The 72,089-nt window shown below is 46.1% G+C and overlaps 1 protein-coding gene across 1 annotated transcript; it reads right to left on the reverse strand.

The window, feature by feature from the left end:
- Positions 1 to 1,546: 1,546 nt before the first annotated feature.
- Positions 1,547 to 42,293, reverse strand: LOC144141900 (uncharacterized). The gene is made up of 12 exons (XM_077673368.1): positions 42,087 to 42,293; positions 39,625 to 39,691; positions 37,595 to 37,746; positions 36,282 to 36,340; positions 30,284 to 30,389; positions 25,586 to 25,721; positions 23,225 to 23,382; positions 16,732 to 16,923; positions 12,987 to 13,053; positions 8,387 to 8,513; positions 4,315 to 4,478; positions 1,547 to 1,974 (listed from the first exon to the last, which is right to left on the reverse strand). The coding sequence occupies exons 1-12, from the start codon at positions 42,168 to 42,170 to the stop codon at positions 1,817 to 1,819; spliced, it is 1,470 nt and encodes a 489-aa protein (XP_077529494.1). The 5' UTR covers positions 42,171 to 42,293; the 3' UTR covers positions 1,547 to 1,816.
- Between the last annotated feature and the right edge of the window lie 29,796 nt (positions 42,294 to 72,089).

A 72,089-nucleotide genomic window follows, 5' to 3' on the forward strand; every position in this document is an offset into this window, starting at 1 on the left:
CAACAAACCTGTTGTGCGTATTGTTGATTGGCGCAAGGGCAACTTGGCGAAACAGTACTACATGCCGGGGTCTTATACTCTTCTGGGTATTGAGTACAAGTTCATTCTTCTTCAATGTTCAATTGTCAAAAAATAATTTAGGGGGCTGTTTTACTAAACGCAAAGGATTGGAGTAAAAGACGAACATGCTAAAAACTAGAGAGGATTACTGTGAATGCAGTTCAGAGTACTTTCATCACCCACGCGGTGATGAAAGCACTCTGAACAGGAGAGAGTTCAAAGGGAGTTCAGAGGGAGGGAGTTCAGTGGGAGTTCTGAAGTGGAGGGAGTTCAGAGTACTCTGAACTGGAGCACTCTCACTGGAGCGATTCGAAGGAATGAATATGCGCTATACGAAATGGTTTGTAAAAATCCGACATTAAACAAGTATTCTAAAACTTGATTACACGCAAACATAGATTTGTCTGCAAGAAAGTCTGCTGGGTGTATTGGTATGTCGAGAGAGAGAGAGAGAGAATAAACTTTATTTAAATCCAGAAAATGCTTGAGAGAGGTGTCCTCATTCCAGGATGCCTTGAGCTCGGGCCACGTCGACAGCCCTTTCGATAAGGGGCAGCCGATCTTCGAGGCCGGAGCTGGCCTTGGCTCTTTCCCAAAGCTCCGTGGAAAGGTGGATGTTAGGGAGGTCTAGGGTAGACTTAGCGCAGCCACCCACTTTGTGTCTGAGAGTCCCAGGCTCTCCACAGAAGCAGCAAAGTGGAGAAAAGTGTGTCCAGTCAAAGAGGTGAAGTCTGGTGGGATGTAAGAAGGAGTTGACCTGCAGGGCATGCAATAATCTTTCCTGATCCCTCGGTAGCGATTTTTGGGGTGAAGAGTATGTTTTACGGGAACACCTATAGTGCTGCATGATTTCGTAGTTGATGACAAGAGTTGGCCTGCGCTCGGGCTCGGCTTCGGATTCACCAGCACTGGCTCGGCGGGTCAAATCTTGAGCCATGAGGTTGGCGATCTTGTTGCCGGGGATTCCGCTGTGAGCTGGTGCCCATACAATCCTGACTGGTCTCGTTGGTGGTCTCTGATTGATTAGTCGAAGTGTTGTGACGTGCAAGCGACCGTTGGCGAAGTTGCGGCACGCCTGCTGGGAGTCTGAGATTATAACTTTGCCGTCGCATTGGCTAAGCGCAAGTGTTATCGCCGCTTCCTCGGCTTGGAGAGGGTTGTGTCCGGGGATTGAGATGCTGCACCTGTGCTGCTTATGTGGAGTGTGCAGAGCTCTGTAAAGTGAGTTTTTGTTTCCCTGTGGGTACAAGTCTACCACTTCCTGTACGCCCACAGTGCCATCTACCTACTGGCTCGCTTCGAACAATTCTTGTATTGTTTACAGCAACTCCTAAAAGAGTCCTGATCTTCGGCATCAGTAACCTAGGAGTAGAAATACGGGTTTTGGCACTGAAGACGTGGCTTCAAGCCACAGCATTCCAGAAATTTTCGCTAAGACCCGTTCCTTTTATTTTATGGTAAAACGTTCCCTTCGCTGAGTTCTATGCAATCCTTTCAAAAAGAGGGTGGTTTGATATTTTTTTAGGTCGCTTTAGGCATGCAGTGCGGCATATCAAAGCACTTAATTAACTTTCGGCATCACACTGCACTTCCTTGCATTGTACCTATTTGAGAACGAAATATCACATCTGGGAGAAGCCTGCGTCTGTAAGCATCGTGTTCTGTGCATTCAGCAAAGATGGAACTAAATTGAAACTAGGACTTTTGTATAGGATAAGGCAAAAATTGTTATTTACACAAATTTACATAAGTACAATCAGTTTTTCAACCGTCGCGCTTCCACGAGGAGATCGTCAAGACCGCTGTCTTCATGCCCTGGAGTGCAAAGCATTCTATCCTGGACTTCACGGTATCTCTCCAGCAGTGCCACATCATGCTCCAGAATCTTCTCCTCTACAGCTGAGATGTAGGCCCCTGTAGAGAAAGCCGCACAGGAAGGTGCTTTGACCACTAAGGTTCACAGGACATGATTACACAAATTCATAGAATAAGCTCAGATTTTACGCCTCTTACAAGACGGAGTGCATTTGTAATGTGTGCCAGTTGTGCACTTAGAGTTTATTTGTGACTAAGCTATGTACGCCCCAGAAAATGCAGTCTTTGCCAAAATTTTCTAGGCCATAGCAAAAGGCATAGGCCACAAAAATTTCTGAGTACAGCCTTACTTCTTGAGCGAGGCTGAAACGTCTTATGCCAGGAAGCTGGAGAAAATGGCCGTCTTTCTTAGTCTCATCAAGTATTCTGGAACATTACAGTCTGTTGAATGCTAAGCACTGGCCTTGAATTCTTCCTAACCCATAAACCTAAGGAGAGGCATAGAAAATTTTGACAAAGACTGTATACACAGCATACCCTCATTATAAAGAAACTCTTGTGAAAGAAAGGGGCTTTGTAATAAGTGATGCTTTGTTAAAAGCAGAAGTAATTTGGTGATAATGAACTGCAGTGAGGACTACGAAGCACTTGAAATAAAGTGATTCGGCTACAATAAGGGTTTACTGTGTGTGAGTAGCATGTTCACAAAAAAGGGTTGACTAGGCCTTAGTCAAACGGTTCACCAAGCGAATAATTATAATCTGTCAAGGAATGAATTGCTTCCAATCAACTAATGCCGTAAAAACCTGCATATAAGTGAACCTTTGTTCCAGAAATTATCTTAAATTTCTGCCTTGTACTGCCGTTGAGCCCACTTATAACGGCTGCAGTTATTACAAATACTTAGTTATAACAAACAAACGTGGCACCGTAGTTTTCTGGTCTACACCAAAGTTTCAGCCAAAAAGTGGGCCAGGTGTTTTGCTTTCGTTATTTCTGCATCGTAACCATAATCATCTAGCTTACATGAGGTGCCACTAAGCGATGGCACTGGTTTCCCCGCATCATGTGCAAACTTAAATGAGTGCACTCATCAGCAGCGTACAGGCTAGGCTCTGTGTGAAGACCCTGCTTTTGGGACATCACATTTTTATAACAGAGCTGCTACAGGCAAATTCTCCCGTATTTTTTGTGAGCATCACCAAAGCTTCAACTGTTTCCCAATACGTCCATTATATTCGTGAAGTTTGTGATAAGACTGCTCTCATTGTTATCGGAACAGAACAGTCTTTGTAATGAACCAAGCTTGTATTTTGCTTTTTAAGCCCCCCTTAAAAGGGGGACGTGGCAAGTAAAACGACTTTTTTTCATTTAGGAACCAAATTGAATCAAATTAGGAGCATTTATGTAGCTAACCATTCTAACAACACAACTGAATTTGGTTTAAGGATACCTTCTATACTTTTTGGGTTCAAGACTAATTGCCTGAAACTTGCATTCAGCTAATGAACTAATCAGGCAAGAAGTCAACAAGACCTTTACGTCAGTGTGATAAGAAATGTCTATTCTGTGCAAGGAAGCTAAGAGATTATTGCATTATCTGGTAACTCAAAAGGTATAGTAGATAATTTAAACTAATTTACGTTTTGTTATTAGGTTAGTTAACTACAGAATTTCTCCTAATTTGACTAAATTTGGCCCATAAATAACAAAAATAGTAGTTTTACTTGTCACATCCCCCGTTTAGGGGAACATGGCTCTTAAAGCAATTTCTTTTAATTTTCAAGCAAACTCCGCGAAACTTGTCAGACTTGGTGCTTTTTTTTGCATTGATTTCAAATATGCCGTTATGAGTCAGTCAATTAGTTCCCAAGATAATTAAAGGCTATTAGCCATTTTTGGAGGAACAATAGACAAAACAGTGTTAGTCATAGGACTGTAATCTTCCCATTTCTCAATACTATGAACCCTGCTGAATGCAATAAGAGAATCAGTTTATTGATGCACTGCTTGGAACTAATTTTACAGCTCATTAAACTTTGGTGTTTGAAATGGGCATTAGAAATGATTCCTTGCCACTGGTGCCACCAAAGTTTGTTGAGCTGTAAAATTAGTCCTAAGTGGTGCATCAATAAAGTGTTTCTCGTATTGCATTCACCATGGTTCATAGTATTGAGAAATACAAAGATTACAGTTTCATGATTAACACTGTACTGTCTATTGTTCGTCTAAAATTGGCTAATTATCTCTTATTATCGGTGGAACTAATTGACTGGCTCAAAAATAATGGCATATTTGAAATCAGTGGGAAAAAAACAGCAAGTTTGATAAGTTTCACAGAGTTTACTTGAAAATTAAAAGAAATTGCTTTAAGACCAGCGTCCCCCCTTCATTATCACGCCATGCTGCCAAAAGCTACTCACTGAACCGAAAGCTTACCTGCGTTGCCAGTGGTCTCGCCAATTGCCTGCAAGAAGGCAGCCTTGAGCAGCCACACGTCCCCAGAGCCCCTCAGGAGCCGTGGTGAGAAGTGGTAGGGCAGCCAGTAGCCAAAGCGCTCTTGCCACAGACGGCTGCCACAAGTGGCCACCGCTGCATCGTCACTGCGCACGCGGGAAAGTTCACCCAGCTTTAGGTTCCCCGCCAAAGCTCACGTGTTGTAATTTCGAAGCTTGACGGCAAAAGCATGCACACACGAACGCACACACAGACCGATGCATTGGCCGTTCAAATGAAGTACAGTGCAACCCCGCTGATACGTTCCCTGGACTTACAACGACCCGCTTCTTATGACGGATCACCACAGTCCCGGCAAACTGCCATTAGAAGCAATGCATTCAAAACCCAAATGATATGATACTCGGGTGCATGCGGTCTGCTTCATGCGATGGACCCTGGTGCGGAAAAACCGGCGTTTTTCTCATCTTTTACACCGCTTCGCCATCGGAGCATTTCTTAGTCGCACGCTGTCGCGCTTCGGCGTCAGCGCCGTCCACACGCTCACTGCGCATGCGCGTCGCGTCGAGGCGCAGGTGCGCGTCTCTCCCCCGTACCCTCCTCACTCTCAACAACAGGTGCGGTGGTGCGGGGGGAGCGCGTCTGTGCGCGCATGCGTCGTAGCTACCCGTGCACTGCGTCGCGCTCAACAGTAACAGCGGCAGGGCGTGTACACGTGATAACGGCGTGGTGGGTGCGTGGAAAGTTCGCGCGCTTGTGTACGGAGGTGTGCGCATGCGCGTCTCTCCCCCCGTACTCCTCTCCCTCGAATGCAGGTGGTGTGTATATAAGCGGCGGAGCGCGCGTTCGGAATTCAGTCAAGGGCGTCTTTGCTTGGCTTTCGCTTGACTTGACGCTTTGCTTGATGGTACCAAACAATAAAGACAGACTTTAACTTTACACTCCTTGCCTTCGCTTCTCCTTCATTCATTAAATAAGAATAATAAAGACGAAATAACAATTAAGCATTCCCGAACCATACCCAATTACGCAACATTCATGCAATACCCCCACCACTCTGCGACACATTTACTCGAGTTCTCCCCGTGGGAAGATGCGGGCGGGTTTTTTTTATTCTCAAGTCCTGCTTGATGCTGCTTGATGTGTGAAGGTCCACTGGTGGGCTGGACCACTTGCTGAGCAGACGCAGGCAAGCAGGCAGGTACTCGCAAGTGGAAGTTAAACTTAGACAGCTTCACGTTGGAGCAGTACGCCAACGCGCCAACCGTGAGAAGTCGAAGTTCAGGTGGCAGGTGGACCGTGAATTTGAAGCTCCCGTCGAGGCGCCGACGAACGCGAAAACACATACTATGCAACCCCACGGCGATGACCGAACAGCAGCTGTCCCCGCCCGCTCGATCCAAGTTTCATCTTTTCACGACGCCCTCTCTCCCAGTATCTCTGCTCTCTGCTTATCAGTGTTTTTCAAAGCCGCATTGTCACTCCACTCCTTTCTTTGCTAGGGTGCCTCAATTCAAACGCGTCCACCGCTAAGGGTGAAGACACGTATATGTTGGCACTGCAATTTTGGGTCACTCCCTGGCTGCCGCAGTAAGTCACTGTAGCAAGACCGCACTATAATTTTTGATACAACACGGTTTACTCATGAAGTTTGAATCATCTTATCTATTTCGCATTGCTGGGTCTTGTAGGAAACGAAAACAACGATGCGTTGAGCACTTTGACCCAATAGCGACAGCACGGAACCATTCAAAGGGTGCCTCCTCCTTGTACAGGAATGCCATTTTTCTTCCATCTCCGCCTTGTGCTATCGTTCGTTTTGCTTGGCCTGGGCAGTTTTACACTCGCCCTTTCCCCTCTCAATTTGCTCGACCACGTCGGCCTTATCTCCACTTAGTGCTCGGCTGGCAGGCTCGCTCGGTCGCCATGGAGGGGAAGGGGGCACAACATAGGTGTTTCTTTTTTCTCGTTTTTTAACTTGGGAGTTTAGCTAAATGTTTGCAAATCCCGCGAGAACGCACTAAATATACTAGTTGAAAAGGCCATGAAGACAAAATACAAGTTTGTTTTATTCGAAAGATTTCGTGTTCTACAGTGCTCCCAGCGCTTGTCCGGAAGCAAACGACGCTTTATTCACTGCGAAATTAATCAGTTTAAGCTAAAATTTTGATTCTAATGCCACAACGTATGTTTTCATGACGCTTGCAATGACATCATAAGAACAGGTCTTTCGGCTAAACTTGGTGTGGAGCGGAGACTTGCTTACCGTTAGTCAACCGAGATGGCGCCACCACACCACAGTCGGCCGTTTGAAGAACTCCTTTGCTTTGTTTGTGACCGTATTGAAACCTGGCTTGTTTTTGTCCATGGAGAAATTAATTATTTCGTGAAACATGGTGCTCGCTCAACAAATACGGTCAAAAACTTGCGTCAGTCGGCTAGTGTCGTCTGAGACAACCCCAAAGCTCCGCAGTGCTGCGCATCTAAACAAAGCACAGTGCGCGCAGTAGCAACAGCAGTACGCATCGGTACTTCTATGTTTACGTGTGCTTTCGTAACTTCCACTGTTTGTCCCACCATTCTTACGGCTTTAAAAAGAATGTGCCCTAAATTTAAGTGCAAATAGCTCGTTCGGCAAGCTTATAAGCTCTGCCAAATTTGCGTTTGCTTTTGCCGGCCTCCGCCAATCGCAGAACTGGCTCGTATGACATCATAGGTTCTGCTGCGGGAAATGAGCTAGTGAATCGCATGACCGTTCCCTTTTTTCCTAATGACGTAGCTTATTTGAGCGAAGTTTACGTTAAAAGTGGTGTCAGTATGATTCTAATGAGGCAATCTTTTGAATGAACCAAACTTGCACTTTGTCTTCATGACCTCTTTAAATTTCTTAGCACACCTGCTGCATGAAACTGTGTACAAGGATTTACCCATACCCTGGTCGGCCGACAACCCGGTTATACGATGCTTTCTCACGGTGCCTTGAAAGTGGTATGATTGGGGTTGCACAGTATTAAAAGAAAACTGATTAGGCAGTAGAGGGTCCCCAGCCACATTCGCTCGATTCCATCTATGACGTCACAGAATCCTGTTTGCGCAGCTGGCGGCCATCGACCACAACCACCATGAAGAAACATGACTGGGCCAAAGTAGTGGGGCCTGTAGGTGTGCCGGAACATACCACTCGAACGCTAATCTGCCATTAACACATTGATAACCATCTTTTCATTGCTGGCCTTTACTGCATCACTCCTGCCCATATTACCTCACTGTAGGCTGAAATTCAGAAATTCTCCCCATTTCTTGCATTTTTTTCAAGTTAACCCTTTGACGGTCGAATTGTTTTACCAAATACGACCCCCAGGTTCGATTTTTGTTATTGCTGATTAAAATTCTTCGGATGACTCTACTTCGAGAAAAAATTATCGTAACTTTTTTAGGGTGACCATAAAGTGACAAAAAAATCGTTTGTGTTGTTACATACACGTGGTTTATTCATGAGGAACACAAGAAAATTTCTAAATAAAAATGAGAGAGTAACAAGCCGGCACCTTTTGAGTAGATCGAAATCAGATAGACACCAGTTTCGCGGGCGCAAAAAGCGGGAAGTGCCCGGAAGATGATACCGAAACATGCTGCACCCGCGCGGGCGCACGGCCAGATGCGTGAGCGTTAGACGACGCACCGCCGAAGTAAGTCATAAAAAAATTAAAAAAAAGAGCCATCGGCGCAAGAAAATAATTTGACGTATTTCTGCAGTGTGGCAGCAGATGCCAAGCGAGAGAAGGTTGGTGAAAAAGGCGCGCTTTTTAACCATACAAGCGATGACGTACATATACGTTATTGACCATTTTGAAGGTGTTTGCAGAGGACGTATATGTACATCCGTGACCTTGAAAAGGTTAAAAAAGACATCATTTGTGACTGCAGCAGAGCTGAGGGAGTGGCCAAAGGCTAGTTTTGTCAAAATTTAACAAACCTGTACTTCATCTTCCCGGCGGCCCCTTTAATTAAAGCCATGCAAAGCTAGTGCGGGTAACTGAACGCGTCTCCCCACCTCTTGGCGCTGCATGCTGCGATGCGGCAAAGCGTCCTCCAGGCCTCTGCGCTGTCCTGGTTGTCGGGACAGTCCACAAAGTCGGCCAGAAGCCTGAGGCATTCCGCCACACCTTCCGCCCCTGGCTCTGCAGGCAGAAATAAAAACAACGGGCAGTGCTTGGACTAAACTACAAGGCAGCATCTCAAAGCCACAGGTGCGATGCTTCGAAACGGCTTCACCCAACTTGCTGTGATTCAGATCACTTACAAAGGAACTCACTAAGACACACTGGATGAGTGGATATTGTGGCAACACACCAACCTTGTTCAAGTCTTATTTCATTTGCATGGCAACCGCTAAGGCACATTAGTTGAAGGGAGCAGAACACTCGGGGATAGGGCAACGAAGGCTTTACAGAACAGACACTTCTAGCAGCAAAACCTCATTGCATCCCAGATTTCCCATTTATTGCACCGAATGAAACAGTTGGGGTAAACAGGGCCCTGCCACACTAGAAGGTGACTGCTTCCTTTCCACTTTGCTCTGGGACATAATAAAACACCGTGGTTGCTATCTGCGTACATTTCAAAGATGTTATGACAGAATGAAGTAGCCCATGGTTTCTCAAAGTGGGTTCCGCGGAACCTAGGGGTTCCGCAGGCCCCTCCTCAGGGTTCCGCGAGGCACTGATAAATTTTCCCTGGTTCCGCAGTCGCAAAGTCTTATATGGTGAATTTGAGGTGCGATCGATCTAAGGAACCTCCATTACTCACGCCCGAGTGTCAGTAAGCACATCTCGGCGCATAACAGAAACGCGCGAGCTGCGCAATAAATCTCGCCAGCAGCTTGTAGCCAGCCAGACTCCGGAAACGGGCCACGTGGTTAAACTATTGCACTTGAATCTCGGTCTTATATTACCCCCATACGCATTTCTCCTGTTTGGAGATAGGTGCCGCTAGCGTACGCATTCGTGTAAAGTCGACGGGAAAAAAACGATACCCTTGCTTGCTTTTGAATTTATTGCACGTTAATGTAGCATGAACGGAATGAAAACTGGCGGGAGGGGAGGGGGGGGGGGGGGGGGGGGGGGGTTCCTTGGCACTTAACGGAACTTAGCAGGGTTCACTGGGACCAAAATGCTTGAGAACCCCTGGAGTAGCCAATGGCCTGCTGTGGTGAACAATAATAAACGCCTTCATTTGCTCCCTTTGTGAAAGCAGCAGCACTGCCCTCCGGAGGAAGTGTGGAAATTTGGGTAACCGTGAAAAAATACCTAAGGGGAAACTTACAGCAAGCACAATGAACCAGATTCTCATTGTTCCACCTGAAATTTATAGATGGCAGCCTTTTACATAACGTGGCCACTTCTTTCCCTATTCGTTTGAAATTGCTAAGCTTACGCCAGCACCCACTTCTGGATGTTTAAGCCGTTTGTGGGAAGTGGTGAACCACACACATTCAAGTCATAAATCAGCATACAAAAAAAAAAAAAAAGATCTACCTTGTCTACTGCTTTGCCTGGTATTTTGCTTAAAGGCCAGAATACTCATTTTAACCACGCGTGTTTTGTTGCAGACGTTACGGAGGTTACACAGCCATTCAGAGGAGTCAGTCAGAAAAAAGGTTGAGACACAACAAAAAGCCAGCCTATGTTGCTTTTACTTTGTTGCGTTACCTTGGAAACGATCAAAAAGAAAATCACGGCAATCAAAAAGTTGAAAACCCTACAACCATCTGCTTGTGATATGTTCACCCCGGCTGCTTTCATGTGTTCTCTTGGAGAGATGGGCTTCTGTCCTCATCAACCACCCAGTTCCGCCACTGTTCCTTTTCTCAGCACATAAAACCCAAAACTGAAATTGGCCCCATCCCCTTAGATATGTCTTTGGATGATGCAACTGAAGTCCTTCACTTAAACAGACAGTGGGCCACTCACCACCTGTAACCCTATTGTTTCTCTCTGGAATAGTGTGAAAATGGCTCGAAACTTGTTTTTGAGTTCACAGTTTACTGCAGAAGGCCCAATACAACACAGGGGTGGTACCAAGCTAACCAGCCAACGAAAGCCAGTTCTCATTCTACAGCCAAGACAAGCCTATAAGCGGCATGTAGTAAATGTCAAAAGCCAATTACTCTGCATATTGTGACAGCCAAAGCGACACACAAAGCAAGACTAGTTGCCATAACAAAGTGCTGTACATTCAAATGAAATGCGAACCGGAATACACAAATAGCGCGATTTCTTTCCATGCAAGTCAAAATGACGCGTGGCTTAGTCACAGTAATAGAGTAGAAAAATATGGCTTTCCAAATATACAACTATGTACTATTGTGCCCTTATTCTGGTTCATAACTTTGTGTTCTAATGATGAACATTGTGCAACCGGATAAGCGAAAGCACATCTCTGCTTGGGACTTCTGTTTTGTCGATTGGATGGGTCTCAAAGTGGCCCTAGGAAATTTGATAGTGGAGAGGGGGGGGGGAGGCATGTTACACATAAACTGAGGTAATTGAGAAGCGCCTAGTTTTCTTGATTGAAATAGTGCTACCCGAAAGTATTCAACACTCAATATTCACAAACAGTTCACGATCAAGTTCGCAACTTTGTTGCCGAGTCCAGCAAGTTGGCACCTGATTAAGGCTACCCCGCAATCATCATCATCATCACAGCTGCGAAAATGGAGCAGTCAACTAACTGTGGAAAAATGGAACCGCAGATAAAACTGTCGGTCTCATGCTTCGTACTCGAAACATGCAAACCTGCATAGATGCCCCAGTTGAAAATTAGCCAACTTGAAAATTTGCACTTTAGCAAACACCACAAACAAACCTTTGCGGTCGACTGCGCTATTTTGAAAGCTAACCCATCTGCTATTGGAGGCACTTGTTATTTGCAAGTGCATTTCGCTACATCAATGCCCCCCCCCCCCCCCCCCCCCCCCTCCTTTCCTTTCAAAATTCGCGCTAAGTTCAGGTCAGATAATAACATGTGAGACTTTAAACAACGATGAAGCACTACAAATCTAAAAAAGGCTGAGTACGTAACTACATAACGAGTCAGCCAAACACTACCTGTATCATTAGGCGGCACTTAGAGGTTGTGAACACTCAAGACTTTAAATAAGGAGTGAAATGTGTTTGCTACTCAATTCACTATACAAGGGGAAGGTTAAGGAGGCATTCTTTATCGGTTCAAAACGACGACCAAATCCAAGCAATGATTACTAAAAGCATACGCTCAGCCTGGCAAGCGTTTAGAACTGAGAGGGGCCGTGAAGAGGAAACACAAATCTGGATCATTAAAAACACTGCTCTGTCGCCCACAGCAATGATAGAAATTTCATTGTGACCCTCAAGCAAAGATACGAGGTTTTAAGAAAAAAACATTAGAAGCAGTGGCGAGACCCCCGCCACTTTCCATCGAAGTATCTACGACATCACAAAGCCTTGTGTGCGAGATGAAGTGGCCACCGATCCAAGCCCCCCACCCGCACAAAAAGAATGACTGGGCAATTGTAGTGGGACCTCTAGATCTGCTTGATCGTCTCACTCGAATGCTAATGTAGAGTTAACACGGTGGTAACTACATAACTACGTCTTCGCTGCTGGCCCTTATTACCGTATTTTCTTGCGTAATGGACGCACTCGCATAATGAACGCACCCCCAACTTTATATGTCAAAATTAGGTTTCTGTTTTCCCCCGTGTAATAAACGCACCAACCAACATTCCAACCCAGAGGTCCCACGAAAGGTCGTACTGGAGCTTTCCAACTGTACTCGCTCCCTCTGATGATGATCGCGCATGAAACCCAGAGTTATCTCTCGGAGTAAAAACGAACAAACACTACGGCGCGGCGTCGTTGGACAGCTATCACAACGACGCTCAGTCGGTGCAGTCAGCTGAGCGTCTCAGCCCTACTTTCTTTCGGGATAGCTTTATTACTTGCTTGCTCTTATGTTCGTCTTCCACTTTTCAGTCGGCGATGGGTCGAAATGTCAGTTACACGGCCAGTTTTAGGTTAAAGGTTATGGAGTACGAAGTGAAATCTTGAAAAACGACGACTAGCGTAGTTCAACAAAAACGCTGCATGTTTGCCAATTGTGTACGCGTGTATTTACTGCGAGAGGTAGCTTATATCGTGGATTACTTTGTTTCGCTGTGCCCTTCTTTCATCACTCCCAAAAATTTTCCGGAAAATTACCCCGCATAATAAACGCACCCCCAACTTTGCTTCCGTTTCACGGGAAAAAAAGTGCGTTCATTACGCGAGTAAATACGGTAGGTACATTACTGCACTGCGATATTTGAAAGTCTTTCAATATGTATTGTGGTTTTTCAATTAAAACACGTCTTTCATGGCTGCAAAGAAGCTGAGTGAGTTGCTACAGGCTAGTTCTGGCAAATGGAACGAAGTTGCATTTTTTGTCACAGGGCCTCTCTTGAAGGAGGGAAAGTCTTTGAAGTTTGGTTTAGCTTTCAATTTAGTCCAAAGTGCTGCCTTTTGAGCTTACATTGCACCCGCTACAAACAAACACACGTGCACACCCACACGCAACCAGAACAGATGAAAGGCAACTGCACATGGAAAATGGGGAGATGTAGGACCGGCACTTACCGGACCGCTCGATGTGACGCACGTAATCCAGCACTTGGGGATCCGTGGGGTCCGCTTCACAGATCCTCTGGGAGGATGCAGAGAGGAGTTACGGACTTCAGTTCAAGCGTGGAAGCAGGGCAATCCTTTCAGTGCATCCCACAGAATTTGGTGTACAGAAAAATAGCATACAGTCGGCCCTGAGTAACAAAGACAGGACTCTTATTGTATGTTTGACAAGGCACATCAGTGGCTCAGGCCTGTGGCATACGCTATCATTGTGCCGTCCCGAAAATAGTGTAAAGACTACGAACAAAGAAGTGACAACATACGTGCTGATGAAAGGCAAAAAAGAAATTCCTTTGGGCACATAAATCTGCTTACATGATTTGAAGGCAAACGACTGGCAATACCTATCAACAGCACCTTTTCAGCTACGTTGTATTTGTCTCACTTTTTTCGTTTCCATTTCTCTGCCTTTTGCTGAAAACTGCTTCGACCAGCCTTTTCTCTGTTGCAACGTGTTCGCACGTTTCTTCACTCTTTTTCTGAGTCTTATGGCGTGAGTTACCTCAGCAAACATAATGGCACCCACCACAGCTTACCTAGAATCAGGATTCAGTGTGGCTGGTGCACACCTGAGAATGTTCACATGCCATCACATTCAGGTGCCACGCGACATGCAGTATCCTGGAACTTTTACATTTCCTATTCACAGTTTTGTGAATTTTGTGAAGCAGCCACATTATACCCAAAGGCCAATCCCTTCGGTCAATCCCTTCAAGTGTGTGTGCCACAAAAAAAAAAAGAAGAAAAAAAGAAAACAGCAACAGAAACTTGTTCTGCCACTGGCAACGTGCAAAGATAGCTCAGTGGTAGCCCACTGGGCTCCGTCAAATCCCACAGAGGATCCTATGCTCCCTTCATTCGCTAATTGTGGCAGCCGCCAATTCTCTTTACCTTGCAACAACAGCAAAAACAACAACTGTTTTTCACCGAATGGGGCACCTCAAGCCTTCAGTTTAAAATAAGAAGGCATAAGAAAAACTGTGACCCAATCCACCAGCAATATGCATATGCATATGCAGATGGCCTAAAAAATTACAGCCGTTCCACTCAATGTGAAAACTGTCAGAAGTGCAGAGCAGTGATTCACCATAATGGGCTGTGGCGCCGTTATCCGCGCACACTTACTACCCATCACGCTCTTCGCCGCCCTATGTCAAAGTTTGTCCAACGCATTTCAAATTTCCCGCCTTCGCAGTGCTCACGCGCCCCATGCCTGAAACTGCGCCAGCGGGAGTTCTGTTCTTTTTGTGCTTGCTTTTCATCCCACCACTTTTTTTCGCTTACTGTCGTAAAAAGCAACCCAACGAGCGTCCCTAACTAAATAAACACAGGTGCTGCCACTTAATTACGTATATCTTGCTTCAAATGTACCCGCAGTTTTTTTTGCACTAAACAACAGGGAGATGTATGGCAAGCGCCAGTGGCGCAGGAGTTTAGAACAGTTGTGACTATAAAAACCACTTGTTTTTCGAAGCCCCTGTTACGGGCTCTACCTGGGTCCTTTATTCGGCTACGCCGCCTGATTGCGGCAGTCGCTTGACATTGTGACAGCGAGCGAGCTACGACAACAAGGGGAGCCCCTAAAGTGCTCTGCACTTACAAGATTTGATTTATACGACCCCACAGACATACACTAAGCCTTCACACCTTGATACAAGACTGCTGCATTTCCTCAGGTAAATGGTCTTCCAGGCAATGAACGTGCTTAGCGGTAAAGCCTACTTTAAAGGAACTTGGTGTATAACAGAGTGGTTGGAAGGGGTGCTTATGCGTTAGGAGAATAGTACTCCCAACAATTCTGTACCAATTTATTTCTATTAATTAAGGGGCCATGAAGACCAAATACAAGTTTCGTTCCTTTCCCAATAACAATGACACCGACTGCGTCGCAAACTTTGATCAAATACCTAATCCAGATTCCGAGGAAAACAAATGAAGCACCAGTGACTGCCCCTTTTCACAGAATTATCTGTGATGTCACAGCATCTTGTTGGTAAACTGGGCTACTGTAGTGGGGCCTCCTCTTGTTCTGTTTGACCGTACCACTTGAATGTTAACGTGCAGTTAACCCTGACAACTACATCAGTGGAGCTGGCCTATACCACATCAGGCCTCACCATGTTTTGTCACTCCAGGGCGACATTTCGAAGACTTTCAATATTTCGTGCATTTTTTTGTTAAAAGGTGTTTTTTGTGGTAGGTATGAAGCTGATTCAGTTATGAAAAGATAGTTCTTTCAAAGCACCCGCCGCGGTGGCTCAGTGGCTAAGGCGTTGCGCTGCTGAGCACAAGGTCGCGGGTTCGATTCCCGGCCGCGGCGGCCGCTTTTCTGATGGAGGCGAAAAGCAAAAACGCCCGTGTGTACGAGATTTCGGCGCACGTTAAAGATCCCCAGGTGGTCAAAATTAATCCGGAGCCCTCCACTACGGCGCGCCTCATCGCCTGCGTTGCGTCAGTGCGTTAAACCCGACAATCAATCAATCAATCAATCAGTTCTTTCAAAGCAAAAAAGGCTGTACTTTGTTTTCATTATCCCTTTAATACTATCAGTCTTGAAAGCCTGGGAAAAAAAAAAAAGAAAAGCAAGCTCGGTCCTTTTTGTTACAATTCTTAATCTTCCAGTTGCAAAGCTACGTTTGGTTTTCTGAATATAGCTTGAGCGTGTGTTCTGTAGCCATGTCTTGAGGCTCACGACTCTCTGTGCGATCCTGCCCATCATTTCTTCATAACAGCAGTTGAGACAACTACTGAAATGCACTGCTTGGAATTTGCAGGCCCTTCTGCTCTAGGCAGAGTTTGCACACGTTGGCTCAATTTTCACTACAGCAAATCAAAAACGAAACAACACTTAAAAAACAGTGCCGCAGAGAGGTGGGACAAAAGCAGACACAAAATAGATGTGGCCTTGTGCTGCTTCAAGCAGACCAAGAAACACAAGATGAAGAAAAAGATGTGTGCCGCAACAACAGATGGCGTGTGAGCCATGTGCCCGCTACAAAATTCAATCGAGAAAACTTCCACTGCATTTACCGCGGCAGGGGCAAGACAGGAGCAGAACAGCTTAAAGGAGCCATGAACACAAAGTACAAGTTGGGTTTATTAGAAAGACTGCTTAGTCCCGATAACAATTACACCAATATCATCGCAATCTTCAAACAAATAACGGAGATATCGAAGAAAACATGTGAAGCAGTCGCGACCCCCTAGCCAATTTCCCGCAACTTTTCTATGACGTCACGGAACCTTGTTTGTGCGATTGGCGGCCGCCCAACTGACCTGTCGCGACGACACATGACTGGACGTCTGTAATGGGGCCTCTAGTTCCATTTGACCGCATCACTTGAAGGCTAACGTGCAGTTAACGCACTGAAAATTGTGTTATATTGTTGGCCCGTATGACGTCATTCTTGCTCATAACACGTCACTGTGGAGCAAAATTTGAAAGCTTTTAAATACCTCTTGCTTTTTTATCGTTCAAAAAAAACATCCTTTGTGGCTGTAATGGAGCTGAGTGAGATACTGAATCCTAGTTCTTTCAAATTAAACTAAGTTTTATTTTCTCTTCATGGCTGCTTTAAGAGGAGGGCAGGGAAGGGAAGAGAGGCAGTTACATGGCAGGGGTGGCAGAAGGGTGTCATCTTACGACGACATCTGCAGAGAACTGGGCAGATACAAGGCCGATGGTTCAGCGACTCACCTGCAGCAGTTCCAACTGATGTGAAGACGTCGTGTCCGCCGATTCTTCCCCTGGAGTCACGTGCCTCCTCTCCAACTCTTGGGAGAGGGCACGGGCGTAGTGGAGGGCGTGCAGGCAGTCATCACCGTGGCTGTCTATGTAGACGTCCGCAATTTCCTCCGCCTCGTCGGCACGTTCGTACCTCAGCAGAAGCTGTGGACAAAAGAGAGCACAGACCTTTTTGATGACCGCAATAATTGTCCTGAAGACAAGATACAGGTTTTCTTCATTAGAAAGACTGCTCTGTCGCAATAACAGTGAGGTCAATTTCATCGCAAACTTCAAACAAATACTGAGATATTAAAGGGACCCTGCAGCACTTACCATCGACTACTCGGAATGTATTTGGGGGTAAAGTCTGCTGTCCCAGCAATCTCTTCGCGCAAGAATTATAAAAATCCGCTCACTACCACTGAAGCTACTCGTGATGAGAAAACACGCATAATCGTTCTCTCTCAACTCGACCAGAGTATACGATGAAAGCTGCATGCTCTCTAATGAAAAAGGGGTGGCTTGTGGCATTCTCTTTGGCAGCCTTTGATACATCACAGGCTGGTAAGTTTTCTCCTTTTCTCCAAAACATGGATAGGCCTATTTCCATTTTGGTGCACCAAAAAAGCAGGCACGGCTGCCAGCTCGCAAGCACACGCTCAGAACTTAAACAACAGCGCAAATGACAAGGACTAAGAAAGAAGCACAGAAAAGCAGCGCTTGTCTGTGCTTTTTTCCTAGTCCTTGTCATTTGCGTTGTTGTTTAAGTTACAGCGCTTGTCTGCGCTTCTTTCCTAGTCCTTGTCATTTGCGCTGTTGTTTAAGTTCAGAATGAACCAACTGGCCCCAGTCGAGACGCTAATTCACATGCTCAGGCTGGTAGGACATTTTCGAAGCAATAAATGTTTGTTGCCGAGTGGTCTCGTTGAAAGGGGAGTATTGAGTTCGTCACTCAAACTACACGCGTACTCAAAACACAAAAGAAACGCCAAAACTGTGCGTACAGGTTCAGGCATAGAAGAGGTTTGTACACAATGTCGGCGACTGATCGTCACAGGAAATGCGAGAAATAAGCCATGAAGTTGAGAAGTAAAAGCCAATACATAGGACCACAGGGGTGGAAGCAGGGTCTAGCTTTTTGGAGCAGGCACAGGAGCAGCAAAAGTCTTATTTTGGAGCAGCTTTGGAGCAGCAAAAATCCCATTTTGGAGCAGGTTTGGAGCAATTTAGGGCTATTTTGGAGCACTTTTGGAGCACACTGATGGTCTTAAATGATGCGGCTGAGCGCACTTTTAAGACCAACTAATACAAAAACTGCATGAAAAATAGAATTTGGCAGAATTATTTAGAAAGAGTGCAATTAATCAAATAGGACCTGGCACCTTGATATTACCCTTTACTCAGGACTGAAACCTGCTTTTTTGCCAATTCCTTTAAATGTAGCGACTTTTTGGCTTTTATTTGTATAATAATCAGCACTATGTTACTAACGGTAGCCGCTTTTTTTATTTTTGTTAAAGTAGTTTCGAGCTAAACCAATCGCGTGCAGTGCGCCGCCCCGCTGCCTCCGTCGCCGCAACCGTAAAATCTGGCGTCCTGAACGTGCCCTAGCCGCGCGGCGCTCGCCAAGCGCACATCGTCTCGCATCGATATTCCCCAACACGAAGGCGGGCGCCGTACAATATGATGCCGTATTCGCAGCAAGCTGCCGCCACCCCGTCGACTGAGAAGGCAGGCATCATAGGCAGGCAGCGAACGAAGTTGGCGATTTCACGACGCCTCATTCCGTCGTAGACGCGAAGGCAAAAGTGGGCACGGCATCCAATCAAGACGCCCGCTTTCGCGGTCGAGTCGGGCCTCATCGGCGCGCGAACGAGTACGGCGGCTGTGTGGCGTGCTGCACGCAACTGTTTTAGCTCCACACCACTTCTTTCATTAAAGCAGCGCGAAAAAGTCGGTTTCAAATGAACTTCTGATGCAAAAGAGCCGGTATTACTGGCCGTAAGTTCGGGGTTCGTGCGCGCCGAAAACTCCCACCGAGGAACGCTAACGCGCACGTGTCGCGCAGCTCTCGAACTACCCACAATACCCACTCGACAGCGGAAAGGAAAGTGATAGCGGCCGCCGCAACACTCTAGAGGAGCGTGCGCATGCGCTCAGTATCGTAGAAGAGCCGTTCGCGCGCAAGATCGCGTCGTCGTGCGCATGCGCTCAGTATAGTACAATAGCCCACGCGCGCAGCGGCTTGGCAGTTCTCGGTTCGTGCAGCTCCCGAAAAATTAGACTTCAATCACCACAGTAACTGCGCACTCGCACAATATAATAATAATAAAAACTACTGATGCGAAGGATGTGCGAACGGGTCGTTCGTCTTACTTCGAGCAGCTGCAAATTCCTGAGGCTATGCCTCAAGTTATAGCCCTAGACAACTGTTCAATGTACTTTTACTCATGCTGGTGACAGCCTTCCGGGAAAGTCGCGGCGATTATAACGTTCCACAGGGAACCACGAGTGCACCGAACTGCCGTGGCTATTGATGCGGCGTGGATGCAGCTGCGTATATTGTGTAGCCATCGCTCAGTGTTGCCCGAACTACGACAAGACTCGGCTAAATTTGGCGTTGTATGCTCTCAATGGACAATAATCGCGCAAATTGTCGTTTTTGCGCAGCTTGGCGCAGCAGGGCAAATTGGCGCACAATGGCGCAATTGGCGCAGCAGTTCCACCCCTGGGACCATCACGGCGGTGCCAGGGGTGCATAATGAGGGAAATTGAAGAGAGAGCGCGGTTGGTTTTTTTGTGTCATTCCCAGCGATTTGTGTGCTCACTGCTTCATGTGCATGTGCAATATTTTGCTCAGGTATTCCTGGCAGTGTAATCTAAACGTAGTGCAGGTTTACTCGCACTGCTCAGAAAGTGTTGCACGGTCCCTTTAGCCCTTTCACAGCAGAGTTTTTTTTCTGACTGCTTCAGATTCCCTGCCATTTTTTTTTTAGTATTGCTTCCATGGAAATTTTGTGCTAGTGAATCCTATAATGCGCTGCACGACGTGGAAACATTTTTATTCCTGAAGATTGCTGAAGAAGGTTGGTCGAAGGCATGCTATTCAGGCTTGAATTTTCCTTCCAGCAGAAATTGCATTCGTCGCGTTTCCTCTGCTTTCTGAATTAAAAGGATGCAGGGGCTCTTCCTTGCTGTCTTCACTCGGCAAGCCATTTTGCTGAGCTGCTTCATCATTGTGACTTCCGTTGGAGTCGGAATTCATCAGAAGTTCCTGAATTTCTTTTAGGACTCGTTGGAGTCGGAATTCATCAGAAGTTCCTGATTTTCTTTTAGGACTCAGCCCTTTGGCAGCCACCTCTGGGCTGAGCCGCGTCACCGTCGTTGCGACCCAGCGAACGATGGGGGGACCAACGAGTGAAGGACAAAGCGAACGATGGGAAGACCAACGAGTGAAAGAAAGCAAAGGAGGAGAGTGTCGCAAAATTGGGAGGAAAGGGTGGTTCGCCGTGGCGGTGCGGGCCAGCGCTTTTTGAAGGCGTGCGGTGGGGGAGAGGAGGGGGCAGTATGCTGCGCCCGAACGAGGCGCTCGACGGCGCAACACTTGGCGAAAAGGTGAGGAGGGTGTGCGTGTGACTTTCATGTGCGTTCGCTTGAGACTCAGTTTGCAGTCCCTTCCTGAGACGCACCTCGCGCCACCGACGCAGAGGCTCACCATAGCTGCCGTAGAGAAAACCCACGAGTGAGTGCTTCTTCAGCGCACTGCTGCTGCGCCCAAATATTGCATCAGGGAGTATCGTAATTACCAGCCAACTTTTCTTTCGTTTTCCCTTCCCGCACCCCTCCTCCCCCTATTAGGCCAAACAGCCATCCTACCATAAAGACTTTTCATTCATTTGTTCATTCTGAAGAGTAGTGAAAACTACCATTCCATTTCAACCAGTTTTAACCGGCACGCAGATTTCCCGCTGATGCTTTTGTTGATCAAATGTGGTGAACAAATGCCACTGCAAGACGTGTTGTTGGGCAAGCTGGTTTGTATTACAGAAACAAGATTTTGCGCAGCAAAAGACACGGATGGCGAAAAGGACGGGATAGCTTTAGTCCCATCCTTTTCACCGTCCGTGTTTTTCGCTGCACAAAATCTTACTTTTGAAAGACCACTGATTTGGTAGTAAAGTTCGAATTCTTTAGCAGTATGGAGCAACACCAAATGAAAACCCAAAAACTTTCTTTCATCACTTAGCAAGACCAAACACAACAGAAAATCCCCCATGTCCCAATCCTAAATACAAATTTGGAGTTGCAAAAACATCCAACCTACACCTGGACAAGAAAAAATGCAATGGTAGAGGGCTACTGGTTAGATTACAATAACTAACGGTTTTTAAAATGTGCACCAAAATGTGAAATGCACAGGTGTTTTTTGTCTTTCTGCTGCTGCACTGTAAAGACAGCTGCCATGACTGGGAATCCAACCCACGACCTCCCACTTACTAGTGCAATGCCTTGGTCCCTAGTCCACTGCCGTTGAAGTTTGCACGAAAGAAAAACTATTAAGCAGTTGAATAGTAGTAGAGCTTTTAAAGGAGCCATGAAGACAAAATACAAGTTGGGTTTATTAGAAAGACTGCTTAGTCCAGATAACAATGATACCAATACCATCGCAATCTTCGAACAAATAACGGAGGAGATAATAAAGAAAAGGTGTGAAGCCGTGGCGACCCCCTAGCCAATTTCCCGCAACTTTTCTATGACGTCACGAAAGCTTGTTTGCGCGATTGGCGGCCGCCTAACTGACCTGTCGCGACGGCAGATGACTGGACGTCTGTAATGGAACCTCCAGTTCCATTTCACCGCATCACTTGAATGCTAACGTGCAGTTAACGCACTGAAAAGTATGTTTTATTGTTGGCCCGTATGACGTCACTCTTGCTCACAACACGTCATCCTGGCGCAAAATTTTAATTTTTAAATACTTCTTGCTTTTTTTTCGTTAAAAAAACATCTTTTGTGGCTGTAATGGAGCTGAGTGAGATACTAAATCTTAGTTCTTTCAAATTACATGAAATGGTATTTTCTCTTCATGGCTCCTTTAGTACAGAATACGAGGACCCGTAGCCCAACTAAGGGGAACGGGTGATTAAGAACGGGGGTAAAGATCAATAGAAGAAAAACAACATCAGCTGCTACGGCAAGAGTGCTCCTTGGCCTGAATTGGTCTTTATCCACTCATGGTTCAGCCCTCAATCGTCGTTCAGCCTTGGAGGTTGTAGCGAGGACACAACACAGACGCACCATTCCCAGTACTCGTGTGTCAGGCCGTTTTTTAAAAGAATAAATGGCCATTTTATGAAGTGCGTTTGACCCGTTTTTGTTGTGATCATCAAAACTGCTCTCTCTGGCTCATCCCGGCTGCTCTCTCTGGGAATCCAAATCCAGTAGCACTTTGAAGTGCATTCTCATTCATTGAATTTAAGTGCCAGAGCTGTGTTCCTCTATTCATTTTTCTTTTTTTCTTTTTTTTCAGGAGGGATGCAACTGCAGTGCAGAAGAAAGTAGTTTTCACTTGAAGATACTACTCGGAAATACGATACCACTGGTGTTTATTTCGTTGGTTAAAGCTCCTGGCTTTGTGCCGAGAGGTTCGAGAAAAGGCCGTTCAACAAATGCTGCTACACGGAATTGTAAAGAGCCCTGAGCAAATTTCATCATCACCATCAGCTTCCAGTGTCCACTGGAGGACAAAGGCCTCCTGTGTGTTCCTTCAACTGTTCCTGTCTTGCGTTGCCTTCGTTCGTTCTGTCATACCAAATTTCCTAATGTCATCCATCAATTCAGCTATCAGTTTTCTCTTAATTCTAATCCCTCGTCTCGATAGCCACTCTGTTACCCCGGTTTAAAGAGTTTAAAAAAACAAATGAATACTTTATGAAGTTTGTTGAAGCTGCTTTTGTTGCACTCACTAAAACTCGCCTTCCAACTTCACTGCAGGTCAGCTAAAATTTAGAGCTTGTAAGGCACAACAACAGTGCCACTGTACCCAACGGATCCCTTGGCAAATGTTGAAACCGCAAGAGGTTGGCTACCCGCCCAGTACATCAGGGAGACAGGCCCGACTCACCACTCTCTCCGTGCACTTTTTTCCCATCCGTAGTCTTTGGTTGTGCCGTTCACTCCTTAAATACGCTCTGATTAGTTTAAACTTGTACTTTATTAGAATTCAACGCACCCCTTTCAGTTGCTAGCGCAATGCCATGGTTAGTGATGCGGCGCAGTGGATGCCAGCATGAAATACAAGCTACTAATCACTTCAACCCGCTTTTGTTCGGCACATTAAAACTTGCATTGCCACCTTCTCCCATTCTAGCCACGACCAACAACTCCTAACATTGAAAAGCTGCCCCTCCAACCAACAGGCTCCTCGACAAATCTCAAACGGGGAAAATGTCTGACACGCCACCTGTAGCATCTTGGTGAGGAAGATGTCCACCGTCTCCCGGCAGGCGCTGCCAGACGATTCCTCATCTGTGGGGAACAGAGCCCGCCACTTGTCCAGCGCACTGGCCACGCTGGTCAGCTCCTCGTACGACTCTCCGCCCACTGTCTCGCCATCTGCGTCTGGAACGGTGAAGCAGGAAGATGTTTGAACACGGCTGCCATCCACATCATCCTATTGCTTGTATTCACCGGCGAGGCGCCCATGCAGGCAACCGTGTGAGTGCGCCATCACCTGTTACGTCAGGCTCCGCAGGATGGTGGTACTTGTACGTGCTAAGCACATGACTGTGTCGCACATTAACAAACTCTCCCTCAACGAACGCAAAGTATTGCCTCGAGTCCGATGTGAGTGTGATTAATAGCATCTCTGTTGACACCACCGTTGAGAATCGGGTTGAAATGGAGCAGACGACGCACACCGGTGTTTTTCTTCTTCGGCGTGCGGGCGCAGTGGCCCAAGCCGCGCCATGTCTGTAGCGCAGCGGCCATGTCTGTGGCCGTTTCCAGTGTTGCCAAGCGAAGAAATTGACAGCTAAAATTTTCAACGTATACTACCTATACTCGGGTGCAAAAAGAGAAAGAGAGAGGTTCTTTAAGGGGGGGGACACTGGTCTTGAAACAATGTCTTTTAATTTTCAAGTAATCTCGTGGAACTTGTCAGTCTTGCTGCTTTTTTCCCCACTGATTTCAAATATGCCATTATTTTTTTAGTTGGCCAATTAGTTACCAAGATAATTAGAGCTAATTAGCCATTTTTGGTTGAACAATACACAAAACAGGGTTGGTCATAAAACTGTAATCTTTACATTTTCGGACACTACGAACACTGGTGAGTGCAATAAGGGAATGCGTTTTTCGATGCATCGCTTGGAACTAATTTTACAGCTCAGTAAACTTGGGCGTTTGAAATGGGCATTCAAAATGGTTCCTTGCCACTGGTGCCACCAGAGTTTAATAAACTGTAAAATTACTTCCAAGCGATGCATCAAAACCTGCTTCAATTATTGCATTCACCAGGGTTCATACATAGTATTGGAAAATATAACGCATCCCACCTATTAACGCATCCCCCTGTAAGGAGGGCTAGACACTGGCATATAAAATCCAAAGCCTAGACAGAACTAACTTCTCAAAAATGGTTTATTAAAACACACACAGATGGCATGTACTTACGGATGGCGTTTAGGCAAAACCATCGAAGTCTTTTTCCTCAGGCTCGCTAACAAATAATTCAGTATCTTCAGTGGGAGTTCCACCAGCGCATCACTGTCGTCCTCCAACTCTCTAATGTCTTCTTCGCCAACATCGTTACCACTCGCAGACCGGATTACTCCGGCCTTTATCAACCCGGCTACAACTGTTTTTGTAGAAATGGAGTTTGAAGAGTTGGAGACCCATTTGGCCACCTCTCCAAACGTCGCGCGTCTCTTGCGTGCTGTCGTAAATCAGCGCAATAAAGGTGTCATGGCGGACGGAAGTGACGCGACCGGAAGTGGCCCGAAAATCGAAACTTATCCGCAAGCTGTCATTTTAAAAATTAGCAGCACGTTTACCTCCTTCAGAGTAACTCTCTGCAATAATTTGTAAGCTGCATTTTGTTTTTGCAACCCAGTTTGATGTTACTTTGAATTTATTCTGAACTGTAGTTACTGCGCATGGCGTAAAATGGCGCGTGGTTGTCGCAGGCCATTATCAGTTTTTGACTAGAAAAAGCTGCAAATTCTTTGGTGTAACATCCCGAAGCGACATATGAGCTATGAGAAACGCTGTACCGGTGGGCTTGGGATTGATTTACACCATAGAGCTGTGTCTAAACGTGCACTGGCCACGCGCTGTCGCCGGCAACCAGATTTATTCCATACATAAGTCGCACCGGTGGATAAGACGCATCAACGAAAATTTCAGAAAAAAAACGCGACTTGTACACCGGAAAATACGGTAGCATTTCTCATGTGTAACAATACATGATTTAATGCATCCAAGTTCTGTCTCATATTTTCATGGAGTTCTCAAGCATTGCCACTCAACTTGGAGCCGAACCGAATTCAGTTCAATATTCCAAATGTTTCGAATATTCACACAGCCCCAATACTCAGACCACGAGGCATGCCACAGCGGCACTCTGTAGTCTCCATTCGGAGCTTCAAACTTGCACCAGATGACTTTTGCACGGCCATTTTCACATCTCCCCTTTTGGCAAAATCCAGTCATTTCCACCGGAAATCTAACCAGGAACTTCGCATCTTTACCCCTCCTCACTTCACCACTGAAGCAAGTAGTTAACCCTACTGACTTCACAGACTTGCAGCCGAGTGCCACTGACCGATGGAGTCGTTGTGGCCGGTGCGTGCCGCGTGGGGTAGCCACTGGAGGTAGTCCAGGAGGCCCAGGTAGCCCCGCACAAAGGCGTCCAGCTTCTCGTTGGGCCTGAGCACCTTGCGATCCACCTTCAGGTGCTCCTGCACGATTTGGAAGAGAAAGAAAATGGCAAATCTGTCGTGAGACAAATTCTTTTTCCACAAACGTTTTGTCCCAGAAAATTGCTCAAGATGCCTAACAAAGGGGCTGTAAAGAGAAAATGCAACCTAGTTTTCTTTGTTTGTTTTTTCAATATCATCTTGCCCTTGGTAGCCCACTCAGCTTCGGTTAACATGCCTGCCTTTCTTTTACCTGGTTTCCTTCCCTCTATTCTAGCCTTGAAGGACGTTGCTATAAGAGAAGAAGATGCAAGAAACATTGAAAAACTTCCAAATTTCACACTCGATCACATCGGCAGTGAAGCAATAGAGAGAACACTAAAAACACTAGTAATCACTAGTGTGTTAACAGCACATTAGTGTTCCAGTGGCCCAATCAAACAGAACAAGAAGCACCCCTTCGATTGCCCAATCACATTTCTTGGTAGTGCCTTTTGTCGGTGGCGGCCAGACACAAGAACAAGACCATGCAACATTTTAAACACCTGGCAAGAAAGGGCTTGTTGAGTTGCCACTGCTCTGTCCGTTTTCCCTAATATCTATATTTGTTTAAAGGAGCCATGAAGAGAAAACACAAGTTTGGCTTATTCAAAAGATTGCCTCGTTAGAATCATACTGACACCACTTTTCGCTCAAATAAGCTACATAATTAATAAATAATAAATAATAAATAATAAATAATAAATAATAATAATAAATAAACTTCGCTCAAATAAGCTACATAATTAAGAAATAAGGGAATGGCCATGCGACCCCCCAGCTCATTTTCCGCAACAGAACCTATGATGTCATTCGAGCCAGCTCTGTGATTGGCGGAGGCCAGCACAAGCAGACGCAAATTAGGTAGAGCTCAGAAGCTAGCCGAACGAGCGATTTGCGCTTAAATTTAGGGCACATTCTTTACAAAGCAATAAGAATGGTGGGAAAAACAGTGGAAGTTACGAAAGCACATGTAAACATAGAAGTACTGATGCGTACTGCTGTTGGTACTGCGCGCATTATGCTTGGTTTAGCTGCACAGCACAACGGGGCTTGGGGTTGTCTCAGACGACACTAGCTGATTGATGCAAGCAGCAGTGTCTTACGCAATCATCTTACGCGATCATGTTTCAGGGAGCGATTATTTTCTCCCAGAACAAAAACATGCCAGGTTTAAATACGGTCAAAAACAAACCAAAGGCTTGCCACGGTATGGTGTCGCCATCTAGGTTCAGGTAACGTAAAGAAACGCGGCAACGCACCAGCATCACCGTACAGGGTGGAGACACCCTTTGAACGGTCCCGTGCCGCCGCAATCGGGCCAATGTGCTCAATGCATTTATTTTCATTTCCCACGAGACCTAGCAACACGAAACAGATAATATGATTCAAACTTCGCCAGTAAACCGTGTTGCGGCGATAACTTTAGCGTGGTTTTGACACAATAGGCAGTTTTAGCATATCGTTGCCGTGTTTGCGTTACCGTTTACAGTGTTACCGGAAGCCGCTGGCGACGGTGAAGCCTGTGCCGGTAAGTTACCGTTCGGTAACTCTCGCGCTGCGCAGTCGACTCCTGCAAACACGGTAAACGGTAACGCAAACACGGTAACGATGTGCTAAAACTGCCTAATGACTTGTTTCGGCGGTAAGCGAGCGACCCAAAATGGCGGCGCCAGCGTATACGTGTCTCTACCCTGTACGGCAGACTCATGAATGAAGGTATTCTAGGCTGCAGAGCGGTCGGTTCCTGTGATGTCATTGCAGACCCTGAAAACAAACGATTTCGCGGGAAAATCAAAATTTTAACTTAAATTGATTAATTTCCCAGTGAATAAAGCATCGTTTGTATCCGGACAAGCGCTGGGGGCACTGTAAAACACGAAATCTGTCGAATAAAACCAACTTGCACTTTCTCTTCATGGCTCCTTTAAGGTTTGCAATAATACTCGTATCATTGTTGTTGGGGTAAGCAGTCTTTTTAACAAACCAAACCTGTATTTTGTCTTCCCAACCAGTTTATATTACTCCACCCAACACAATGATTAAAACCTAGGATTCACTCAGTTAGAGAAGGCATAGCGAGGGTATATTTGACAGGAAACAAGCGCTCGGCCACTAATCAGTGCTGATCTGTTGAATGTCGCCTTAGAGTTACTACTATGTAGTGGAGCAGTGGAACAGAGACTACCCCGGTAAAAACAGTTTCCACCTGACAGTGGAAATTCCCTACGAAATTAGATGCCGATAGAATTACTCTGTGATAAGCCATGGCTGAACACCATTAGTCAGTTTTGGCGTTACAAGTGAAATAACAATGAGCGGAAGGCATAATTATTGTAAATCCTTCCCAACCAACAACTCATTGTGGTTATAGGTGTGAAAGCAAAGGGAAACTGTGATGCCATTGCTTGCCAGCTATGCAAATTCGGTGGCTTGTGTCAAAATAAGTTGATCAATTCCAATGCTGCTTTGTACATCATCGCTTGCTGGTCTTGCTGTGATGGCTTTTAGCTTTGATAGCTTGCTTAATTAAGCAGCGTTTCATGCGTCCTTTAAGTTTTTGTGCCCACTGCCATGCCTATAACACTTTTACTTCTGTGGAAAATTGGCTGCTTCTTAGACATCCAAGAAAACATTATTATGTGATGAAAATATTGGTTCAGCCTACAACACCTCAAAATGAACATGACAGATCGCCTTACCAAATGACACCGCTTGTTGAAATGTTTTCATAAATGACAGAAGAGAAAAATATTGGCAAAATAAAAATGTTTGAGCGCACTTCAGAAAACTTGTTTACCAAAAAAATAAAAGCAAAATACTGGTGACACTAAAAGCGATTCAGAATATACATACTGTAGGCAAATGTTTCAAGAAATCTTTCTAAAACACAAAGAATTTGCATGCAGCTGTTCTCTGAATGCCAAAAATCAATGTTTGAGGAGATAGCCGTGTGGTGAAGGAAATAGTCCTTTTATGGTTCCACATTAAGTGACAATAGCCTCCTGCATTACATTGCCTCGTCAATGTTTTGATTGATTGATTATGGGGTTTAACGCGCCGACGCAACGCAGGCGATGAGGCGCGCCGTAGTGGAGGGCTCCGGATTAATTTTGACCACCTGGGGATCTTTATCGTGCGCCGAAATCTCGTACACACGGGCGTTTTTGCTTTTCGCCTCCATCAGAAAAGCGGCCGCCGCGGCCGGGAATCGAACCCGCGACCTCGTGCTCAGCAGCGCAACGCCTTAGCCACTGAGCCACCACAGCGGGTTTCGTCAATGTTTTCGAAAAATATCGGTACCAAAACTATTTGTACCGTTGATCAAGTTGACAGTTTCACGTAGGGCAACCATTAAAACAACAGAAATACCCACGCATGAAAATAAAACTTGCCAGCAAACCCCTAACCGCATTTCTGACCAGTTTAAAGTTGTGATAAAAGATAATGACTGAGTGTTATCGTTTGACTTGGAGCTGGAGCTCTTGTCATTGAGATCAGGCGTCAATGTGGGCAAACTATGAGCGGCATGCTTTTTTTTCGGGGAAAAGTAGTGTGTGACGAAGGTGCCGAGGCAAGTTGGCTCAAAGTTAGGCAACTACATACATAGTAGTTGCATGAAATAATATATTCGCAGTGATGTACGTGGTTTGCAAGTGGTCCCAATGGCATATAGCAGTGCGATAGGACCTTTAACAACACACTATAATAGGACTGCTTGTGATCAAAAATGAACTAAGCTAATAGGTTCTGAGCCGCCAGCACAACCTCCCGTCTAAGGGGGACTTCCCTGATCACATTCCTAGGGACTTACTGCTTCATGACCCACAAGCTTAAAAAGCATCGTGCACCGATACGAAAAGTTTCACACATTCATACAAATGTTCCTAACGGCCTAGTTTGCCCCTTTTAGAAATATATCACTTTTTCACTGAGATAAAAAATAAACAGGGAACACATTTTGGTTTATCCAGTCTTCACTACATGGCGCTAGCTGTCTAGCCAGCAAGACTGTAATCTTTTTATTTCAGTATATCTCTAAAACAAGCCAACTAGGCCATTGTGAACATTGATGTGCATTTGTAAAAGTTTTCATATCGGTGCACGATGGTTTTTAAGCCTGTGGGTCATGAACTAGCAAGTTCCATAGGAATGTTAACAGGCGAGACCCTTCAAAAGATGGCATAAATACAACACCACTACTGACACAATTGTCTCAAGCAGGCGAACCAGCAACACCACCAAGCCAGTACAACACACCGAGTGAGCAATAATTAAAATGGCGACCTGTCTCTTCCGCTTTCTTAGGCTATGGCCACGGTACTAGTGAGTGCAATAGTTTCTCGTTAGCAGAGCCTCCACTTGGCACCAACTGCAGGCCTATTTTTCAGATCTGAATAAGTATTTTGCGCATTTTAGTATACATCCTAAAATCTCAGCTGAGGACTCATGACTTTTCTATTTCACTTCACTAGCTTAGAGTCGAGTAAATACTGAAGCCGGACTGCCTTCCGTCTTGCTGCTTGACTACTATCGGCTCACGTGTAAGCGACGACCGTCCCCACCTGGAAGAAGGTGCGCAGGTGTGCGTGGCGCTGGTGCTTGAGGCAGTAGACAATGTACTCCAGGGCAATCTCCTTCTTGTCGGCCACCAGCAGGCACCGGGAGTGCCTGCGTGCAGACAGGAACGGAAGCGAGAGAGAGAGAGAAGGACAGTTGGCAGGGCATCCCCTGCACTGTCGAGACCCCAGAGCCTCAAACTAACAAATGCCAGAGGAAAAAAAGCCGCACAAGTGCTGTGCTGCCCTGGGTGCTGCCATGACAGGTGGCAGTGTACCTTTCTTACTCAGCCTGGCTTGCAACACGGCTTGTCGCCATTCCTGAAGACAAGCACAAAAACAGGAGCAACTTTTTTTTCTAGCTAGTCATGCACGAAGTTTTTAGGAGTATCTGTCGAATAATGATTTTGAAAGATATGTTTCTGCATTGCTAAAACAACTGTAAATGGTCTTTTAGCAACACTCTTACGTTTTATTGCAGTTACAGGCAACTTAACCAGCACCATGTAATTAAACAACGCATCAGGCAACATGTAATCGGAAGGCATGGGTTCAGTCCGCACAAGAGACACATGTTTTTCTCCACTTTCTTTTCCAATATAAAATAAGGAAAGGTTAAGAGCGCTAAATATAATAAATTAAAAAAATAAAGACAAAGTTTACTGATTCCCTTATGCTTTCACTGGCATTCTAGACTGCTGGCTTTCCTTTCTGTATTCCTTCAACAAGTACCTATATATTCAATGAGTGGTGCAATGAGCCAGGAAGAACATTTAGCTGAAAAATATAAACAACTTTGCGCTTAACTAATTTATTCCAAATTAGTCCAACACTTTCGACAGAGGAACTGTCTTCGTCGGAGATTCTCTTACAATGAACACAGAACTCTTATATACAGGAGTGTGGTTCCTTGGGCGAGTTTGTCCTCTATTCGTGAAAAAAGCTCTGGGAGGGATGAAGGGCAAAGCAAGTAGCAAGTAGCAAGAAACGCAGCGTCCTGTCTACCTGCTTTGTCCTGCGTCCCTCCAAATGCCTTTTTCACAAAATCTTATACACACGTGCATGCGAGGGATTCCTTTTCTCCTCACCCTCGTCAAGGAGGGCCCTCGAGGAAAATGAGGTAGAAAGAAATGTAACAAATCCAGCAACCGCACCGCACATGCAACATGAGGTGCTCTGAGGGAGAGGGTAAATGAACTAGAGAGAGAAAAGAGAAAGAAAGAAGCCAAGGAAAAAATGGGGAGATGATAAGACCGGGAAAGAGGATAAGACTGGGTGAGTGTAAGGAACGGGAAGTGGGCACAAGCTTTTAATAGGTTAGCTGCGACGTTGGGGAAGACGGCAAACAAAATAGACCAACGCTTGTACGCAGATGGGGAAAAGGGGGGGGGGGGGTTCTATTGTTGCAGTCTTGGCTGAACACTTGCTGCGCTGACAAACGACAAATGCATGACAAACTGCTAGATGGAGAGGCATTGCTTTTGCCAAAAAACCGGTGGTGATTGTACTTTGAATCTCTTTTGTGCGTCCGCGTCAAGGTGGCAGTGCAAGACGCGCAGGGCAGTGAGCGGTGCGCCATAAAATGGACGGCCCACAGGAAAGCCAAAAAACATGTCAGAGAAACGGCCAGCACGCTGAGTTTGCAGAAGACGATGACTGACCCACCTCTCTCATCAGTGGCGGCGTAGAGAAAAGTAAAGGTACACATATAGCACCAAAGGCGTGAAATCAGGAGGAAGGTCACCAGCCGAAAATCTCTCAATCGCGCCACTGCTATCTCCTAAAACAATGCAAAACAAGGCAGGAGGCGGTGACCCTGAAAACAGAAGTTTGTACTGCAAGGTACGGCCAGGCCGGCACTCCCGGACCACGTTCACCTCTCTCTCTCTCTCTTCTCTACTGTCCCAACCTGGACATCAGGTAGCGCTTATCGCACAGCATGCACAGCCACTGGCTGTGGGCTGGGGTGCGAGGCCTTGGGGGCTTTTTTGGAAATGCGACCATTCCCCGATTAACAGTGCTTGGTACAGAAGAAAAAAAAATCACTATACAATGTGGGGGAAGGGGGGGGGGTGCGTGAAGCCTTAGTGTTGCCAAGTCCGATTCACCTGGACGCATCACATGCCGCCCGCAATCTCATCGACACCATGGGTTAGGGTTTTGAACTTACAAATAAGATGTGATTCTCTCAGTTTATGATCATGCTTTCTGTGGGAACCTGTCTCTAGCAGAGGGACTTTTATGTGGTCGAATGAATGTCCCGGGTGGCTGACACGTCTCGATACGGGTAAGTGCAGTTGCGTTTTATTGTGGGACCGGTGATTATTAGAGCACTTTTAGAAGGCGGTTTCTGCTTGCACGATGTACTGCATGCCACAGATGTCACAGGGAAGCATGTAGACGACGTCAGGGCTGTCACAGTTTAGATGTGCATTTATTTGCAGTACATATCCCTTGGAGCTGGCTTCAGCAGTGGTTGTGGTTGTCTTATGTAGACAGACCTTACAATGTGATTTTTAGCATGGCTGGCGTCCCTGCTGAGAGCTTTCAATGGTCCTTGCTTTGGCTTTGACTAGCATATCTTTCAACTTTTTTCCACAGAGATAAACCACTCGTGGGGCCTTCGGGGAAAATTGAAGATAGGTGGCTACTTTGTTGTAGTGTACTGAAATGTCTCAAAATAATATTTCAAAGTTTAGCCAGTACAGACAAGTGGGTGAGCTCTAGGTTTATGTGGTCCTCTTTATTGCTGGGTTTCATTTCGTTTAGAATTCCCTTGCGATTTAGGTTGTGAGTTCTGTCGATAGAGTTCTCAACCACTGCCGCTTGGTACTTCTGACGAATGAGTCCATTTTTGAGATGTTGGGGCTGCGATCAAAGTCGGCGTTATTAGAGCAAATTCTGCACTATCTATGGGCCTGGGAATACGCAATGCTAATCATAAAATGTCTTGGATGGTCACTCTTCGAAGTGCAGGTACTGCTGGCAATCAATTAGTTTTCTAATAATGCTGTGGAGGTAACGAGCATCATGAAAATTGAATGGCAACATCCAGGAAATTTGCCGATGTCTTTGAAATGTTGTGCATGAGTGATCTGGACAGATGCACTGCCTCAAGTCCAAAATGAACTTGTGAAACCTTGCTTTGTCATCCCGCCAAAAAAAAAGAAGTGTCACCTAGATACCTCTTATACATAAGCGGGCAAGTGGGTTGCGCTTCCAAGAACGGTTCCTCGATCGAAACCATGAACAAGTTTGCATATAAATGGTGCAATTTTCGTGCCCATAGCTGTGCCGCTAATTTGAACGAAATGTTTGTTTTCTATTTCGAAATAATTGTAACAAAAAGAACACCAAGCTGAGTAGCGTAGTAAAAGCATTCATTAATTTCTTGTGGCATATCAGCATTCCGAAATGTTTCCACGGTATACTTGATGCCGTCTGAATGAGAGATACTAGTGTACAGCGATGAGACATCCATTGTAACCAGGAAGCTGCCAGAAAGCTGCCCTTAAATAAGCGTAACCATTGCCGGGGTCATACTTAGCCACAGTCCTTTCAGTATATGACGTGCCAATACATAGGATTCTAATGAAGCACTGTGCAATTTGCAGCACATGCATTTATCAATGTTTGGCAGAGAGAGAGAGAAAGGCGCGAGACCAGGGTCATGTTGTGCAGGCCGTACCTTTAACCAGGCAGAGTCAGTCGCTGTGGGCGCCTACGCCGGTCACCTGGGCGACCGGCGCAAGCACCCAGTGTGTCCTGTTTTGCTGGCTTGGTGGTGTCACGGCTGTGGTGGGTGAAACCACTGGAGAAGGAAGAGCTTGCTGGCATTCCTGCTGTGTGGCCCCTCGTGCTGGACTCTCCACACCTCGTGGTTTGTAGGGCCTTTGCTGACAGCCGAGCGCTCGGATGGAGATCACATTGCAGAAGTGCTCCGCCAGCAGGGCAACACCTTCAAAGCTTGCGAGCAAAGAGTCAGCAGCGAAATCCCTCCACACGGATAGTTCATGGAACGCGTGGTCGGTGTATCGCACGTCGGCTCACAACTCTTTCCGGTGACACAGGCGGTGGACTTCGCGCACAAAATTAGAAGCCCCGCGGTTGAAGAATGCAACAAATCGCCAATCTCTCCCGTTTCAGTGCTGGTTGGTTCAGAGCTCGGGGAAGAGACAGGCTCAGAGACATTCTCCTCAACGCCGGACAATAGACTGCAGTAGGATGGAGAGTTGGGCGAGTTGGTAAAGCGACATGGTTGGTTTGAAACAGCACGTTAAAGCGGGATTACGAAGGAAAGAACCGGGCAGGAACTTCCTGTCTGGTTCTTTTCTTCGTGATCCCGTTTTAACGCACTGTTTCCAACCAACCATGCCGGACAATGGAGGCAAACTTTGACGATCATCCCCCTCGATTTCTGCAGGGATGACGACGATCCACTTACTGCTATGTCCGCAGTTCCGATGCGGATCACCAGGGTCTCCACAGTGGGAGGTAGGTATTCTAGGGTGACGGGTACGTCTTCGAACTTCATCCCGCCGTAAGAGATGAATCCGGGAGCGTCTCTCTCACTGCGGTGGAAGTGTCCGTGCACATGAGTGAATGCCCACAATGGCATTCCTGATGGTGTGCCTGGGAAAGCGGCGGGTTAACCGCTCCGTTGTATGGAGTCTGGCAGCCATTGATGGAGAACTATTTGATGAGTTGTGCAATGAGCCAGAAAGAACTTTTAGGTGAAAAACTATACTCGGTTACAACTCAAGAACGGCACCACCTCATGTAGTGTATCACTCCGCCAAAGCGCCGGACCCGTGACGTCAGTGCGCGCGTGTTTTGAAAGGGGTTTGCTATGAATGCGTGATATCGTCTGCCTTGTCTCACGCAGTTTGTTTGTCGTCACTGGAGTCATTTATAAGCATATTAAGTCCAAAAAATCATGGAAACGGCTCACGCCATGTTCAAAATATTCCCAGTAACGCCCTACTTGCACCGCACAGAGAAACATCCGGCTATGGTGATAAGGCACAGTGGCAACTTCAGGTGCCATTCTTAAGTTGTCACCGAGTATAGTTGAATAGTTTTGACAGAACCGTCGAAAGTGTTGGACTAATTTGGAATAAATAAGTTACCCGCAAAGTTGATCATATATTTGGGGTCACACTTCTAGGTCCGAAGTGTGACCCCAAAGTGCGACACTTTGGACACTTATCATTCGGGGTCACACAACAGGACCGCACTACGCGCTTCTCTCACAAAAAATGCTCGCAGCAAAACAAAAAGAAATGAATTGGTGGTGGCAATGGGAGAAGCTGTGGTTTAGCAAATTGATTCGAGTCGACTAGGCCTTTTTATGCGTTAATAAATACAAGTTGTCTGTGTTTCCCATTCATCAAAAATACTGCCACCATAGCAGCGATTCAGACTTCCAAAACACCTCAAGGTATCTAAAAGCATGGACTTCCCGACAGACGTTAAGTGCAGCGCGATTTATTTATGGTAAACGGAAAATTGCAAGAAAATTAGCGTGTAACACCCCGATGTTACATCTCGGCTGGAAGGTGCTCGAAAAGCTACAGATTTAGGCTACCTTGACATTTAAAATATTGCCGAAATATTGTACGGATGAGCATTTCCATTGTTTTGCCCCCCCTTAAAAATCCAGTCTCACTCGTTATTTTACACATTGATGAACGACTTCCTGTTGGCTGCTGAGACATGTAGAGAGAAACAGAATAAGACGAACCTAGCCACCTGCCCTTATTCATATTTCGCTCAAGAAAGGACCTAACCCGTGTAAGTACTCTGCATTTTGAAACACGAGCCTTTCATGTGTCCCAAATCTGTCTTGCCTGCGGTCAAAATAAAAAATGCTTGACGATACAGGCTACCATGCCCAAAGGTGTGTCACTAAGCCAGGCTGACATTATCATCATGATAAGTCTCAGAAGCCCTTGGGGGAAGGGGGGGGGGGGGGGGAAGATAAGGAATGCTTGTGGGCACCCACCTGATAAAAAAGTTGGTACGTTCTGGTGTGGCCAGGTTTTCGTGGAGCAGCATCCCAGCCTGCACGCAGAAAACTCACGGGTAGACGAGGACAGCATAGCAGCATGGAAGGGTGAACAACAAATTAAAAGTCATTTCACAGGGTCACTACGTTTTCCAACCTCCTTTCAAGAAAGAGAAAAGAATTCTCGAGCCAGCAATTGCAATAAAAAAATTGGCCGCGTATCTGCTCCTTTCGTTGCAAATGTCGTCAAAAGACGATAGTCTTTGTAGACATTTGCCAAGGAAATGCCCCCCTTTAGTTTCCCGCTTACCTCTCATGCTGTTCCTGTACCGTCGCGCTCATTTCAAGGTAAACACACTAAAGGTTTGCTCAAGGCGATTTGAATTTACCGCGTTCCATTGCTACAGGCCGGGGTTTTCGATGCCAGCGCTGTAGTTCGGCGGAGACGCGCGTGAATTGAGGTGGCAGACTTCAACATTTATAGAACCACGTTGCCATGCTCCACGTGCGTTCCAAGCAGTAGTGGAACCTTTCTTTGCTGTTGCCGCATGATTTTTTATATGCCACCAGGAGGCGGCGGTTTTCTGCAGTAGATGTAGAATATCATGTGCTATCCAAAAACCAAGCATCCATGAATTTTTTAATAAAGGAACACTGCAAATATCCCTTGTGTACTAATTTCCTGTCTTATTTTTGCGTAATGTCCGGTTCTTGTTCAACAAAGTTGACAAGTATGAGCATATAAACCGGGCTTAGACGTTTACATTTGGCTGTGAGTATATATCAATTTTACTTAGGCCAAGTGGCTGAATCGAGTTACAGACAGACAGACCGAAATTTCTGGGTTTAAGTGGCCCAAGAAAGACTATCGGCTTTAAAAAAGGAGGCAGCCAACACTCACCATTACTTATACAGAAACAGTGACTGGACAGACCCACTTAGGTTGTCGGAAGAATTAAAAATATTCAAAACTGTTGCGTCTCCCCCCAGGGTGGAAGACTAAGCTTGATGACTTTACCTCCTCAGAAAAGAGCTAATTGAACTGCATAATTATGAGCAATTTCATAAATGGTGACATGGCAATTTACTCGTGACAGATCGAACTTGTCAGAAACGAGTCAGGTGTTGTGAAGAGTAACCATTGTCAAAGTTCACAGAGAGAGACCAAAATGACTTCCCGGAAAACTTATGAAGAAAGGGGGAAATTATCCACGAAAACACCTCTGCAGAGAGCTCCTTGAGGGCACAACGATGTGACGAAATATATTATGGTAGCCTGGCTTAAAGGTCCCTCCGCACCCTTTCCGTACCTTGTAGAGCAGCTGGTCGGCCGGATAGCGGCCGATGAGCAGCACCTCCAGGGCCTGGGCGGCCTCCTTCCACCGGTACTGGGCGCACAGGCGCTGAACCAGCCGTGCAAGCAGGCAGCCACGACGATTCACAGGACGCCAACCCTCCGACCCTGCACAGGGCAAGAGAGCAGTTTTAAGTGCTCAGCACTTTAGGGGCTCGCCTTGTCATCGTAGCTTGCTCGCCGGACCCAAGTAGAGCCCCACAGAGTTCCATCGTAGCTGCTGTTGTCGCGGTGTAACCCAGAGGCTTCGAAAGCCAAGCAGTTTATTTAGCCTAAAGTGTTCCAAACTCATGAACCACCGGCGCTTGTCCTACATCTCCCTGTTATTTAGCGCAGAGAAAACTGTAGGTACATTTGAGGGAAAATATACGTAATTAACCACCAGCAGCCGCGTTCATTTAGGTAGGAACACTGATTGGGCTGGTTTTTACGACAGTAAGCGGGAAAAAGTGGCAGTGCAACGTGCACACGTGCGGGAGGAAACGCAAGCACAAAAAGAACAGAACTCCCGCTGGCACAGTTTCAGGTAGGGGGCGCGCGAGCACTGTGAAGGTGGCAAGTTTGAAATGCACTGGGTGGTAGCAGTGAGCGGGTAACGGCGCTACAGCCCATTATGGCGAATCAGTGCTCTGAACTTCCGACAGCTTTCACATTGAGTGGAACGGCTTTAATTTTCGTGGAAAGGCTGTGCATTTCCAGTGTCAGTCGACAGCACTCCATTCAAGAAGCCATCCAGCCACACTGGTTGTGTCAGGCGCGTCTTGTGCTAAGATCAAACCCAACCATCGATTTGCACACCAACTAAAGAACTGACTTAACAAACGAAAACAATTGTGAAAATGTCAGACATACGTTTTTAAAGTGAACCTTTGTATGCCTCACTAATGGTGTTTTACGTTTCGCCAAAATGAACAGCAGGAAAGCCAACTTTGCACAGTGGGTTCCACAAAACAATGATGATGATGATGATAATCAAGACACGTCAAGTGCCTAAAAAAAATACGCTTTCTGTGGTAGAAATTGAATTGAAATGCCTCGCGTCGTAAAGGCAACATCTTTTTGATCGCACCATTCCAACGCGGTGGAAACTGCAGTTTGGATTTTGCACTTTGATTTTGACTCAGGTTGCGTGAGAGAAAGATTCGCGTTTTAACCATCTCTCTCTCTCTCAAGAAAATGGCTCTGATTTTTGGAAATGGGAGGTGTGTCCACAGCGCCAGTCAACAGCTCTCTATTACAGCAGCCACATTTGTGGTGTCAGGTGTGTCTTAGAACACAATTATCGATGCGTGTGCAACTGACTTAACAAACGAAACCAATCAAAAAAGCATCAGAAATATTTTTTTAGATGGCAGAGAACAAAAAGAAGTGCACGGTACTCACAAGTAAGTGTCTCCGACTGATGAAATTACCCCTACACCAACGTTCCGACCGCACCAAGAATTGCACGAAAGGTATAAAAGCATGAACACTGGCAGATGGCGCTCTAGACACTCCTTTTTGTAATACTTCAGCTGTCCTTGAGGAAACCTGTCCCCCTACACACACAGTGATACCAATTATCACAAGGTCGCTCACAAAGAACAAGCAGGCACCACCAAGAGTGATGGACCGATTTTCCAAAGATACCATCTGAAACACCTGAGTTTCCTAACACACTTTTTTTTTCCGCTATTCACTTGATGTGGGGATACACCTTACCTTCACCCTCCGTGGCCAACCCTCCTGAATGTACAACAAGTTCGAAACTGATATTCTCTACAAATAAACTGAAGCCACAGACTCCTGCCAAATGACGAAATAGCGCAGCAGAAAAGTGGAACTTTAGAAGGTTTTTCCAATACAAGCTCGAAAGATTAACTCAAGGGTTGACTTCTAAAGCATGCTGTCTCGAGGAGAGTGATTTTCGTGCGAGCAATTCTTTTTCACAGTACAGTTTTCAAAAACCGAGAATGACCATCAGGGCAACGGGCAATTTCAACTCACCTTCCTTGCAGTCTGAAGAAACTAGCTGTGGCGGGGACGGCGATGTGAGGAGCTCCAGCAGCGTCCTCTGTTGAGGTGCAAAAAGCACCTCTTAACACTCAAGAAATGACTCCCCGAATTACAGCTAAACCTGGATAAATGAAGTTGACAAAAATTCACATTTTTCCCTTACATCCAGGTTTTCGTTACACACAGGTTTCGAGTTAAAGCTCGCATGAAGCCGAACCGAAACCAATATGCTATGCATCAGTAATGCTGAACTCACCCTCGTTTATTTCACACTGAAAAACTGCGTGATTTGTGCTTCCTGCCACTACACAGCCGCCGAATTCACAAACGTAAGTAAGTATCGCTTTTGCTTCTTGATAGTTTTCGGTGCCTTTTCATGAAAAGGGTGCCTTTTCATGAACTTCATGCTCTTTTCAGCAGTCAAAATTGTTGAAGGGATGCTAGCTGGGACACTGTACCGGGCGGCGACTTTCTTCTTTCTCGCCGACGGAAACGGCATTTAAAAGTACGAGCTTGTCTTGAAAAGACAAATCTTTTCGTGTTCAGGCCGCAGGAATCATCCATGAACACATACTACAGATATCAGGGGACACACGCTACTACACTCCGACAGGCACGCCTGGCACCTCACCGACACTGCACTCACACATAGAAATGCATGAGATTGCCGTGCGGGCGAAATTCGCGAAGTTAGTGCATTTCGCCAGCCGATTTTTCAGAAAAACAGCAAGAAACCTTGACTCACCAGCGTAGCGAATTCGTTACATCCAATTTAACCATCACAACTCCTTCGTTACAAAGGGGTCGCAAACACATGGGCTTCAATGAAGGTGGAAATGGGGAATTGAAAAACTTCGTTAAATCCAGAAATTCGTTACATACAGGTTTTTTACATCCAGGTTTAACTGTACACGGTTCCACAAAGCTCTGAACAGGCTAATGCAACAACCAAAAATTTTTTTGAAGACTTCAGAATTCAACTCGTCATTGATTAAAGCAGAAGCTATGACTATAATTAATCTGCAATTTATTAAGGCCGTGTCTAGAGTGCCGTCCGACGTTATTACAAGCACTCCACCATATCGACGTCCACCGGCCTTTTTTTAACAAAATTGCCGCGGCTGGCGCTACATCACTTTAAATAACGCCAAGCTAGCCAACCTAACCTAAACATAGCATAACATGACCTAATGCACACAAGGTAAGCATTTAAAACACCCAAACTAACCTAAGCCATGAAAATTATTGTTGAAGGTAAAGATGAAAAAAAAAAAAAAAACAATTGAGGCACTAGTCGGTTTTGAACCACCGTCCTTGGGATCAAGAAGCTAAGACGGATCCTCTACACTACAAGGATAGACTCTTCCGCAGGTGCTACCTTAGTCTTAAATATTCGAATGTCGTCGGATGGCACACTAGCCATGCCTGCAGCGGTCAGCTAGAGTGCCGTCGGACGGCACTCTAGACACTGGGTTTATTAATGCTTTGACTAATGGCACCATCCGGTGAGCGAACAGTAAGTAATCACGCTACCTCAACTTGATGAAGTGAAAGGGAAAGTTTCGACTACCTTCCAGAGGCGTTCTTCACAAAAGCGTTGCTTTTAAGTATCGGCAAAGATGCGACACAAATACTGCCCGCACAGCGCACCCAAATGCTATACCAGAGCATGTAAATGCAACGAAACGCGGCGTCGGCGATATGCGTTCCCCCATGATTGGCCGGGACGAATAACACAGATTTATTTCGAGGCCATAGCACTCCAGATTGCACAGTGCAAGTTCACTCAAAGAGAACAGGCACGTCTTGATCACGCACACAATGCTTCCATCTATTCTCCGAATCCTTACAACACCCGACATTCCTTGCCCCCATTATGTGAAAAAGGCATATCACCTTCAGTTCATGACGCTTCGAAAAATTTCATACGATGTGGACAATTGTTTCTAATTACGCCGAGTAAAAAGGGCCCCGGTAAAACTTAGAAACAAAAGGGAGATAATTACAACGTTAAAAAAAATAGGAGGGGAACCCTGGCACTCCACTTCAACAAATATAATTTCTCTTGGGTTGTTGCGAACAAGGAACTCCGCCACCATGTGGTTCGTAACGATGCGTTTGAGGTGAACGCAAATAAAAGAAGAAAAAAAAAGGCTTTCATACATATAGCGATAGCAAACTCCGTGCCTGCTTTTCGCTTCGAGAGCAGCTATGAAAACATAGATATAAACTAAAAATTATGAGCCTCGCAATCGCTACTGCGAAGTTCTCGTGTTTTAAACTTCGCGCGCGCACGCGCACGACTTAGACTTCACAGCACCATCAGTGCGAAATAGACCGTTCGCAAACAGTCTGAGTGCTTTCAAACGTCCAAGCGCACCGGACGGCAAACAGACGTTCTTTACGAGCCGACAAAAAGGCAGCAGTGAAAGACCAAAGCGCAGCTTGCTCACCCACTCCTCAACGGAGTACTCCCGAGGCGCCGTGTTTGCCAGGCCTCCAGTTGCACCATACTTGATTCCTCCTCGTTTTGTCATGCCTAGCAAATCACAGGGTTATTGTCGTCAAACCATAAAAGTGTAGCTGATCAGAAATGCACGAAGGCGATGAAAATTCCACCGCAGCCGATCACACGCTGCACATGATCACTGCGCACTCTTGACTTCGGCTGCGGCTGGCTCTGGCTTGTGTCACGCTTTGAACGTTTTGATTTCGGCATGATTTCGGTAGCCATCGCCAGTCATCGCGATGTTTTGTGCTAACTCTGTTTATGTACTGCTCGTACGCAAACCATTAGGTATATTTGCTGACGCTACTGACACTCATGTGCCACTGGATGAAAAATTTAATCTGAGAACGCAATTTTTTTTCGGCTGCTACATGGCGATCCCGAGTACTAAAGATGAAAGCAGGAAGCTTTTTTCTGCGTTTGGCCGGGGCTGTTTGCTTGCAGTTTGTTCTGCTGAGTGTGTGTGTGGTTCAAACCATACACACCATCAAGCGGCCTAGCTCTATTCGCCGTAAATTACAAACGCGAGTTTTTTTACTCAAAACACATCGCGTTTGTAATTTACGGCGAATAGAGCTAGCTAGGCTGCTTGATCAAAATCAAGCGCTTGTCTCGCGCGCATTGATCAAAATCGTTGAGCCTGACCACTGATGGCGGGAAGTTGTGAAGGCACTGCCATATATAATAAAACTTTTTAGATGCAACGCATCTCTTTAAGTCGCCTTGCGGCACGTTGTCGCGGCGTAGTCCGCATCCCTCCCCCATTTTTCGTTACAGCGGAATAATTTCTAAAAACTTCGTATAATGATGCCGCAAAAACGGTTTTCTCTGGAAAGATGTACTTTTGTGATGCCCGTTGCTGTCTGTAACCGGGGCTCGGACTTTGTCAAGTGAATTAATTTCACTTTTTTCCGAGCCCCCCGCTTGTCGGAAATAAAGTTTTATCTTATCTTATTCTCCTCGCCGCGGCAGCTGCGCGCTCCGCCGCTCTCACCACAGCGCCATCTGTGCGTCAGCGCGGTCAGCGCGCAGCTTGCGCTCGGCTCCGCTCGCTCCCAGCTGTGCGTTAGCTCGGTTAAAACGCAACGGCAACCCCCGATGCGTCGCATCTACCCCATGGTTCCCCTTGCGTGAAGATGGTGTAATTTTTTTTAATGCGAATGCATTTCTTAGTCGGGGGTTGTCGTGCGTTGGCCGGCGTGCGCCTAGCAACAGCTGTGGCGCGCCTAGCAACCGGAGCAGGTGGTAGCTCGGGCGGGAGTAGCGGAGGGCAAGGGGAGAGGAGGAGCGCGCTCGGCGTGTGAGGGCGCTCGCATCGCGGAGCTCGGCGGAGAGAGCTCGCGCGCGGGGCGGGCGTGTTGCGCGGGTCTCTCTCTCCTCTCCGCGTACCCTCTCTCCGCTCGCTGCGCTCGGAAAAATATATATAAATGCAGTGGAGCGCGCGCCTCTCTCCGTGACTGCTTGCCGCAGCGCACTCATCGGTGCACCCAATGCATTCGCATTTCCGCACGATCCCGTTCGGGGAGGTGGGGGGAGTTTTTTTCCTTCTTTGTGGTACTGCGCACTCAGATGTCTCTTGGGGCTTACTTTGGTTAACAGAGAGTTCATTTTGTGCAGCTACCACCATAAAATGGAAACAAGAACAAACACGAAGAACGAAGAACGCGGGTGAATCGATGGATACGTGCAGTATCGTTTTTACTCGATCACGAACATTGCTTTTTCTCTTTTTTTTTAGCAGAGGAGCTGCAGCTTCTCTGTTAAATTATGTTCGGCGGCTCGGCTTGACGATAGTTTGTCCTGGTATCGTAGGTCGGTTCAGAGTTTTAAAAATCATAAAAATGAAAAAAGGTCCTAGGCCGTTCCTATTTTGATATAAGACGGCTTCCAGAAAACACGTCCTCCCCACAATGCATTTGTGCCGAGGCCACCGGTTAAAAGATGGTTTTAAGCTTGGTCTTAGCTGGTTTTTCCACAATGCCTGTTGCGCAGTGAAGCGTGGCCACCTGCGCAGGGAGTGTTATTACAGAAAGCTACGCTAAGTATCATGTTATTGAAAGTATATTGAAACAAATTATATGGAAATTAGCCGCTAAGATGACTCTACCAATATGTAGAGTTTTGATTAACTTGTCACGATTAGTTCACAGTCAAGTTGTAAACGTTACAGAATGACTATTTGCTACGGAGTATGGTAACAGAAAACAGCTAGCTGCTTTTACCGGAACTATCCGAAAAAAATTATATGAGAATTAGCCGTTAAGACGACTATAGCATCACGCACAAGAAAGATGCCGAAGAATAACGAAATCTTCGTAAATGCAACCAACATCGCTGTTTCAGCAGATTTGATACTGGCTGGAATCGGGTTTAATTGTTTTAAAGCAATCCTTTCTACCTCTACCAGCCAACGGTTCTCTCGTAGCGTGCGGGACAAGAAACTCCCAACGCGGCTCGGGAGGCGGAGGGTGCCTTTCACTCGCGGAGCACAGTGTAGATGGCGCGGCGACAGGGCGCTATGTAAAGCTGGCAGGCGAAAATGGACCCCAGTGCGCCCCGGAAAAATCAGAGATAGTAAGAATCCACGCACACCGAAGCAGTAACAAGGAAGATAAGATAGCTGTGAATATTGGCCAATTCGTAATCCCAGAAAGAGACCACATTCGCGTCCTGGGAATGACAATACAAAGAAACGGAAGAGCCGATCTCACTATTGAAAAAAATCAGTAAATCTTCAACCGAGCTAGCCCGAATTGTGAAGCGAACCACTAAAGGAAGAGCCGGATTGAGGGAAGAGGAAACATTAAGAATCATGCAAGCCCTCGTCACGAGTAGGCTGGCGTACAGCTTACCGTATCACAACGTAAACAAACAAGAGGAAGAACGAATAAACATTATCATCAGGACGGCATATAAAGCAGCACTGGGCCTACCACTGTGCACGTCCACGGAAAAATTCTTTCAATTAGGAGTGTACAACACCTTCGAAGAGATCGAGGAAGCATTACTAATCGCCCAGAAGGAAAGGCTTGCCACCACTAAAACTGGGAGATCCATCCTTTGGAAGATAGGTAGCCCCCCAGAAAGAACATGACTGGACGCCATGACGGACTTGAAACCTGAACAGCGGAGTCACATCAAAACGCTTCCTCTACCGAAAAACATGGACCCCACTGTACACAAAAACAGAAGGCAAACGAGAGTCAAATACCTCAGGAAAAAATTCAAGGATCATGAAAACACGGTCTATACGGATGCTGGAACATGTGACAAAACCAACGCCACATTAGTGGTCACAGATTTCAACGGAGCTCTGCAAGACTGCATGACAATTAGACCGTCAAACACAAAAGAAGCGGAGACTGGTGCCATCCTCATGGCAAATCGACTCGGCGAAAAGACGAGCAGAAGACTGAACATAATAACAGACTCCACGAGAGCAGTATTGAATCTTGCCGCAGGAAGAATACCAAAACGCCTCAAAAACCTTCTTCCACTTGAACTGAAGAAAAAATACAATATCACATGGTGTCCCGGAGACGAAGGGGTAATGAAGCAGCGGACAAGGCAGTGCGTGAACTCACACACCGCAAACTTGACGATCCCGCTTATCACACCCCCCTCCCCGAAAAATATGGAGAAAGACTCTCGCTTAGAAGTACCTTTCCTACTCCACACAAGGAATTAAATGCTACAGAAGCTCAAATCCTGAGGCAAATACAAACAAACACGTACCCACATAAATCACGACTGGCAAAAATGTTCCCCAATTCCTTCCAAGAAACGTGCACCAAATGCGGAGAGATAGCCACGCTATTTTACGCAACTTGGGTGTGCCCGCGCATCTGGCCCCAGGAAAACAATAGTATACAGATTAATCCTATCGAGACATGGGAGGCAGCCCTTACCAGCTCATCTCTCGAAGATCAGCTACGTCTGATCCAGAGAGCCAAGGTGGGAGCCGTTGCATCTGGAGCCCTGGACGTTGGGTCCCACCCATGAACTCCCTTTCAACTTTTAACCCCTGCCCCCTTCCCCTTTCTTCTCACAATAAAAGTTCTACAACAACAACAACAATATTACCCAGCGTTCCCCGTGCTCAACCCGGCGGGCGCGTCGGCGGGACCCTTTCGCCGGCTTTGTCGTCTGGTTTAGCGACGGTGTTGGACCTGGTTTGTAGCAGCTTCGCGTCCATTGCGCGCTTACTTCGCGCGGCTTGATTGACTCGTTCGACGGCATCTTCTGGGTAACCCGGCCCCGGCGGGATGTTTTAACAAATATTACAAAAGACGAATGGAGCAACTCGTTCTGATAAATAGTGATTATGAAAGCTCGGTCAGCTTTCTCGAAATTTTCAAACTGACTAAACTAACTCGTTTAAACTGTATAAATAGGAATCACTAAGCTCACATGCCGGATTGTTTCGGGGTATGCGCTTGTGTCGCGCGGTGGTGCAGCCCGGAGCTAGCACATCAGGATGGCTAGGTTCCGCTGTCTCACCCTTCGAAAGACGCTCCTCTCCGTTTTCTTTCTTCCGACGCACGGCCGGGCTACGGCAGCGGCGTTCGCCGCTCGAACCCGGCCGTGCTCGACGCTGCTGCGTTCGGGACGGCGCCGCCGCGAATCCCAAGTAACGGCTGGCAGAATCACTGGTTTCACTCTTTCTAGAGCCACGTGGGTGAATTCAAGTCACGTCGCATGTGGAAATGTTGTGGGGGTCCATCACAGATTTGCTTTCCAACCACCTTCACAGCGTTGATTGGAGCCTTTTTTTTTTTCTTTTTAATTCACGTGAATCAGCGCAAGTACTGAAAGCTGGTTCGGTACGTGTTAGAGCGTCATTTATCGCTTATGGAGCACCAGGCGAAGTAGCTCGTACCTGCGTCCCGCCTGCATGAATATACATATACGTGATGAAAAAGCCTGCGAGGGGTCTATAGCGCAGATATACGTACACGCGCGTTTTATGTACTGCAGTGTTTCATAAATAACAAAATTGTTTTATTCACTCCCCAATGCTAAAACCAGGAGCCTTGTACGAGTTAGACGTATTGTACGAATGATTAAAGTGACGGCTGGGTGTCGGGAGTTAAGAACTTGTCGGGGTGGCAATGGGGAGGGACTCAAGGCTGTTGAAACGCGTGTGTCCGGCATTTTGCTTAAAAATTCCTCTTTGGTCGTTCATGGCAGATATACAGGGACCCTGTGTTCCCACGTAACGTGTATTCGCCTGTCGCACAAAAGCCGTGCAGCACGAATTTTCAGGACAAACGGAAACGACTTACAAATGTCCTCGAACACCCGGTAAAAAGCCTTCGCCCGGTTCTATAGCCTTTGTCATGTTTAATGTACGTAGGGCGCCAACATTTCAAAGCAACTTGTTCCTTCGACAATATAGCATAACAGTGGCATCGAACCGGTGCCCTGTAAATCGATCGGTCAAGTTTTCGACTCGTATCTTGGAAAATTAGACATCATACAAATGCCCTTGTAGAAAAGGATATAAAAAAAGCTGATAATCTATACCTTCGGATTTTTAGGGCTAAATTTTAGCAGTGTAAAAGCCCACTTTTTTTCTCCCGCAGGAGCTGAGGGGATGAAGGGGTACCTATCGTGTGCGAATGCTACCAGCCACATGAATTTGTCATAAAAGCGATTTAATTGTCATCAGCAAACACTTCATTTGAGGCTAATGAACAGTGGGAATGGCGGCACATAGCAACGAATTCGAAAAGCTTTTTAAAAATCAACAATACGGTGGGAGCAGTTACCGGTTTTTTGGAAGCAAGAACAGGGTGCAATAAAACAATAAACCACCGAAAAAAAAAACGATCATACACTATACGGCAGACAAAAATGCAAAAACAATACATTACAATATGTTCTAACACAATACAGTGCAATATAATGCAATACAATACAGCAAGTATCAACGGCTACACTACAGAGGCACTGCTCCCTTAACCGCAATATATGGGCGCTGGTTAAGTAGACGTCTGAAAATGTTCAAGTGTTACAAAAGGTTGAATTTAGACCGTTGTGGTACCTTTGAAGAAAGCGTAAAAGCAGTAGATATAGTTGCTACTGATACTACCAGTTATAATGTTGAACCACCGGTGCGAGCCTTTATTCACTGCTGGTTACCGACAGCAGTATATACCGCTAGTTGTACGAAAGTCGGCTGTTGATGGCGTTATCGGTGTTCCAACAACAGCTTCCGTGATCATCGGAACGTAAGTAGCGCTCAAAAGCGGCAGCCTGCATACGTTGTACACGGCGTTTCGGTGTACTGATCTATAAATTGATAGAAAAGTCTCAAACCGGTTTCGGGCCCCCACCCACTAATTCATCATGCGGAAGCCACAAGCACCGTCTCGGCATAATAATCCTGGAAAAGATTCCAAAATGGCTAAAAAAGAAAGAAAACAAACTCGCATGCGAAATTCTCATATCTATAAGCCTGTGAGGATAAATTCGCGTTTAATTTTTTTAAATTTTATGCTGGTGATTTATTACGGATGCGAAGCGGTCTCCAGGGTTAAAGGGACAGACATATTTGTCGAGTATATTTTCTTTATCGCAGATGAAAGGGCATCACTTAAAACGCCTTACCTAGAAACCGTTTCGCTGACTGATAGCGCCCTAGAACTTTTGAAATCAGAATTTTTAGACCTACCAGCCATACGTGGCCTGCGAAAAGGAATGTTGGCAACCGTGACAGTAAGCCATGAGGCAGCATACCTTTGACTGTACGTAAGACGAAAAGAAGTATTCAAAACCTTATCCCCTCTTGAAGAGCCGGGGATAAGGTTTTAAAGGAGCCATGAAGACAAAATACAAGTTGGATTTATTAGAAAGACTGCTTAGTCCCGATAACAAAGATACTAATATCATCGCAATCTTCGAACAAATAACGGAGATATGAAAGAAAACGTGTGAAGCAGTCGCGACCCCCTAGCCAATTTCCCGCAACTTTTCTATGACGTAACAGAACCTTGTTTGTGTGATTGGCGGCCGCCTAACTGACCTGTCGCGACGACACATGACTGAACGTCTGTAATGGGGCCTCTAGTTCGATTTGACCGCATCACTTGAATGCTAACGTGCAGTTAACGCACTGAAAATGATGTTTTATCGTTGTCCCTTATGACGTCATTCTTGCTCATACACGTCACAGTGGCGCAAAATTTGAATTTTTTAAAACACTTCTTGCTTTTTTTTCGTTAAAACATCTTTTGTGGCTTTAATGGAGCTGAGTGAGATACTGAATCCTCGTTCTTTCAAATTAAACGAAGTTGTATTTTCTCTTCATGGCTCCTTTAAACAATGTGCAACCTTTCCTATTCCTATTTCTTAATGAGGTTTTTGAATCGATTGATTGTAGGGTTTAACGCGCCAACGCAACGGAGGCGATGAGGCGCGCCGTAGTGGAGGGCTCCGGATTAATTTTGACCACCTGGGGATCTTTATCGTGCGCCGAAATCTCGAACACACGGGCGTTTTTGCTTTTTGCCTCCATCATAAAAGCGGCCGCCGCGGCCGGGAATCGAACCCGCGACCTCGTGCTCAGGTTTTTTTTTTTTTGAATCACGCATTGAAAACGATTGATTGATTGATTGTGGGGTTTAACGCGCCGACGCAACGCAGGCGATGAGGCGCGCCGTAGTGGAGGGCTCCGGATTAATTTTGACCACCTGGGGATCTTTATCGTGCGCCGAAATCTCGTACACACGGGCGTTTTTGCTTTTCGCCTCCATCAGAAAAGCGGCCGCCGCGGCCGGGAATCGAACCCGCGACCTCGTGCTCAGCAGCGCAACGCCTTAGCCACTGAGCCACCGCGGCGGGTACGCATTGAAAACGACGGACGGAGTTGTTTGTACACGTGCGGTAGTGTGACGTTTCGACACTACATGGCGCCACCCTTCAGACTTAAGAAAGTTTAACGCCAAATTATTATTATTTCCGCGAATTTATTTAAACGTTTTTGTTGTTGCCCCGATATATAGAACGCTGACTTCCATATGAGCTAGAGGACATGACCTCCACCCAAACCCGTTGTCTGTTCCTTTAAATCAAACCCAATCGCTGGAGTTCACGTTGCATCCAGGACAGGATTGTTGCTTCAATGATAGACTGTTTCCTGGACGGTTCACCCTCTTGATCGCATCGAGTTCATTAAACCGGAACGCTGCCTACGTGACAGTAGTTTAAAATCCGTAAAACATATATTAATCACCCACCAAGTAGCTCATCGAAGTGCACCGTGATTACTCTCTAGGTAGTATATCATCGAGGTCGAGTGTCAACGAAAAATTGATTGTTACTGCAGCTACCAAATGATTCTCAGAATGTTCTTTATTACACGGATGCATTTTGGCATCAGCGTTTTGTGTTAGGCTACGCGACAGCTTCCTCGACGTTTCCGGTGGCTTGCAAAATTATCGTTTGTAATGTTAGTACATCCAATCATTGATACTATCATCTCGATGATTCTCTCGCTTAAGAACTGATTATATTAATTTAGTTTAGCTCCAACGAATTACCGATAAAAATTCACATTCTTCCGCCAATCTTCCGCCGGGCTATAAAGCGCACCGTAGTGGAGCGCCTTTCGACCGGCTGGGGATCTTTACCATGAGCCGAAATATCGACACACAGGCGTTAGGCTATTCGCCTGCATAAGGAAAGCAGCCACCGTAGTCGGGGCCGAACCCGCGTCCTTGGGCTCTCAAGCACGACGTCTTAGCCACAGAGCCACCGCGGCGGTTCAACTACCGATGGCTTAATGCGATGCTTTAGTTGTAGTGCACTGTCATGTATAGGAGACTATGTATAGTAGAGTATAGTGCTTTCTTTCCAAACCAACAGTAAACTGTAAATGAACGGTTCATAACATTCATGACACCATCAATATTATCGCATCGCCATTCCATTGTCATTGTTTGGGCCTGAAAGTATAGTCCTCGGGTTGCTCACATGCGTGATGTTTGGAAATCAAAGAGAGAAGAATACGCATGTCGATTTAAACAAACATAAATGTTTTTTAGCATGAAGTGAGTGTTAGCAAGAAGCAAAGAATAAATGAAGTTTCTAAGAGAAAATAGGGGAAAGCAGAACAGCCAAGACCATAGGAGTACGTACAGGGGGGCTGGAGGGGGGCGCCAAAGGGGCGCCAAAAGGGGGGTGCCCTATAACTTTACTCAATCGAACCTGTTCAGTAGGGTTATGACCACGCGTGTGCTTTCACGATAACGGCAGCCGACGAACCCTCATGTTAGCTTCCAAAAGCTGTTTACGTTCAGCCCGGAAAGGCGGGTACTAAAAGCTAACGGTTGTGAGAAACACGTTATTACTTAACTTTCATTAACTTAACTTTTTTATTACTGAGCTTTCATCTATTGCGGAGAGTGTCCTCTTTCTACTTTTCCTCGTAAATAACGTGCGTATATCACCGAGCAAAACAGCCGCGTAAAGAGACAATATTAACTTTATAAAAGACAGATGCTTCTGAGCTTTAGGAAGAATGGAAGTTTTTTCAGCAGCACGTTACCGCATCCGGGCTGGGCCATGCTCTCCTTGCCGTTGTTACACACGAAAGTAAAAGCTTCCCTCAGAAATATGTTGTATGTGTTGCATATCATGTCATTGAAATAAAAAAATTATAACCATGCCTCGTCTTTGCACTGCGTTCTGACCATTACTCACTGCTTTAGTGGGGAGAGGTCGGGAGTTGCCAGTGAAGGGGGGGGGGGGGGTGCGCTGCGGTAAGACTTCGCCCCCTCTAATGGAGAACCCTGCGCATGCCAATGGCCGAGACATTGTGGTGCGTATACGCTGTTCCCGCACTTCGGTGCTCTGGTATGCGGGGCTGAGCTATCGTGCACGAGTAATTCTAAGCCTCACAGCACCAATTAGGAACTCCTTTTCCGGAGAAATCAAACGTGGCCTTAGCACCTTACTCCTTTGTAGTTTTTGTCGGGGGGGGGGGGGGGGGGGGCGCATACCATACCCCAAAAAACTAACTTCAAGGCTAGGGCCGGCGAGATTTTAGAAATGCAGCATCGGTTCGAACCACCATTTCTTTCACGGCGATGTCGGATGAGTGCTCACGTTTAACTCCTATCCGGCACACATTTTCAGGCCACGTTATTCCGCCACTATTCTCTGGCGCAGAAGATGACGTCTTTCTCGACATTAATGGTTGCCCACAAAACGATTTTTTTGTCCGAATGAAGTTTTGGCATCGTTTTTAAAGGCGGAAAGGGGAAGTTCACCGCGGCAGTAAAACTGTTTTGAGTCACACCGTAAAGCGGCATCCTGCAAATCACCTGTCCATCCGTGGTTCCTAATGTGCGAAACGGCTGCTGACGTAAGGCACTTCTTCGAACGATTAGAAGGTTTCCTAATTCAAGCATTGACTCAGCGGCAGAGATGGTCGACGAACCGAGTGCGCATACAAATCCGCGGTGCTTAATAAAAAAGATGGCACTGATTCGAGCAGTAATATTGCCGGCATCAGGGCTGGCTGGGTGTATCGAAGATGGCGTCTCTCATCAGTCTGCTTGCACTCTTTGGCTTCTCAACGTCACCTACCCAGACGCCTCCGCTGACGGGTTGTCCAGGTAAAGAGCCTCTCCTTGATAAGTTCGGTACGATGCAACGTATTCGAACAAGATGCACTTCGGTCCACGCCTGCAGCGATTTTCCATGCAGAAGGGAATGTTAGATTTTTCGGGAAATTTTCGGCTATAATTTTGGCCCAACCGGATAAAGGGAATGTTTGATAAATGCGGAGAATTTCGAGAGTCATGGAGAAAAACATTAAAAAAATGGCAGTAATCATGGCATCGTATCAAGCATTCGTAACACGACATTGTCATGGCGTTTTATGACAACTGTTATAAATAAATAGGCACCATTACCAAAAGTATACTGATATGTTATCGTACGGGCACGTTCAGCTTACAGTTTCAGCATGCTAGGTAAGCATATGCTGCTGGTTGGTACAAAACGCGAAATGCATAGCAGCGTATCATTACACTGTAACAGTGTCGACTGTCGAACGCTAGAGGTAGTGAAATTTCATTCACGCTTAAACTCTAAACAGCGTCCGCGTCCCTAAAGCTACGAAAGGTAGACTTAGGTGGCGTTAACTAACCCCCAAAACGAACGCGAATCGGTGAAAAAGGTCGACCATGTCCAAAAATGAGCCTGCAAGGAAATAGTTTTTTTCTTTAGAGCTATAAAAAAGGTATATAGAAAGGACGTTTCTGCAACTAGAAATGAGAATTTTGGCAGTGGAGCTAGCTGTTTAGGCAGATCGATATCCGAGAGAGAGAGAGAAAAGACTTTATTCATAGCGTCCGGCATGGGAGGGAGCAAATCCGGCCACGCAGGGCGCGGTGCTCCCCCGTCTTACACTACGTCTACAGTCCTATAGGCGTGTGTCGGGCCTAGATCCCGAGGCTACGATATCCGACCACTTCACGCACACACACACACAAAACACTTTCAGGTGTGAGGGAAAGTGAGGAGGCAAGGAACCCACTAGCAGATGTTGGGAGTGCGCGGTTCAGATCAGATCAGATTATACTTTATTGTTGCCACGGGTGGGACCACTTTCAGTTCGACTTCAGTGTCCTTCCGGCGACGGCAGGATTCATGTAGATCTCTGCGGCGTCTTCGGCCACCCGGGCTAGTGAGACCTGGGTCATAGGGTCTGTGCTGAGCAGCGCGGCCTCCCACTGCTCCTCGGTCGTAATTCGTAATAAAATGGGGTGGTTTTTAAGAGTTTGAAGGGGTTTTTCTTCACAGGACCAAATCACATGTGGTAGGTCTGCGTGTTGATGGCAAAGAGGGCGTCGATTAGAGTGCAACTCGGGGTAGTAGAGTTATAGGATGGCAGTGGTGGGAAATGGGGATGTTTGAAGTTGGCGCCATTTTCATGAAAAGAAAAATCTGGTTACGGAGATCCCGGGAGTCGAACTCGAAACCGTTACGAGGTGAAACCGGCAAGCTAGGCACTGGGCCACCCCAAAGGCCCGAAGCCCGAGGGCTACGGGGCACGGTGTATTCTACCGTGCTACGGGGATAGCAGCGGCGGGGAACAATAACATGCGCAGAAAATGGGAAAGAAAAAAAAACAAATCGAACCTGGGTCTGAATCGAACCTGGGTCCCTCGCGTTAAGAAACCGGCGACTAAAAGAAAAGATTAAACTACTCCGCGTTTTTTGTTTTCCTCATGGAATGTATTGCACTACATGCCAATGTAGGAAACGATATTTACAACACTGTTTTTTTGATGTACACATACAAATGAGTTGATTACAAGCTGAAAAACAAAACTAAACACAATGAAGAATTATTTACACTTAGTTTAAAATGGGGGCAACATTGAATAACCATAAGGAGGGGATATACAAATCAGGGCGATAATCACTGGTCATGGACGTTTTTAAGATGAATGATCATGTGGCAGAAGGGTGCTCTGGAAGAAACCATACGCTAATTGTGCCTATCAAGATTTCGCGTTTTTCATAAACTATGCAGAACCATTAGAAAAAAAAAACAGTCATATGGCACATCACCGTCTGCGGGTGATACGTGATACCGCATATCATGCGGAGTCAATTCAAAGTCCTTCTTAAGAGTATTTCGGAGGACATCCCAAAACAGTATGGCATCCTTACAGTTCATGAAGCAGTACTCAAAAGTTTACGGTACATATCGCACGGGAGACAGTTCACAACAAGACACAAAAATGTTCCGGTTGTGCAGCCATGTCTTAACAGGCAGTCTCGCTGTGCAGTTTGAAGAAGAACATTTTTGTTGAGGGAGAAAACCGCATTTTGCGGACATGTAAGAGCAAATCTTGTCTATCCAACTTAGAATAAACAGTTCTATACAGCGGTGCTTGGAAAAGCATGAAAATTAGGTCCTTGTGGAGATTAACACGAGACACACTAAACATATAATCTGGGGCAAAACGAACCAGCAAAAAAATTGTTTTGAAGTGTATACACTTCATACATAAACCTCTACAAACAAGGTCTGGTCGAGAACACTGGTGAGACAACAAGATTAGGCAAGACCTCGGCGAGGTTAACTTACAAAAAAGCGCGAAAAATAGAGTGGGTGGAGTTCCGAAAAAAGAAGAACCGTACAACTATTCGTCGTACAAAGATATGGGTTCAGCCCAGCCCGGCTACGCAAACCGATCTAAAAATTGGGCCCATCTCCCCGCGAGGGGGACTCGAGTAAAGGCGTCGCATAGGGGGTGGGTGTATTGCGTTAACGTTTAGTGTTTGGGGAGTTGGTGGTAGTGAATGCGTTGTATCAGCAGCTTCTTGACGTAGGTTGAATGAGTCAAGGATATAAGGCGCGTTCGTAGCCTCCCATTCTGCGTCGGCTTTGTGGCGCAGTGGGTAGAGCACCATGTACATTGCGTTCCGCCCGCAGGGTCGGGGGATCGAAACCTGGCGCCGGGTACTATTATTTTTTATATAGTGTAGGGGGAGGGGTGCGGACAACGACGGTGCGGACTACGACTACGGACGTCGACGCGGGTGACATCGTGAGTTACTGAAATGCTCTGCATTTAAAAGGTAAGAAGGTTGTCGCGCCTCATTGGCTCCATGGTAGGCGACCACACAAACGTTGCGAAAACCCGATGGAACCGCTGTATGTGACTCTGAGCGCAAAGAAGCATCACATTCCGGGCGCACAGCATTTCCTCTGGGGTCGTAGCGCGGGCGTCGGCTTTGGATTTGGCCGCGTGTTCTAGCGCGCGCTAACGCGGTCCCCCTTGGGCGAGATGTGAAAGCCTGCGGACTAAACGATCCGGGCCTGCCTGTCATGGAAAACTTTCAATGGCAAGTTCTTATATAATTGTGAGGTGCAACAGCCGGGTCTCCGACGAAGGGAGAGGGACGCAGCTCTGCTGTTTCTCCAGCCCTGCACCGCTAGTGCAAGGTGCACCAATTTTTTTGTCTGCGTTACAGAACATCACTGGTCGAGGGTATGCGCTGTTAAGGACTGAACTTCGGGTTTGATTCGCGGTGCCAGCAGTCCTTCGGTTATAAAGAAAAACGAAAACGTCCAGTGGGTGGGAGTGTTCTGAGAAAGTCAGGGAGCTCCAGGCAACCAGGTCTATGGACTAAGGGTAGTGTCAGCGCTAATGGTTGCACCCAAATGATTGTGTAATGGGGAAAAAAATGCTGTTGGAAAAACTAGAAGTTGTGATCTACCATTTTTCATTTCTTGCAGTTCTTTATGTATTCAGTATATTTATTTGTGTAGTTCAATATTTATTCACTTGTGGTCTAGACCATTCATTGCTTGTTCTGTTTGACACTTCCTGATTTATTAAAATTGTGAAGTACGATTGCGAAAATCACTTATTGATATTTTTTAAGATTTAAAAATACAACAGCAAGAACACCGAGAGAGGGAGAGAGAGAAATTTTCTTGAAAGGAAAAACACGGAGAGGTCGGCCTGATGTGTCAGCTCTGGCCAGCTATTATGTGTTAGGGAAGGGGAAGAAAAGGTGTGGGTAAACAATGAGAGGGATAAAGATGAGGGAAATGAAAAAAAAAATGATACAGTCGACACTCGATAATTCATAGTGGTTTAATTCTTATTTTCGGTTTATTGGAAGTGATGTTCTAGCCCCGGCAATTTTACACGCAGTTCAAAGGAAGAAATCGCTCGATAATTCGAAGCTAAACCCCGTCATATCGGTTAAGTCGAAGTCATTTCAAATAAAAAAGCATCGAGGTGATGGTCATTTCGTGATAAAATTCAGAATTTAATGGCCAGGAACACCGTCGGTCTCTCCACTATGTCGGCGCCATCGCAACTAAAGCAGTCCATAAAGCGGCAGTTCAGTTTAGACTCGCGCCGGCGTGCGCACTGCCCTCTTTTCAGGTCGCCATGACAACCTCCCTTTTTTGCGCACAGCACCGTGTGAGCCACATGCATGGTGGACAATTCAGGCGTCGATTTTTGCGATGTCTATATTTCAGGCCAACCCATGCCTTACGCTCGAATTGGCGACGACAGTCGAGGTCGCTAACAAGATCAAGAAGGGTAGACGTGTTGCGGTCTAATGACAATGACGGTTGGAAAAAATAGACTCGTGCTTCTCCTTCAATTGGAAATTTGGTTAACTGACAGTTTCTCGCGAGCATCGTGGGCTTCGTATTAACGGGAGTCGACTGTATATACAAAACGCGTGTACTTTTACAATTTATGCGTAGCGAAATACTCTATGAACCTCATAATTGCCGTATGATTTTTTTTTTTTTTGCAGGGCAAAGCATCCAAGAGGTCATTTTTTATAGTTTAACCTTTAAAGGTGCCACGTTGGGCGGAACATTAAAGGCCGATGCTGTGATTGGTTTTACCGAAGAATTTGGTGACGACCCCATGCTACACATCGGGGTTGCAAGGCCTGATGGAACGCCGCTTACTTGCATTCCGGGCCTTTGGCAGTGGTGAGTAATTCAGGGACACGGACGTTCTATGGAAAGCGTAACTTGAGCTATTATTAATGTCGCAGTGACAATACACATAATTCGCCGTTGCAACACAAGGTACGAACGTGTTCAATAAACTTTGTGGGGATATGTCTAGCATTACGTAAATATAGAAATTAAAAGAAGTCTTTGAGACTTAGATATAAATGTCCTGCCGGCATCATCACCTGTGCGTTTGCCATTCATCTCTATGTAGTCTTCGACAGCCCCGAACTTCTTGTTTCCTTGTTTTGCTTTCGTTTTGCGGTTTGCTTGCCTATTGTCTTTGGTCTCTGACGACTACAAGGCTGTGCCGCTCAAGTCCTTGGGCAGGACACACTTTTTGTCCTATTTCAATAGGGAACTGAACGACCTCATCATCATCAATGAATACCATTCCTGTCTATTGCTGGGGACGTAGTAGGAAAGATGATTATGATTGTGTTTAATGGCGCAAGGGCTACCAGTCCAAAGAGCGCCAAAAAGGTGTGTTGTGTCTCAGGGTCTCCGTGGTCTCAGGTGAGTCGCGTGCTTTGCGCTTTAGTTAAATGATGTTTATCTAAAATTGGTGTGAAGGGCCAATAATTAGCCCGGAATTAATGAGCTCGGCCCACATTTCAATTCGTAGCATACGTCCGTTGTTTTCTTGAGTTGTGCCAGATGATAAAAATCCCTACATAAGATTACAACAAAATGACATTTAAATTGAATGCAGTTAAGCAATGGCCAAAGTGTTTTTTACATAGGTGAAAGTTCACTTAGAATGAGATCTGATTTTCTGTGTGTTTTTTTATACAAAAGAGGCCGAAGGGGGGCACAAAACAACAGCTTCCTTACACAGTTTGAGACCCTACGCCGCCAGCTCGAACGGATAACAGCCCCAGTACACCACAAAAACAGTAAGCGAGAACGAAGTATGGTTTACATGTACAGCCTTCTCAGAAACCTATTTAAAAGCACATGAATTCGTTAAAAATTATGAGATCTACAGTTATAACACATATACATAGTGTCAAAACAATGGACGCTATTTTTTCTCTACTAACAAGCAAGCGTCCGCTTGTAGTAATTGACTGGTTATGAGGTTTAACGCGCCGGCGCTACAGAGTTGATTAGGAGCGCTGTAGTAAAGGGCTCTGAATTATTTTTGACCACCCAGGAATCTGGAACGTGCGCCGAAATCCGAACGCACCGGCGTATTGGCTTTTCGCTTCCATCAGCAAAGCGCCCGCTGGTAGTAAGTAAACGGTTTGCTGTGGATGGCGGTAGGAAGCAAACATGGAGTGTACTGGTGATGTGTTATGGGTGACCATATCGAACAGTCAGCGCAAGAAGGACGGGACAAATGAAGAATTAACGACGATAGAGCGCTGAACTCTCATCTGATTTTTATTAGAAAAAAAAAACACATATATATTCTCCCCTCTGAAGAGCCTCGTGGCTTCCTGTAGCGCACGTTGCAAGGCGATAAGTATTCCCATGTTGCTCAGCATTGTGCGAAGTGTGGGTGTGTCCCTGTGTTTCAAGACACTGTAGTAATTGCTAGGCACAAGGACGGGGAATAATAGACGGGGAATAATAGACGTGTCGATAATAATAATAGTCGATAATATACGGGGAATAATAGACAATCTACGGGGAATAATAGATCTATCTACGTACTATCTACGGGGAATAATAGAAGCGTATCACATTAGAAAAAACGGAGACAAGTGCGCCAGCGTTCTGTCAGTGTCGTTAGGTGAAAGTGAATATGTGTTCTTGACTGGTCGCGGTGCGCATTAGTGTGGCCCTTGGGACGTGCATTTTGCGTGTTGTAATCGCGTTATATATATATATATATATATATATATATATATATATATATATATATATATATATATATATATATATATATATATATATATGTGTGTGTGTGTGTGTGTGTGTGTGTGTGTGTGTGCTTTTCTAATAAAAATCAGTTGCGAGTTCAGCGCTGTGTCGTCGTTAATTCTTCTTTTGTCCCGTCCTTCTTGCGCTGCCTGTTGGATATGGTCACCATGAACCAACTAGCCCAACTTGCCATTCTTCTGTTATGGGTGGGCTCGATACTACATTTTTAAAGAAATTTTTATGCTAGTTGAAAAAACACAAGATATGACACTCACACAGATGTGTGCACGCACAGAGAGAGAGAGACAGAGAAAGAGAGGGAGAGAGAAATTGCAATATATATACGTGTGTGTGTGTGTGTGTGGGTAGAGAGAGAGAGAGAGAGAGAGAGTTTTGGCGAACCAACCGGACATTCTGAAGGTTATGACGCTCGCACTAGACACCAGAAGGCGAACGCAAAACTTGGAGCCGCGAACACCCCTTCTTGCAAAGGGAATGCAAATTTTGTACTGAAAACAGCCAGTACTGTCACCTTAGGAAACAGCGCGAAAAACTCGGACAGAGAGAGGGCAAACAGGCACGAGCGCTGTACTCAACGAGCCCAAAGTCAAGCTTTAGACCAGTACTAACACTCCGAGTTCGAAATATTCGTGCTACATATAGGAATAATACGCACTATGCGGTGTAAAAATCCAGGTTTGTAGCACCGAGTTGTCTAGCGGTTTTAAAGGAGTCAAGTATGACTGCCGCATGTGTCAGCAAATATCAACTTTCAGCAAATATCAACTGGCTTTGCCTCAGTCGAGACCATCACCCATTCCACCAATGAAACGTAAAAACGTTTGCGTGCTAGTGGCTTGCAGTAATGTAGCAGCGTCATTGTTCTCAGAACTTTCGTTAGCACATCTGCTTTGTTTCTCGCAAAAACATCACGTCTTCTTACGCTTGCAGTGACCTCAAGCTCTGTGGTGGCACCACGGCTGCCGAAAAAGAACTAAACGCCGGTTGGCACAACAAGTGCCCCATCAAACGAGGTATATACACAGCACGCATGACATTTCCTCTACCGGATATCAATGCCACCAGGCAATTTTATGGGGTGAGAACATTTTATTATCAGCCTTCTGATTCCCTTCCACGTCTCGACAAGAGGCTTACGAACAGTTCCCTTCGGGATTTAGGAACCGATAATTTAATAGCTCTCTTAATTCTGACCGAGCAGTTTTGCGAGGAATGCGTGTCGGACGCTTTCAGAGAGCCAAAGGCGTACACAAGGCTAGGCGGGCTTTCGCACCAATTAATTGACTCAAATCTTCAAATGGGCATCATCATCATCTATACTGCACCACCGCCATCACCACATCGATAACCAGCCTATTTATGTCTCGTGGGCGGGTCACTCCTATCCAGAGGCGTCCGAATCCAGTAATTGCCCTGTAATTATTTATTACATCCTTCCACCGTGGTGTTAAATTATCTTTCCCTACCTCTAGTCGTGTTTTTCGGTAGTTTCTCTGTTATACATATCGTCCAAGTATTCTCAGTTTTCGTTAAACGACCGATTCAAGTCGATCTTTGCCGTTATTTTAGCTACGATGTCTTCAACCTGAGCGTGTTCCCTGATTTGTGCTCCCGTTTCCCGTTCCTAACCATCACTCCATCACCCTTCTCTCCATGCCTTGTTATACTGACAAACTTTCTTTCGAGGTGTGTAGTAGGGGTCCAAGTTTCTGCCCATAAATCGCTATCGGCAGGACGCATTGGTTGTGCACCATTCTTTTCAGGGAGAGGCGTTCGTAGCCTACTTCGCTAAGTTAGTGTCTTTGCCAAACGCTGTATAGCCCATATTATTTCTACACCGAATTTATTTCTCGGGGTTCGGAGCCTTAATGAGAACTCGTATAATGTAGATCTGTACGTCCTCCCCTCCGGGCATCCCATCAACTATGCAAAAGGCGAGGCTTTGCACTTTTCTATTTGCGACTGCTTTTCAAATCTTCGTACGTATCTTCAACTATACGACGGATATCTCTGAGTGAACTTTCAGATGCATTATTTTCGAGTGTTCTGCAGGTTAATTGAATGAGACCACGCATGTATATATCTCCCCACGCGGCAATGTTCGCCATTTGTTTGCATTCCTCATAGAGCAACAGTAAACAATTTCAGAGAGGTGGTGTTTCATTGTCTGACACCCTTCCTTGCATGAAAAGTTTCCTGCACACTATGTATGATTATCTTACGTGCGATTACCTTGTATATATCTTCCTAGGACACTATTGGTTCTATTTCCTCCTGTATTAGAATTCTACGGCGTTGTTTGCTGAATCACATATTCATCCGTAATCTTCAAATTTCGATTAACGGGGTTTACGTTCCCCTTCAGATTTCCCTTGTTCCCCTATAAGTGAAAACATAAATGCAATTTGTTGTCGGGTGTCCTTTCCGATATTCACCTTTTTCTCTCGGTTGTTGAAAATCTTGGATGTCATTATGTGGTTAATTAACTATTCTCTTAATAAACACCTTGCGTGCTCATGAAAGTAGGTTCATAAAAACACAATTCCTGAGCTACATCCTTTCACCAAGGTGTTGAATAAATTATAGGAGTTATTTGGCACTTTTAAGCCACTGGAATGTTTAGAGTGATGGAGTATTCTGAGAATATTTGTTTGCTTGCTGTTCTAATACAATATATCCCGCTACCATTGGGTAATCCGCGGTATTTTCTTGTGTTTCCCAGCTTCGCTATCCCAGTTACTTTATCCGGTTTTCCCCATCTTGTTGAAGTATTATTGGAACTGAGGAACCGCCTTAGGCCTTGAGTTTTGTTTCATGTCCTTACAATGGTAGCATAGATGTTAGATGTCTCCAACAGCAAGCTTCATCGTTGTTGCCCTTGAAAATCTACCTTTTGAAACATTTCTGGGATATCCGGCTTGTAGTATTCATAAATGCTACCACCTAGGTTTTCTTCAAATTTCTGTGGTTTAACGCGACGAAGCAACGCCTGGGCTCTGAGACGCGCCGTAGTGAAGGGCTCCGGAATAATTTTGTTCCTCTGGGGACCCTTAACGTGCCCCAAAATGTCGACAAAAGGGAGTTCTTGTTTTTCGACTCCACAAGAAAAGCAGCCACCGCAAACGGGATCGATTACCACGTTCATTGGGCTCAGCAGCACAACTCCTTAGCCGCTGAGCCACTGTGGCGGTTGAAACACCAACGTAGATCGTGTTTATTTTCTTCCACAACTCCCGCAGTTGGACCTGCGCCTCCTTTCTTGACACTTTTGTAGTTCTTCATTTCGCAATAGCCTCCTTGGAATTCCATGGGATCATTTACCGGTATCTTTTCCTTGTTCCCTTCCTCCTCATGCTTCTGCTCACTCATGCGATTATCTGCTAAACAAGAATTAGTAGCGCGATAGGTAGATGAAGGCTTACAAGTCAGACAGTACAGGCACTGAAGTCTTGTAAGCCATCGTGTGCCTGTCGCTCTTTTATGTGTTCTTCAGTTGAGAACTAACTTGCGCAACAACATATGCCTCTTCAATTATGCGCTGCCTTAACTCCCTGCAGTTAAAACCACAAGTTTGTTCTGTAGCGTTATCTTAAATCTCTGCTCTCTTCATGTTATCGACTGAGTGTTATCGACCATGTTAAAAGCTGGTCTAATCAATGAGTGAAGGATATAGTTGAATATTATCAAAGGCCAGAGATAGCGGCCAATTAAGCTTTAATGGCCTTGACGCGCGTGGTGGTTGTGAATGGCGAGTAAATACGTGACCTTATTAGATTTTAAAACCTCTTGTTCACATTTTGAGGTGCCTAATTTAGAATAACCTTTCTCTCGAATTTAGGCTTTATAGCACGATGCCTTAGCCATTGATCTACTGGGGCAGGTAAATTTTAGACTCAATGCGGGATTCAGAGGAATGCATAGAAAGTTTTAAGCATAAAAATTCTCCAAAAAGGGCATTCACACAACTACAAAATGTAAAAATCTAGAAGCCTTGAAAATTGTCTTCATTGTTTAAACGCAGCTAACTGCCCTTCACGAGGGGTAAACAGAATGTATATTTAGTCAAACATCACACGACCTACTTCTGTAAAAACAGGTATGTCAGAACACATATCATTTTTGTACACTGCCAATAGTACCTAAATACACCCAAGGCAGACAAGCATACAAACAAGGAGGCTATTTTAATTGTCGCTGTATGGCTGTTTTTAACGGCCAGCGCTGAAGATCATACACCAGAAACTTTGCTGACTCTTTCGAGAAACAGACTCTTATTTGAGAATGGAGCGAATTATTTTAACAGCGCAGCTGTTCAGGTAGAATCATTTCGTCCGTCTGCTGAAGGTCGTGTGTCCAGGGATGCCAAGTTTTCGCAAAGCAACTCCCAAATTTTTGAGGCACATAACCCAAATGTAACCCATTGTGGACCAAGAAAATTAGCTCAAATAGCCAACTCAAAGAAGGTCTCACCATCCATTTGAAGCATTTATCCAGATGTTTGCTGCGAACCAGTGGCGTCGGAACTATTTTTCGACTGGGGGAGCCAAAAAATTGTACCATACATCGTCATCATCATCAATTTTCCTAGAGGACTCACACATGCGAAATATTGCAAGTGAATAGGCTAAATAAATAAGCCTCATCACCGACATAAAACCAAATCAAATACGACCAAATTTTTATCCAACATCACAGATTCTGGAGAGCAGTAAAAAGTTTCTTAATTAAGCGTTAGAACCAAAGCATCGAAAGTAAATTGAATATTCTCTGTAAATCTACACGGTACCCCGGTGCTAACAGTTAATAGACATTATGAGGAGTCGTATTTACATTAAAGTGAAACATAAGCAGTGATTTAAGAGCGAGTGAAGGAGACAGACACCCACGTTCGGAGTTCGCAATAGTGTTGAACCACAGAATTATTCTATTTGTGCAAGCCACCATTTTCGGAATCGTTGGTCTTTTAGACAGCGAGTTCTTGTTTGACGAAGCATCAGCGAAAGTCTACGGGTGCCCTTTGACAGGGGGAGCCGTCCTCCCATATTTGTGCATTAGTGGGAGCCGTCGCTCCCCCTGCACCCCCTGTTCCGACGCCCTTGCTGAGAACAGTTGGGTATATTTGCAGAATGAGTGCAAGTTACATAACAAAGCATCACTCTTTCGGAGCTGCACTTGAGTACTTTGCGGTGAGGTTGAACCGGTCCAAAAAGATCTCGGATGGTGTAAAGTCCTTTAACACTTGCCGCTTCTAGTTACTCCAAACTTTACATGCAATATGTTCTCCAACGCATCTGGGGACATCCTGTTCCGCAAGCCAGTCTTCATTAGAGTTACTTCACTAAAATCTCGTTCAACCGCAGAATTTCGAACTGGTAGCGTGAGCCGTGAAATGGCTAGTTGCGACCGCAGCAGAGACATTAAGATATCAGCGCTGTTTTCGGCACACAGGACATTCTTGCAAAAAATGGTGATGGAGTCGTCACGGAGGTCATCAAGCCTGCAGTGCAGCAACAAACATTCTAACTCCATTGCATAAATATTCGACGCCGGAATGACCTTCCCGAACGCCTTGAGCACGCCATCGAAAGAGAATTTACTTATGTTGTTGCAACGCAAGAGGTGGAGGCCACCTAACAGTTTTAGATTGGTTGACTCGGAAGGCGCCCCAAGGTTATTTTCACACATGCTACCATAAGAACGGCACTGCTCAGGAATGATGGTCTTTTTCACCTCTCTAGGAAAAGACTTTTCTTCAAGTCATCACGGAAAACACTTCCAAGTTGGCAGTCTCGAACATGCATTAACTGGCTCTCCCAATCGGCTGTCCCAATAGCCCCAAAATAGCCAAATAGCCAACCAACATTATCCCGCCATAAAAGGGTAGCCCAGTTTGGCTATTTATAGTCCAAGCTGGGCCCTGCGTGTGTCACGCAGCTGTAGAAGAATGTTCCCAGACCCACTTATAAGAGGCGCTGTGGTCTAGCAGGGGCGGGATTGCAATGAGAGGGGGAGGGGGAGAGGGGGCATGCTAGCAATGCAGGGAGAAGGGAGGAGCCTCCCGCTGCTGACGTTTAGCTGTCGATTCCTTTGTGCGAACCGTACGATTTGCGCGGCTACGACACTGGCATTCTCAGGGAGCGTCGTAGCCGCGCAGATTTTATCTGCACGGCTACGTTTACGTTTGAACCGACACAAGGGAACCAAAGTTCCGCTTTTTCAGCAGAATTCAGACTGGGTGGAACTGGGTCTAGTCTTAATCTTTTTTTGTGCTGTGTGTGTTTGTGCAGCGATGGTCTTATTTATTGTAATGAATTGTCGAATCGGTCAGAAAAACATCGCAGCTACTATGCGAGTGTTCACTGAACCTTTCGGCGTTGACAATATCTTGGCGTTTACTGTTTACATTTTTTGTTTTTCAGGACGGACATATTGTTGTGACCCTCCAATTCGTAAACGGCGGAAAAACTGTGGAGTGCGTCTCGCTACCTCTCACAGTAGATGTTCACTTATGAGAACCGTTTCTACCACACGGCTTGGAATGTTCCTCGGAGGTAGAATAAAACAGAGATGGCATATATGAAGATCACATTTTTCTTCTGATATATGCTTTTTAGGGGCGGAGCACCTTAGGGGCTCGGCTGTTGGCGTCGCCTGTCGTCTCATGTAGTCACAGTACTAAAACACCGTGTCACTCGTTTTCGAACGCCTCGTGATAGAACGCATGCTGCGGCGTGTGACACGAAGACAACTTACGGCCAGTCTGTCTCCTTTAATTGCTTAAATCCGGTTCAACGCGAGGGACGGCGCCGCCGCCTCAGCGAGCGCGCGATTTCTCCTCCAATCGGCGCTTCTCTGGAGCCCAATCAGCGCGCGACGTGTGTCAAGAGAGAGACAACCTTTCAATATACTTATACACTGCAGCTTCACTGCACTGTACTACACTCCAGATTCGTGTGAGTGGAGATGGCCCGGGATTTTTTTTAGGTATGCTTGCAACTGGCTGAAAATAACTTCCTTGTGAAGGAAATCAACTTGCCGCGTAAAATTTGTGCACATAATTTTTTTACGAGTTAAAAGTTTGAGACGCGGGCTTCTGCGTACGTTAAGTTTTTGAGTCCCGCCTCACTTCGAAAATCATTTTTTACATGTTTTGAATGCAGCAGCAGAATGAAAATGTTTTGAGCTGGATTAAAATGCACGTTTTTTGTCGACAGTACAAACAAATATTAAGCAGGAACACTATGAAAGGCAGCACGAGCTTCGTGCGACTCAGGGAACATGCATCCGATCCACAACAAAGCACGACGTGAGGCATTAGTTAAAGCTCGTCGAACGGCATACAGAAAACGTACTGACGTTAGGTATGCACAAGCATCAGTACACAACACCAGTCGATTAGACCACGCCATTAGCACTCAGAAAGGATAGAATAGCTACCATAGTTACTACGCCATCACCAGGGATCGGAATTAGCCACTCATTCTATACATGCCAAGGAGATCGAGAACGCCGAAGCAGCAGCCACCACGGGTAAGAACAATGCAACGCCATATCGCACTTCGGCACAGAGTGTCAAAACTTACAAATTGGACGAGTTTCATCAACAGCAGCAATATTGTATCGATCCAACGTGATTTACCGGACACTCCATTCACCTCATTCATCCCTGGAAGGAAATGAGGGGCTTGTGCCGCAGCCCGAGCTCACCCACACCGGGCGTCTCCATCTGGGATATCAGCCAGTCTTTTCATTAGCCCCAACACGATAAATTATCCCCGGTAGGTACACTTACATCCTGGCACATTACGTGGGAGGAAGGACACCACTTCCGCCTCCATATCTCACCATGCCTCGTGAGGACATGGGCTTCTGCCCATTGCTCCAGACAAACACATTTCCACATGATGCGTTACTACACTCGATACAACCAACATTATACCCATACAAGCCATGCACTGTCTACTACATGTTGTGGGAGTGCCTTTCCCCTAATCCAAACCCCTCATTCAACTGGGGGAGAGTCCTCCAACCCGGGTCACATACATCCGGTAGACGGGGGGACACAGGCCGCCCAGGGATTTCTGGACTAAGGAGGTCCACCACCTTGGGGTTAACCAAAAAAATTGTCGTTGATTCCTGTGCCATAGGAATCGGTAAAACACGAAAATGATATGTGCAGCGAAATCTGCAGCTGAGCACGATTTGCGGGTCGGTGGCCGTCTTGTGGGTGTGCTTGGCGAGTGACGTCCTGCGGGTGCGTCGCTTCGGCAAAGGTGTACTGGCGTCATTTTCGTGACAGATGATTCCAATCTTATAAGCTAGATTACCAATCTTATAAGCTAGACATATCTGGTTCTTCTCTGGGCTGCTGGAACTTCTGAAGCAATAAGCCATTGCAAAAATAATTTTGTGAGAATTTTGTAGCACCATATCTCCTCCACCCTGCTAGTAATTCCTGGTTATTCTCTCGTCTCCTCTAGATTTCCCCCACCCACTCCGCTGAGCGCTTTTTATTTTATTACACTTTGCCTTCAGGTCCTAGTGAACCTGCCGAACTAAGTTTGTCCTTACAGTACTGCTACTTGGCCTAACAGACAACTCAGCTTGTAATCATTCTGCAAATTTCGTGGTCTTATCGCTGTTTTTACTATTGTTGGGAGATTGATCCTTGTCTGTAATAATTCACGTTTGCGAATAGCAAGCTGATTATTAAAGCGAAAGCTTTCTTAGGTGGCGGATGGTGCGTTGTGAACAACTAATGCATTTCCCCATGGACCAGTTGGTCGACAGAAAAGCTCTGATAAGATCTCTGAACACACGGCACGCGCGTGAAACCCGGCTTCCATTGTGTCAAAACGTGTTGAAACTTTATCATCATCATCACTGCACCGAAGAGATTATCATCATCGGTGCCTGCCATCACACAATGACATACTAATATATACTAGAGGGAAATCTGGCGCCACCGTCTAGGGGAGCCACGCTTAAGCGAGCGTTCCGTCGTGTACCGGGTAGGAACGTTCCACTTGTCCTTGGCATGGCTCATGCATAGGCTGAATAGTTGGCTCTGGCTGCAAAAAAGCAACAATATTACTGTAGAAGGTTCATGAAATTTCTGTTGTTATCATAAAATTGAACTTCCAAAAAGATGAATTTGTCAATTATTATTTAGAAGCTCCATGTACGATGACCAAGAAAAAATGTTACCCTTTTTTGTTGATTTTGGCTTCGAGACAAAAAGAAGCCATATGGCTAGCTAAGCCAAGTAGGCGAGGAACGTCGCTAGCGGCAATGGCGCTGCCCACGGCGGCCCGCGATTGCAGCGACAGATTTCCCTCCATTGTACATTAGTATGAAACTCTATGCCTGTCATCACACAGGAGCAGCTCTCGCTCGAGCTGCTTCGTCATCATCTCATCGCAATCTTGTAAAATAGAAGCACCATCGTATCACCCGGACGTCGCGGCCTTTGGTCTGTCCACTTACTTTACATTTTGGTGCCGAAACCCGGGAATTGACGTCGGAGACGATGAGCAGCAGGACCGCTACCCGACTACAACCGCCTCCTGCTCCGGCGGGCCAGAGTCTTTGGACACACGATGGCCTCCATTGAAAAGAAGCGGCGGCGATAAACACACTGCGGGAGAAGCTGGGTGGCATCGTTCGGAACGTCGAAGAAGGTCTCCGCACTGGAAACCTTACCATAAAGAGGGATATGGTTATTTCTCTGGAGCGGATCGAATTTCTATTTCGACATATCCAAAAGCTGGACGAGGCTATTCATGCGGGCACCACCGGTGACCTCGTTTCAGCGGAGACATCAGAAGAAGCAGCCTTCAACGGCAGAATCGTCCAAATTATGGCGGAGCTTCGCTTTCGGTCCCGACACCACCCGAGCGGTGTCTGGTATTACGCCTTCCCAGACAAGATCACTCCCTTCCGGGACCGTGGCCCCGTGAGCGAAGCTACCAACCCTTGAAGTAACTGAATTCGATACAGATCGATGAAAATGGCTCTGATTGTGGAAGCAGTTTGAGAGTACGATTCACACGAACCCCGAAATTCGACCTACAGACACATTCCAGTACTTAACCTTTTAACTGGAAAAGCTGCTTCCACAATAACAGGAATGCCTCCTACAGAGGAATGCTACAATGACGCTATACGCTATTGAAACAACGGTTCGGAGATAAGGCGCTCCTTGTGCAAGATTACATGTAAGCCCTCATCGAAGTAAAACCGGTCGCTTCATCCTCAGATGCAGAGAGATTGAGAAACATGTATTACCGTGTTCAAGTTCATTGAAGAAGCCACAAAGCCCTTGGGATGAGCCCTAGTACATACTGCTCCATGCTTCGAGCGATTCTGATCCGGGCACTACATCCCGATCTGGTGTTTAGATATCATCAGTGGTGAAAGATGGCCATGACGACGAACACCACGCATCATGATTCTTCGCAACAAATTGACGTACACGAGAAGAACTTTCAGCAGCTCATGACTTTTAGGGAGCAAGAACGTGAATGCTGGGAGACAATGACACCGATTACATCGAACTGCGAGTTAGAATATACCAATTCGCAGCAGCAACATACATGTCCCCAACTGCCATGCATAGCATCCCTGCACAGTGCTACATCTGGAACGGGAAAATGCCTGTTTTGTTCTTCCACGCACGACGTTACCGTAGATCCCAAAAGTTATCGTGGGTCCCAAATGACAACTTTAGAAGAGAATAAGGCGCGTCTTTTGCAAGAGGGACGCCGATTTCGTTGTTTGATGCAACGCCACCTTGCTAGGAAATGCAAGAAAAAGATCGCCTGCCAACACTGCTCGCGGCAGCATGCTTTTTCGATGTGTAACGAACACCAAAAGAAAGAAGTTAGCGAGGGCGTCGCCGTAACTCCAACACAGCTGAGGACAAGACACGAGAGGTTTGTTGTGCTCCTCCAACCGCTGGCCACCACTGTGTCAGGAGCGGCGAGGAAGTTAAATGGCAGGATTCTTCTCAATGGAGGCAGCCAACGTACACTGTAGCTTTATCACGACTGACTTCTCCAAGAAGCTGGATTGCCAGTTGGTCGGAAAAGAAACCCTCATCGTAGGAGTATTTGTGGAAAAGAAATCAGAAAAACGTTCACTAGAGTGCGACTACACTCTCATAGTCTCACAACCGTTAACTCTACGGTATTAACAATAGAAGCGCCTGAAATGAAATCGATTTCAAACTAGTTGATTCCGTTTCCAGGCGAAACTGTGATTGCAGCTTTGCGAGAGAAGTGCATCGTCACTAGAAGTCTCGAGCGTGAGCACGCCGATCAAAAAGACATCGCTGTGCTAACTGGATCAGACTTTTATTGGGATGTTGTGACTGACAATATTCAAAGTTTAGGGGGCAGACTAAAGCAGTCGAGACGTGACTTGGATGGACAGTGCAAGCACAAGGACACGAACCTTCAAGTAAAGTTAATTTCTCAAGTATTCCATACGGGCACCCAGCAGTCACAAGTGATGTGATTTCTTGAACAAGTTTTCAATACGAATTGTATTGAAACCAATGACCACGCTCCAACTCGTCGAAAGGACTCCGTGATGTCTGTACTTGATGAACCCATCTCGAACCATGATGGCCGACACACGTTTACCATTATCTCGAAAAGGAATCCAGACCTTCCAGAAAACGTTCCATCTCCCGAGAAAAGGCTCTACCACCTCTGTGACCTTTACAGGCGGATAGACATCTAAGAGACTGTCAAAATTGTGGAGAAGAAGAAAAGGAACTTTGCAGGAAATTTGGTCGAGACGGAAAAGGTTATACTTCCAAGAACGCTTCTTTCAAAGCAAGAACCTTCAAAAGGCATCCGACAAGCTAAAAAAATTCCCCCGCATTTCCCCGAGGGGGAGAATGTGAAAGTGCGAATGCACGGTTGTCGGCCCGCTTGCGGCGCTTGCGCTCGGCCCCCGCAGCCCACCGCCTCGCCGCCTTCTCTTCCATCTCTTCCATCGGGTTTGTAGTATCACGTGTACACCACGCAGTTATCAAGCCGCTATAACGCCGCTGAGTCGCCAACGCACGCCGCTGACGACGTAGTTTGAATGCGTTAAAGATATAAGGCGCGTTACTCACACTGATATCAGCGTGGTGTCCGTGGCTTAGTCGGTAGAGCGTCGCGCTGCGGCCGCAAAGTCCTCGGATCGAAACCTGGCGCCGGACGCTGTTTCTTTTTTAAATATAGAGGAGCACTGCGGACGCCGACGCCGCCGCCGCCGCCGCCGGCGGTGGATGGTTTGGGGTCGCTTATAAAGTGCATTCGCACTTAAAACAGAATCAATTGTGCTCGACCACGGTGACATCGATCCACGCGTGTTTTGGACTCCGGTTGACAATAATAGGCCACGAAAACAAATTTAGTTCCTAAGCATTCCATGGATTTCTGAATGGAGTGATCATAAGCCGAAAAGGGCAGCGCCTCTGACTACTGGAAGTGGAAGGGGACGCGGGCGGCTCACTCGAGGTGCTTTATCCTTTTCATAATC

The sequence above is a fragment of the Haemaphysalis longicornis genome, unplaced genomic scaffold (genome assembly GCF_048455015.1).
Source record: "Haemaphysalis longicornis isolate Haplotype H1 unplaced genomic scaffold, Haemaphysalis longicornis Haplotype H1 scaffold_6, whole genome shotgun sequence".
NCBI classification, from domain to species: domain Eukaryota; kingdom Metazoa; phylum Arthropoda; class Arachnida; order Ixodida; family Ixodidae; genus Haemaphysalis; species Haemaphysalis longicornis.

Bases quoted from the DNA above. Each gene is read 5' to 3' on its own strand.
- LOC144141900 (XM_077673368.1), bottom strand. From the start codon at position 42,170: ATGACAAAACGAGGAGGAATCAAGTATGGTGCAACTGGAGGCCTGGCA. The intron at 23,383-25,585 runs GTCAGTGGCACT...TCACCGTTCCAG, and splicing joins CGGCCACAACGACTCCATCG to ACGCAGATGGCGAGACAGTG. The intron at 16,924-23,224 runs GTGGCGTGTCAG...TTTTGTCCACAG, and splicing joins TCCTCACCAAGATGCTACAG to CTTCTGCTGAGGTACGAACG.